The sequence below is a fragment of the Lactuca sativa genome, chromosome 4 (genome assembly GCF_002870075.4).
Source record: "Lactuca sativa cultivar Salinas chromosome 4, Lsat_Salinas_v11, whole genome shotgun sequence".
NCBI classification, from domain to species: Eukaryota; Viridiplantae; Streptophyta; class Magnoliopsida; order Asterales; family Asteraceae; genus Lactuca; species Lactuca sativa.
The window spans coordinates 76,434,374-76,506,462 of NC_056626.2; the positions used below are offsets into that span (position 1 = coordinate 76,434,374).

General features: G+C 37.3%; 1 protein-coding gene and 3 long non-coding RNA genes across 5 annotated transcripts; all 4 read left to right on the forward strand.

The window, feature by feature from the left end:
- Positions 1–29,545: 29,545 nt before the first annotated feature.
- On the forward strand, positions 29,546–30,393 carry LOC122197659 (uncharacterized). The gene is made up of 3 exons (XR_006191281.2): positions 29,546–29,717; positions 29,833–29,976; positions 30,127–30,393. It is a non-coding gene; the product is annotated as an uncharacterized LOC122197659 (long non-coding RNA).
- Positions 30,394–33,474: 3,081 nt separating this feature from the next.
- On the forward strand, positions 33,475–36,454 carry LOC111896177 (uncharacterized). Of its 2 annotated transcripts, XR_002851837.2 has the most exons (8): positions 33,475–33,994; positions 34,065–34,218; positions 34,412–34,470; positions 34,549–34,744; positions 34,809–34,866; positions 35,132–35,331; positions 35,407–35,493; positions 35,575–36,454. It is a non-coding gene; the product is annotated as an uncharacterized LOC111896177 (long non-coding RNA). The 2 variants fall into 2 exon arrangements; XR_002851829.3 differs by having other exon boundaries at positions 33,479–34,218.
- Positions 36,455–43,933: 7,479 nt separating this feature from the next.
- LOC111896110 (uncharacterized) lies at positions 43,934–47,465 on the forward strand. The gene is made up of 3 exons (XR_002851816.3): positions 43,934–44,321; positions 45,123–45,242; positions 47,098–47,465. It is a non-coding gene; the product is annotated as an uncharacterized LOC111896110 (long non-coding RNA).
- Positions 47,466–51,586: 4,121 nt separating this feature from the next.
- Positions 51,587–54,277, forward strand: LOC111895640 (pre-mRNA-splicing factor SLU7-A; the record flags this gene model as incomplete). The annotated part of the gene is made up of 7 exons (XM_042901620.1): positions 51,587–51,638; positions 51,913–52,076; positions 52,167–52,279; positions 52,348–52,827; positions 52,911–53,370; positions 53,603–53,667; positions 53,838–54,277. Coding segments are annotated over 4 exons (690 nt in total), but the record flags the coding sequence as incomplete, so codon positions are not given.
- Between the last annotated feature and the right edge of the window lie 17,812 nt (positions 54,278–72,089).

Genomic DNA, 72,089 nt, shown 5'->3' on the forward strand with positions numbered 1-72,089 from the left:
ATGGGTTTTGAGCATTACATCAATCCTATGGTGCACATTCAAATCCTAAAGCTTTGGATCTACGTTTCTCTAATTGTACATGCAAATCATCCAAAGCTTGCAAGCCCTAAACTAGCATACAAAACTCAAAATTCATAACAAAACATAGTTAAGAAATTACCTTTTAATTGTAGCGAGAAGATCCTTGAGCTTTTGAGAACCTAGCACCTCAAATGTGATGCCTCTAATAGATCACAAACACCAAAGCAATTGGAGAATGTTTAGAGAGAGATGGGAAGGATAAAATCGGCTCCTTGAATCCTCCTAGGGGTTGTGGTAGCCGAATTTAGGGTGCCAAAGGGTTCCTTATATAGCTTCAGAATTAGGGTTTAAGTCAAAGACCTAATCCGGTTACTTAACCACCAAGCAGCCCATTAGATCCTTCCAGAACCTAGACTTGGATGAATTCAATGTGAGCTTCCACATTAATTTCGTCCATCCCTTGATAAGGGATCCACAGCCCAAATTCCAATTATCTTATAATTGCAATTCAAGTCCCATTAGTTCAATTAATATCTTTTGACCACAAAATTAATTCTTGACCAATATCAATTAAACAATATGCTTTCTCTTTTACTATATTATTCACATAATATATTAATAAACCACATTTATCCTCTTTCTCTGTTATTCATCCAGTCAAGTTGCTTTGGTGAAGGCAACCCAAAAGGACCATGCTACAACCGGGTCAGGTACATACCAAATATAGTTACGGACTTAGACACTAATCCAACAACTACATTTTCTATGTTTTCATTTGTGGTACTTAAGGTATTTTTGGAGTGAGGGATAGTCTTTTCATTTTAAAACATAAGGGAATTATGGTCATTTTAAGAGTCAGTGACAATTTATGTAATTTATAAGTGAGGGACAGTTTAGGGATTTTATGAATTAGGGTCATTTTAGGTATTTTACCACTTAAGGGAATTGTTGGTATTTTAGCAATTAGGGGCAATTTTGGCCTTTTAGAGCATAACGGAGATGGGGCTTTTTAGGAGCATTTTAGCAAAGTAGAATTTTATTTATGTACAAAAGGGGCTAGATTATTTTTGTTTTGGTATAATAGAGGTGGTCCCACATTGTGTATCCATTGGTTGCTGATATTGCCATACATATACATATATTTATGCATTATTTTAATACATTTTAAGTAATATTTTGGTTAATTGAAAAGATATTTGATACTTAATGAGTTCAATTACATTTTGCAGCCAAATATGACATTCTTGAGGAAAAAGGACCAGAAGTGGCAAATATTAGAACCTGGAAGGACTAGAGCTGACATGGGAGCTTAATGGAGCTTAAAAGGAAGAAGAATTAAGCAATTACACTCCCCACGACATGGCAATAAAATAATATGGCGTGTTTATTAGTAAATACTCGATGATTGGATATATATATATATATATATATATATATATATATATATATGGAACTCACGACGTGAACCTCATATCATCACGTCATGAGAAGTCAAAGGTTCTAGAAGATATATACGCAGAAGCCAAATTCCTTGTCGGACACGAATTCGATACTCCTCACGATGTGAGATCCTAATTCTCACGAATAATGTTTAGTTTAGTCGTGTTTTATGAATTTAGAAATAATAATAATAATAATAATAATAATAATAATAATAAGTCAAATGTCAAATTTTAAGTGGGGCTAATTATGGTACGTCATTTGTATAACGAAACATGTACTATCACCGGTGGGAAATCCATGATTTAAAAATGATGCAACAAAATAAACAAGTTAAAAAATTTTGGCCGTGAGGTCGGCTTATTATATCATGACATAAATATACATTTATATCAAGGGGATGTTGGGTTTTAGTTCAAAAATAGTTTCATAAACTTGAAAAATATGGGAATGATAAACTTTAATTTTTGAAGTAACATAAACATTTTATACCCACCAAGGATCTTCTTGCAAGTTATAGAAAGATTTAAACACCAACTAAAGAAATGATGAAGTAATAACAACCTTTGTAGTTCTTTAAGTCCTCTTGGGAGGCTTGGAAGTTGATGAAGAATGTGGAACCTTTGAGACACCAAAAATGACTCAACTTGATGTAGACGCTAGTCCAAAACTCTTAAACCCTTAACCTTTAAGTTCATAACAAATATGAACTTAAAGAGGGCATGATGATGCAAGTTTTCTTCAAGTTTTCTAACCAAAACTAGAGAGAATGAGGGAGAAGGAAGAACTTTCGGCCACTTGCATCAAGAAGAAGAATGGATCAACTATCCAAATGCAAGCCCCTTATTTATATGCATAAAGTGAAAGTATTAACCATTAGGTCTTAACACTTTAAGCACATATGTCCCCATGTCATAAACATGTCTCCCATGCTTCATTACTTTTGAATAAACTAATGGAAAGCCCATACTTTTCTTCTTTTCATCAATTTCCATAAATTATATAAAAAAGAGGAAAGTTAGTTTAAATTTTATAAACTCAAGGTTTATAAAATATAAACTTTGTCTTTTGAGTAAAAGACAAAAGTTTTTCAACTAGTCCAAAAAGTTGTGCATAACTTATTAATTCACACCATATGAAATAATATAATGTTACCTGCTAATGAAAAATTATTATTTCCATGAAACAAATAATTTCCAATTTAATTAGAAGAATTTTATTGAATATTTATTAAAATCAATTTCTAATAAATAATCAATTGTATCAAGTTGTTGTTAGTGTGACCCATTAGTATCATATGTGACTTAGCAATATCACTTTAATATGGCTCTTGAGCATACTAGACCTTTTAGGGAAATGACACAAATTCACAACCAACTTTTTAGGGTTAACCCTTTTACTACCTAAACTTTTTTTGAGGCTTTATGAGGGAACCAAGTGTTAGGCAACCTGTCTTTTTAGTTCTCCATACTTTTTTTTCACTAATTTTGATTACACATGAACAAAAAATGCAAGATTCGTTATGACCTAGGACCGACATGGAACCTACTAACTATACACCCATGAAAACGACGTCGTTTCCCATATAAATAGTAGCCTCCAAGTTCTTGACTTTTCGTTACCCTCCTCCGTATATAAACTAAAATTTGGTGCCCTAAAATTACACAAACCCGAAACATTGATAACCTTTCATCCAACAAAACTTCCTACCCAAATCCCTTTCAACATGTCATCCGTTGCAAGCCCAACCACTAGCTGGTCATTTAATGATCATCGTCACTTAGATGGAAACATTCCAACGGTGTCTGGCAAGAAAAATCTTGCGATTAGTTTGCTCTAAACACAATTGGAGATAGAAATGATCTATGACGAAGTAACTGCTGACCTGCTCTAGTTGCAGGAGAGAATGAAAAGAGATGTATGCTCTTAACCTGGAGGTGGAAGACGTTAGAGCCGAACACATCGAGTTGTCGAATAAGGTTGGGGATTTAAAGAATCTTTTCTACTTTCTTCATACAGTTTATGTGAAGTCAGTGGTCAAAAAGAAGGGGGATCAAGAAGCTTAAACATTTTCTGGGTTTTATAGTTGTGGTTGTTGTGGGGGTTACAAGCTACAAGTTCTTCAAATGATGGAAGAACTTGTGGTTCTACGATTTCATTCCTGTGTTTGTGATTTTGCTGATCTGTAGAGTTATTATGTTGGTGGTTATCTTGGTAGATCATTTTATGGTTATTTTGGTGTTTATATTGGTGATCGATTTAGTTGTAGATGACGTTACTGATAATAGGTAGTAACATTTTATTTTGTATATGATATTATGTATGTTAGTTGATGGAAGTGTAACAAACAAACCCTAAAGTAATGAAATTTTTTATGTTTAACTATACCATTTATGTTATAAGCTTCTTTGTGCATGGATTCTGTAAAAAAAATATGCAATCTGCATAACAAACTCCCAACGTATTTGGAATTGGAACACGAGACCACATGCCAAAGTCAATGAACTTTTTATCCAAAAAGAGATGGACAAATAACTGCACTTATGAAAGAGACAAAAAAGTTCACTTACAAAATGGACAAAATAGAACATGCAACCATTTTGCTTGAGGGCAAGCAAAAGACAAGTGTAGGATTTTGATATTACCATATCTGTACATATATTTAGGCATTATTTTAATACACTTTAAGTTATATTTTGGTTAATTGCAAAGATATTTGATACTTATTGAGTTAAATTACATTTTGCAGTCAAATAGGACATTCTTGAGGAAAAAGGACCAGAAGTGACGAATACTGGAACTTGGAAGGACTGAGATGAATTGGGAGCTTAATGGAGCTTAAAAGGAAGAAAAATTAAGCAATTAATGACACTCCCCACGACGTGGCAATAAAGTAACACAACGTGTTTATTAGGAAATAATTGATGATTAGATTTATATGGAACTCATGACGTGAGCCTCATATCTTCACATCGTGAGAAGTCAAAGGTTCTAGAAGATATATACACAGAAGCCAAATTCCTTGTCGGACACAAATTCGATACTCCTCACGACGTGAAATCCTAATTCTCATGACGTGAGGGTCGTTTTTAAGGAATATATATAGGATTTGCCATATTAGATTTTAGGAGGTTGGATTAATTATTCTGGAGAGTTAATCGAAGTCAGAAATCGGAAACCTGCGAGATTCAAGCTTTTAAAGGAGAGATCTATTGAAGTTAAGATATTTGAAGCAATCACGATAAAACATTACACATTCGGTTTGATCATGTTTAGCTTTATTCCTGTTGTGTTTTTGTGTTTGATTACTGCCATGAGTAGCTAAATTAGTAGACATTCTTTTAGTTAGATGAAACCTTAAACTATGAGGTAGTTTCTTACTTTTATGGATTATATGAAGTTGGATTAAGCTTGTGTTTGATTTTTGATACCTAGCATGATAAAGCTTTAATCTTTATTGCATATATTCAGGTTAAGTGTAACTGAATGATCAATTTATACTGCATGAACTTGATTACCTAGTACTTTAGGATCATTAAGCTATTAGAGCTGGGATTCACCAAGTCTTATATTAGGTAATAAGGACATCAACTTTATCTGTGTTAGAGAGCATAATTTGATCATAATTGGTTTTAGATAAATCTTACATAGCCCACTAATCCTTAATATTCAATTTTGTGTTTGCTTGTATATGACCATTACATAGTAGTTCATGAATTGATAAAAATATTAGGATCTCTAATCAAGATTTCTAATAATATCTTTTGTAGTAACCAACTTTATTAATCCATAAATAAGAACTAACGACAGGAAAAAGGTGGATTCGAAACTAAACGAAAGTGTTTTTAATATCTTCATAACAACCGTTCTTAGTTAAAGTGTTTGTTTAGTTTTAAGTTAATCTGAACTTGCAAAATCAGATAAATCCTCTTCTTTAATTATTGCTTCTAGATTAATTTTTAGTAATTATTTTAGTATACTGAATTTGTTCTCTGTGTTCGATACCCAACTTACTTTACTATACTAAAAACAGACTAGGTACACTACCTATAGGTGTATTAGTATATAAGAAGTTAGGTTTATAAATTTAAAGCTATATAGGTATATTAGTTGTACATCAATTTTTTGGCGTCGTTGTCGGTGAACGGCTACTTCAGTTATTAGTTTAATTGTTTTAGGTTAGTCGATCCTTTTTGTGGGGTAAAACCTACAAAAAGTTACTTTTCTACATTAATTAAATAAAATTTTCTGCATTTTAGATGTGACAACCCGAAATTCTATTATGTACAAACAATAGCACTTAAATAGAAGTCATATCAGTTGCAGTAAATTTTCAGACTTTTCAGTATAAGTTTGAGTATTTCGGGATTTACACTTACAGGGATATCAGGAGAGAGGATGCACTAGGGTTAGGTGCAACTCTATTATTTCAAAACTCTATGATATTAGAGTTCAATTCTGGAATAAAATATTTTCTGTCAAAAATCCCAGGAGTATATATATATAATTCTGAACCATAATTATTCATTAGTTACATTTCCAACTAGAGAAAAGCCAGATTCTCTCTCACAGATCTTCGGGTTTCCATCCCAAATCGTGAGTACCTCTCTCTAGTTGTATTATAGAGCTTAATATGTGCTTAATAACATAGAAAACATATCCAAAAAACAAGATTTAAGAGTTTACCGCCCAAGAACATCTTGGAGAGTAAACTCTTTTATAAGGGCCTAGTCCTTTGCTCTTGATATGAAACTATACTAGGCTTGTGTGTTAGTGTATATAGGACTATAAATCACCCATGAACACCAAGAGTAAGGTGTTCACGGCCCAAGAAGTTCTTGGACCGTGAACTCCAAACTCAAGGGCCAAAGGGTGCCTTAATCACTCCTAAAGCCTTGGACAATTACATTGATTCACTCCTAGTTAATTTAAGGACCTTAAAACATCAAAAACCCATCCCAAAAGAGAGATTACGACCGTAATCTCTTATGGTTTTGGTCCTTGGGCCGTGAACATCAAGAAGGGGTACCAAAGTGTGCCTAAGGCCTTCATTAGTCTTAGATAATTGTCTAAAACCTATCCTAGATGAGCATGGGGATTGAAACATAAAAATTGATGGGTTTTAGCCATAAGAACTTTCCTATGTGCGCATGCAAAACCCTAATGCTCGGATCTAGGCTTTCTAATTAAACATGCTTTGAATCCAAGACTTCTAATAACTATTTAGGCTAAATAACAACATTGAAACAGATCTAGAATCATACCTTTGAATTCCTTGTTGACCTTGTTGTCTTGGAGCTTCTAGAGTCACAAATGTCACTCCTTTAATGGCTTACAAACACCAATAGCAAGGAAAATGATTTAGGAGAGAGGAGAGGGGAGGAATTTGACCAGAGGTTCCTTACTTTAGGTCAGGTGTCGAATTCCATCAGCCATAGGGTCTATTTATACTTGTAGACTCCTTAAGGATTACAGATAAGTCCCTATCAGATAATCTTCTCTTAAGGCTATCCAAATCCATTCCTAAGATAATCATATGGACGATTTTAGCTATCCTAAACCTCTTAGAATTCGTCCATACCATATCCAAATGGATTTACAGTCCAAAGTTTAACTATCAAACAATTGACAGTTTATACCTCTTTATTTAATTAATCTCTTTAAGTCACCAAATTAATTCTAATTAATTCTATGACTTATATTAATCAAATAACAATATATTATTCATTATATTATTCCCATAATATATTAATAATATTTACTCTCTCTTATTAAATCATCCTATCAAGTTGCTATGGTGAAGGCAACCCAAAAGGACCATGTACAACCGGATCAAATACTTGACGAATATAGTTACAGCCTTAGACACTATTCCAACAAAAATAACCCTTTCCATATGAGTTTACGGCAGTAAACTCAAAAGGAAATGGCCTTCAGGCCGTAAACTCCCCAAAGGAGTGTATTAATGCCCTAAACCCTTCCAAGGATTAAATCCATCAAGTAGGAATGCTTCTAGGGGTCATTTAGAACTTCAAAACACCAATGACATTAAGCTTAGGAGCTTACGGCCGTAAACTCAAGGGTTTACGACCGTAAATTCCTTGTGTGAGGTTTATTGGAGAGTAAACTCATGTATGGGGTCCTTTGGAACCCTAAACTCACTAGTCGGGTCCTACAACAACTTAGATGCAATCCTTAGGGCTAATAACACTTATTATAAGTGTTTAACATGTTCTAGGAGGTCTAAACATTTACAATTAGTAGTTTAAAGCTAATTGGGTACATATATGTGTGATTATATGTTAACTAGGATCATAGCGTGTGTGCAAGACTTCACTTGACACCTAGCAATCCTACATCTTCATTACATCCGTACCACTCACTACAAGTGAGTTCATACCCCTTAATCAATAGTTTAAATGCTTTTATGGCGGCGGCGGGGGGGGGGGGGGGGGGGGGGGAATACAAGTCAAATACTTATAGTTATTACATCAATCACATGTGATTAATAACTACAAAACCAGTGATTTTTCTTACTCTTCAAACTGTTTATCAAACTGTTTTGCTTCAAACTGTTTTACAAATTCTTATACTTATCAAATACCTTTACTTAAGCTCTGTTTTACTTATTATCAATTGCATGTATAGGTATGTATAGTTATATAAGCAATGTTTAAAAAGCTTAGGAAGACCTGCCCGCCCTATTTCCTTTTCGCGCTTGAGATGTGGTCTGGTGGGATATCGGGTATCCGTCCGAAGGCCGTTTAATCATTAGTTATATATCATGTGTACATACATAGTCATAAAGGTTCTTCCAGTACATTCAATACCCTTGGGTAGCAAGGGTATACTTCCATGTTCATACATACCAGTACATCACTAGTAAGTTACCATAGGGGTAGCACAGGAGGATACATTTACTATTACTAGAACAATGAAACATACAATGAGTAAGTTCATTCATAAGTCAATACGAGTAATACATACAGTACATTACTATACATGCTAGATAGAGAGAACATACATTACAGCTATCACACGCAGAACATTTCAGTACATTACTATACATGCTAGATAGAGAGAACATACATTACAGCTAGCACACACAGAACATGTCAGTACATACAGGCTAGACAGAGAAAGAGTACACCTTTCAGTTAGCACATTCATTACATGTACATCTATGCAGTTATGTGAACCGTTAACCGGGGCATGGCACTTCATGTCATGCCCATTTTTATATCCCGAATCTCCTTAATTGGGGAGCGTATGAGTTTGCGTATAGATCTATACTGGATTGACTATCCTACACCTTGTTGCTCGCTACAGTGGGACTTGCAAGTCTACGGGTGCCAAATGTCATTTCTTATGGCGTCTTACATCGTCGTTTTACTAGAGTTGGTAGCAGGATACAGGTCGATCACATGTTTCTTTGAATACCTTTTGTTTTTAGGTAGTTAGTACAGTGGTAGTCACTTATTACAAATACTACGGTACTTTGATATTTTCCCATTACATTCACTTCGTGAATATTCACACGATGGACGGTAATGTAGTAACTATATTTTTGGTTAATGATAGTCCGAATCGGGAAAACACACACACTCTAACAAGAGACATACACACAGACACTAGATGCCTTGGTAAAGGGCTACAGTTAGTAGGAAACATATGGTTTTCTAGGAGAGTTCAAACATTTTACAAAACATTGTATAAAACATTTTACAAATGCTTTCATACAAAGACAAACATTAATATACTTATGATCTCACCAGCATTAAGTTGATACTCGCTTTCAAAATAACTTGTATTCTCAGGTCACCACTAGACAGGTACAGGTGCCAGGATTTTGAGAAGATGGAGTTCGTTCAAGACTCATCTGTTATTTTTGATATGTATATTTTTGGTGTCTATAACTTTGACAGAACACACATGTATGAAATTATTCTATTAATGCAATGGATGATATTGTTACTTGTTTACTATTATTCATTGTTTGTGATACTGTACATGACGTCCTCCGCCCCAGAATGTTTCCGCCATTCATGGTTTTGGGGTGTGACACTAGAACTCACAAAATGAGCATACACTCTCACGTCGTGAGAACTGCAATCTCAGTTTTATTTTTAGTTCATTTTTACACTTTTGTTTCGTTAGCTAGTATATGACCCACGGATCAAAGATACCATTGACACCACCATTTGAAGATCCAGAGTTATCATTCCATAAAAAGAAGGACAAACACGTTGGGGGATCAAGCAACAAGCCAGTAAACGAAAGTAAGTTCAAAAGCTTTGAGAAGATTCCTAACAAAAAAGGAAGTTGGTTACGAGCCCGAACTAGAATCAGAAAAAGAAAGCAAACCCGGAAGCAAGCCAAAAGACAACATGGCGGACATTGCTGACATGAGTATGGAAGCATACAATAAGCGAATTCGTGATGACACAGGTTCAGGCCTTGTGCAACCCAAAATTCCCGCCACCGCCAACTTCGAACTCAAGGGACACATCTTTTCCATGCTAAAAGATATTTCTTACAATGTCAATGACATTGCCGATTATTTTAATATTACAAGCGTTCCACGAGAAACAGTGTTGTTGAGAATGCTTCCAGTTACATTTAAAGGAGCAGCAAAAGATTGGTTGAAGGCACTCCCACCTGGTGAAATCACAACATGGAAATAAATGCATGAAGAGTTCGTCCAACAATTTTTCCCACCAACAAAGATTGTGAAACTTAAGAAGTCCAAAGCCAATTTCGAGCAGCAAGCGGGAGAATCATTATATGAGGAATGGAAACGATACAAGGGGTTGCTAATAAATCGTCCCCATAATGATCTTAATGTGCAACAACAAGTCTCGATCTTCTACGATGGGGTGGACATAACAACTAGGCAACTCCTCGATTCTCAAGGACAACTCACAAAGAAAAATCCCGCTACAATTAAAGAGCAAATATCAAAGAAGAGATGAATTCAAAGAGCTCCAGTAAGGTATCAAAGTTGTAATTTTTTAGATCATATGTATGCTTGGGAAGCTTAACCAAAAATACGTTGAGGTTAAGAAAAATTTATGACGATGGATTCGGAGGATTGCAAATATGAGTGTCGTATAAACTAAGGGGTGAATGTTCATAAGGATTGTGAGTATTTAGGGTTGGGACGTTTTTAGGAATTATAGACACAAAGACACGCATTGCGGTTTTGGGATAATGGTTGGGTTTTAAATGGATTGTCTGGTGCAATGTAGTATGTTAAAATTAGTTTGCTTGATGGCAAGCAAAAGACAAGTGTGGGGTATTTTGATATTGCCATATCTATACATATATTTAGGCATTATTTTAATATATTTTAAGTTATATTTTGGTTAATTGCAAAGATATTTGATACTTATTGAGTTAAATTACATTTTACAGCCATGTTTGTCTAGTATCCCTACTAGAGAGCACTTATCTTATAGGGGTATCATGGTGGATTCTATTCTTTGCACTGTTTGTTCTTCTAGAGTGGAGGTTGTTGACCATGTTTTGTTGAGTGTGCTGATTTGAGTGCTTTATGGTCCCGTATTGCGATTTGGTGGGGTGTTAATTGTCCTTCTCAGTTGACTGTGGATTCTCTTTTCAAATGGGCTGATACTACCATTTGGCGAATTGGTCAACGCAAAGCTTTTGATGTTCTGATCTTGACTGCCTTCCGGTGCATTTGGAACTTCAGGAACGGTGTGAATTTCAGAGCGGATACGCCTAAGAAATCTATGATTTTTGATGATGTTGTTCATAAATCTTATGTTTGGATTTCTAGTAGGTGTAGTAAAGCCAAGATTAGTTGGTCCTCTTGGCTTCATAATCCTTTTTCTACTACTATTTTGATGTAACTCTTTTTCTAGCTTCTCCCTAGCTTATTATTATTCTGTCGTTCCAAAAAAAATACATTTTGCAGCCAAATAGGACATTCTTGAGGGAAAAGGACCATAAGTGATGAATATTGGAACCTGGAAGGACTGGAGCTGAATTGGGAGCTTAATGGAGCTTATAAGGAAGAAGAATTAAGCAATTACACTCCTGACAATGTGGCAATAAAACAACACAGTCTGTTTATTAGGAAATACTCGATGATTAGATTTATATGGAGTTCACGATGTGAGCCTTATATCCTCACATCGTGAGAAGTCAAAAGTTCTAGAAGATATATACACAGAAGCCAAATTCTTTGACAGACACGAATTTGATACTCCTCACGATGTGATGCCTAACTCTCAAGACATAAAGGTCGTTTTTAAGGAATTTATATATAGCCTTTTCCATATTCGATTTTAGGAGGTTGGATTAATTATTCTGGAGAGTTAATCGAAGTCAGAAGCAGAAACCTGTGAGATTCAACTTTTTGAAGGAGAAATCGATTAAAGTTAAAAGATTTGAAGCAATCAAGATAACACTTTACACATTTGGTTTGGTAGTAGCCCCGTCCAATTTGCCGATATTTTACTTCTTTTTGCTTCTTGTATTCTTCATAAGGCAGCAATTCTTTCTTTGACTTTCTCCAATCTTCATCTATCATTTGATATTTGCTAAACATGATCAAACCAAATGTGTAATGTGTTATCTTGATTGCTTCAAATCTCTTAACTTCAATCGATCTCTCCTTCAAAAGGTTGAATCTCGCAGGTTTCTGACTTCTGACTTTGATTAACTCTCCAGAATAATTAATCCTACCTCCTAAAATCGAATATGGCAAAGGCTATATATAGATTTCTTAAAAACGACCTCACATCATGAGAATTAGGATCTCACGTCGTGAGGAGTATCGGATTCTTGTTCGACAAGGAATTTGGCTCCCGCATATATATCTTCTAGAACCTTTGACTTCTCAGAACGTGAAGATATGAGGCTCACGTCATGAGTTCCATATAAATCTAATTATCAAGTATTTCCTAATAAACATGTCATGTTACTTTATTGCCACATCGTGGGGAGTGTAATTGCTTAATTCTTCTTCCTTTTAAGCTCCTAATTCATCTCATTCCTTCCATGTTCCAATATTAGTCACTTCTAGTCTTTTTTCCTCAAGAATGTTCTATTTGGCTGCAAAATGTTATTTAACTCAATAAGTATCAAATATCTTTGCAATTAACTAAAATATAACTTAAAATTTATTGAAATAATGCCTAAATATATGTATAGATATGGTAATATCAAAATCCCACACTTGTCTTTTGCTTGCCCTCAAGCAAAAGAGTTGCATGTTCTATTTTGTCCATTTTGTAATTGAACTTTTTTGTCCCTTTCATAAGTGTAGTTTTTTCCATCTCTTTTTAGATAAAAAGTTCATTGACTTTGGCATGTGGTCCCATATTCCAAGTCCAAATCCATTGGGAGTTTGTTATTCAGATTGTTTATGTTTTTTTTTTACAGAATTCATGCACAAAGAAGCTTATAACATAAATGGGATAGTTAAACATAAACGATTTCATTACTTCAGGGTTTGTTTGTTACACTTCCATCAGATAACATATATAATAGCATATACAAAATAAAATGTTACTACCTATCATCAGTAACGCCATCCACAACCAAATTGATCACCAAGACAAACACCAAAATAACCATAAAATGATCTACCAAAATAACCACCAACATAAGTACACTACAGATCAGCAAAATCACAAACCCAGGAATAAAATCATAGAACCAGAAGTTCTTCCATCACTTGAAGAACTTGTAGCTTGTAACCCCCACAAAAACCACAACTATAAAACCCAGAAAAAGGCTAAGCTTCTTGACCCCCCCCCCCCCCCCCCCTTTTTACCGCCAGCTTCACATAGCCCGTCTGAAGAAAGTAGAAAACATTCTTTAGATCACCAACCCTATTTGAAAACTAAATGTGTACGGTCCTAACGTCTTCCACCTTCAGGTTAAGAGCGTCCATCTCTCTTTTCACTCTCTCCTACAACTAGAGCAGGTCGGCAGTTACTTCGTCATAAATCATTTCTATCTCCACTTATGTAACGACCCAAATTTTTTTTAAGAAAATTTTCATTTTTAAGTAGTCAAACTGTGACAACCCTATATTTTCCAAAAGCATTGTAACACTCGAAAGCCAAATACAACGAAATAAACCTCGAAAATAAAAGTGTTCAAGTATCTAAGTTGGGATGCATCAAATATTAGATATCATGCCAAGGTTTCCAAAAACATAAAGAACGCTCAAAACCGGGTTATATTGAAGAAATTATAACCACTCGTATATTTACGACTCGACATTAAAACATTATTTGACGTAAAAAGTAAAATCTCAATAAAATGCATTTTAGCCTTAAGTATCTAAACAAAAGTCGTAGATCTCGTTGAAAGGTGAGCGTGCATAAAAAGATCGCCCAAATTGGACTTCGTATGAAGAAGTTACGAATTTCCTAAGTTTCGTAACAGTAGTAGATGGCTAAAAACTCAAATTGAAGATTGAGTGTTATTTAGCTATTGCCACCTAAACGGAAGTTGAAGATCTCCACATTAGTAATAAAACGATAAAAAGACAAACGAAAACTGACGTCGAATAAAGAACCTATGAATTTTTAACGAACTTTAGGAGGCCCGGCCTATTAAAAATATATCATTAAAAATAAAGTCAAAACTAGCCGACGGAGTCTAAATGAAAGTTGTAGAGCATAATCTCACCTACGCGTGGATATAAAGAACACGAAAAACGGAGCTCGTACGCGAAAGTTACGGAATTTAGAAGAGGACAGGCCGGATTACGCCCCGCGTTCTCTGGGAGTACGCCCCGCGTACTAGACCCAGAGTCGAGTCCCATCGGCCCGCCCCCTCTACGCTTAGCTAGCCAGGAGTCGTAAGCCATGATGCCATATTACGCCCAGCGTAACGAGGTACGCGCCGCGTACGTGAGTACGCCCCGCGTACTCACTCTTCCAGCACTATAAATAGATGGCATGAGCTTCGAGTTTTGGCACACTTTCACAATTCCTTAGCCATTCTCCCAGCTCCAGAGACCATTTCCTTACCTTGGTTTCTGCACTCGAGCCCCCGACGAAAGATCTACGCTGTAGAGATTCCCGAGAGCCCGAAGACGCAACTTTCCGCGGTCGAAGCTCTGCTCAACTCTAGCCTCTCTCTTCAAACTTAACGGGTGAGTTCATACCCCTACTTTTCAATTCTTTTCACGCTTTAGGGGGGAATACAAGTACATTACAAGCCAAAGTATCATTTCATAAACATAATTATAATATCGTTCTTATAGAGTTTTGATACAAAAATAACGTTATGTTTAAAGGGCTAATATATCACCAAGTTGTTCTTACTAAATGGAAACATACTTTTGAGAAACTATAATGAGTGTAGTATTCAAGTGATTCATACATTTTACATATATATCTCGACAAATGAAATGCTTTCAAAAGAAGTAAAGTCTTTATTATCGTAAATCTGTTTATACCAAGTAATGTGAGACATTTAAACTTCAACGTACTCGTATGTATGCATTTCAAGTCCTATATTATATACCATAATCTCTTGGATAGAGAGCGTGATACTTGTGTATAGATCTATACGGGATTGACAACCCCGCACCTAAACTATTAGCTATAGTTAGACCGGCATGTCTGGGGTAACAAATGTCATAACACTACAACACCTGAAGAATGTTGTTACAGACCGTCAGTGTCAATAGTATGGTTATAAAACTCACATAAAAGTATAAAAACAAGTTTGATTTACCAGATTCATATATGCATTTCAGTTTTCCATTTTATTGTTAACACAAATTTTATCACTATTATTCAAGTATGGAAAACACTAACGCACTCCAACACGGGAAACTTTTCAAATCATTTATAGAAAATATTGGATTTGCTGAAAACCTCGTTCATCGATTTACTATCAAAAAGGACATACTTTTCAATGTAAAACACTTATGAACTCACCAACTTAATTGTTGACACTTTTTCGAAACCATTTGTATTTCTCAGGGAATCAGTAATACAGGTAACCACCAGCTTTTGGAGAAGGGAACACCAAGGATGTTTTATTATTGAACATTTATCATCTTATTGTAATATTCTTTTGCTAATATGTATAACGCAACAACATACGTTTTCATTATATATGTGATGGTTGTGTTACTTTCTTTACAATATTCAATGGTTGTGGTACTACGTGAAGTCATCCACCCCCGAATGTTTCCGCCATTCTGGTTTGGGGGTGTGATAGATTGGTATCAGAGCATTGTTTATAGTGAACTAAGTATATCGAACCACATACGATATACAAACTATAAATGCAAAGGGGACCAAAAACGCTCTGAAGAAACGTTTTCATGAACAAAATACTTTCTTTTAAAAGATATACATTTTTACAAGCATGCATTAATCTCGTATCATAACAAGTTTTACTAAAAAGTATTAAGGCAAGTTACGACACTACGATTGAGCCCCGGGGTATGTAATCAGATCGAGAATAAATATAGCCTAATCAACTATATTTATCCTGGATTTGACCAACGTACGTCGAGGAATGGTCGTAGTGGACAACAAGCCAAGAACTTACCAAATACAAATTATTTTAGTTTCGCCAAATTGAAATATTATAGGAGTATTATTAAAAATAGTTGTACAAATTATAGTTAAAAATAGTAAGTCGTTAAATAGAATTTTCTTTTCTTATAAAGTTCTCATACATCTATCCTAGTACAGACAAATGGCCGGATTCCATTTACCAGGAGATCCCTACTACCCAAACCAAGGCAACGGCGGTTGGATAGAAGAAGACCCGGAGGAAGACCCAGAGGAAATCGAAGAAGAGGTCGAGGAAGAACCCGAAGGGGTTATCGAGGGAGAATTCGAAGTCGAAGTCGGAGAGGAATTCGAAGTCGACGAAGAGATCGAGGAGATTTCTAGCGGGACAGACTCCGAGCCAGAAGTGTTCGACCCTCCCATCCCTCATCCTCCCGAAATCAGACCATATCAACCGGGACCCATTCCCATGTGGGGAAGTCACCTCTACTACTGGAGCCGCCAGCAAGGTGTACGCCCTCCTTTCGGCATGTGCCGAGATTTTTACAATGTCAGTGGGGGAAGCTCAGCTGATCGAGCACTTCCTGTTATTGTGAACGCTATAGCTACCCAGAACTACGAGACGGACAGGCAAGCAGCCAGAGTTCGCGAGGTCAATGCTGCTACCCAAGGTAACGCCGCTGACATCCGCCGTTTGGAAGGACTACATGAGAATACCCAAATCTACACGGGGACACTTCAGAACCAAATGATAACGGCTCTGGTAGAAATAAGAGAGATGAAGGAACAACAAGCAGATCTTAAGAGGCGACTGATGGGAGTCAAACGGTCGGATGCCGAATCTAGCTCCAAACGCCGCAAGTAGAACTTGTTCGAGCCCCAACAATTTTGTTATAGAGTAGGATTTCGGATAAAAGTTTTTCCCTTATTTCCCTTGTTTTCCCTGTTGTATCCGTAATCGGAGATCTCTAGGAGGATCAAATTTTCCAAACAAAAACATGTAATGTAACACACCTCAGGTGTGAACTATATGTATGAATATGAAGTATTTCTTATTTTATACCTCTCAAAAATTACGAGTTTTAAATTTCTATGTCTACCTTGAAACCATAAACTAAAGTCAAAACAAATTACAAGATACAAGTAACACACGATTGTCAAAACATTAGAAACTTATAGTATTCATTCTTATTTTTCTCTACCAGAACATGCCTCCTCGTAGATCAACACGCAGAAACTCAACTTCAACACCACCTCCACCACCTCCTCCAATTATGGACACCGTTATGTTCCAGACTGCTGTAACCGCTGCTGTAACTACAGCAATGGCACAAATGAGCAACAACGGATCGGGGGGAGGAACAAATAGTTTTACAAATGGCCAAGGTCAAAGCCGTTCAGGGGTATGCACTTACAAAGACTTCACCAACGGAAAACCTATTCCCTTTTACGGGACTGGGGGAGTATTGGCTCTATCTCAATGGATAGAGAAAATGGAAGCTGTATTCGAAATCTGTGCATGTCCTGAAGAAAGCAAAGTAAAGTTTGCCGCTTTTACTTTCTCTGAACGCGCCCTGACATGGTGGAACGGCCACGTCCAGACACTAACCCTAGTGGTGGCGAACTCCATGGGTTGGGAAAACCTGAAAAGAATGCTCCTTCGAGAATACTGCCCAAGAGGCGAGATTCAGAAGCTTGAACAGGAACTGTGGAACCTCTCGATGGTAGGTTCGGACATAGCAGGTTACACCAACAGGTTCAGTGACTTAATAACACTTTGCCCAGGAATGTTAACCCTGGAAAGCCAAAAGGTCGAGAGATACATCTGGGGACTATCACCCCAACTTCGAGGAAGTGTATTAGCTTCCAAACCCTTGACCTTCGCCAGCGCCAAAGAACTAGCGCAATCTCTTGTTGATCATGGTGTCTGTCAAGGAGTCACGGCTATCATGGCTGAACCAACCAAAGGGAACAGCAACAATGAGATCAATGCCAACAACAACAAGAAGAAGAAATTTTGGAACAAAAGGAAGGGGCAAACTTCGCAAGAACCTTCAAAGAAGCAAATGGTTGCGGTTCATGCTGCTACTACCCCCACCACAACTCCTGCTACCTCTGCACCAACAAAACCATATGCGGGGAATCTGCCCAAGTGCAGCAAGTGCAACTACCATCACCATGGTATTTGTTGCGAGATGCACTGCAAGAACTGTGACAGGAAAGGGCACACAGCCCGTTTCTGTAAAGCACCGGCACGACCAATCACTCAAGTTTCTGGCACTGGAGTAAGCCGAGCGTGTTATGGGTGCGGGGAGACTGGACACTTCAGGAGGGATTGTCCCAAGGAAAGGAATATTGGCGGTGTGGGGAGAGTGCTGGCAGTAGGACAGAATGAAGCAATAGCGGACCCCACGGTGGTTACGGGTACGTTCCTACTCAACAACACTTATGCATGCATACTTTTTGACTGCGGTGCGGAGAGAAGTTTTGTGAGTCATAAATTCAAACACCTACTTAATCAAAAACCCCAACCACTCAATAAAATATTCACTGTAGAAATGGCAAACGGTAAAACAGAGCACGCAAACGATTTGTACGTAGGGTGCACACTAAATTTAAACGAGCGCTTGTTTCGAGTCGATCTTATGCCCATTTCCATAAGAAGTTTCGATGTCATCATCGTTATGGACTGGTTGAGCCTTCACCATGCCAATATCCTTTGCCACGAAAGGGTTGTTCGCCTAAATCTGCCAAACGGCGAAACTCTTGTCATTTATGGCGAAAAACCTAGTTCAAGTTTACAAATCATTTCCTGTATTAAAGCACAAAAGTATCTTCGTAAGGAATATCATGCCTTTCTAGCCCACGTAGTAGACAAGAAACGAGAATCGAAAAACATTAAAGATATTCCGGAAGTCTGCAACTTCCCGGATATTTTCCCAGAAGATCTTCCAGGAATCCCACCGAAACGTCAAGTCGAGTTCAGAATCGACTTAATCCCCGGAGCTACCCCTGTAGCAAAGTCACCTTACCGTTTAGCCCTAGCCGAGATGCAGGAACTATCCAATCAATTAAACGAGCTGCTGAGCAAGGGATTCATCAGACCGAGCTTCTCGCCATGGGGAGCGCCAGTCCTATTCGTGAAAAAGAAGGACGGATCCTTTCGCATGTGCATCGATTATCGGGAACTAAACAAACTCACGATCAAGAACCGATATCCCTTACCGCGCATAGACGATCTATTCGACCAACTACAGGGAGCAAGCTACTTCTCAAAGATCGATCTAAGATCTGGTTATCACCAACTGCGAGTGCTGGAGGGAGACATCCCCAAAACGGCTTTCCGAACACGTTATGGTCACTACGAATTTGTAGTAATGCCCTTCGGATTGACGAATGCTCCAGCAGTGTTCATGGATTTGATGAACCGAGTATGTCGTCCCTTCCTGGATAAATTTGTTATCGTATTCATAGATGATATACTCATCTATTCAAGAAGCCAGGAAGAACACAGCCAACATCTCCGCCAAGTACTGGAAACATTAAGGGCAGAGAAACTTTACGCAAAATTTTCCAAATGTGAATTTTGGATTCGGGAAGTGGATTTCCTAGGACATGTTGTAAGCAAAAAAGGAATACACGTGCACCCCTCCAAGATAAAGGAAATAGATAGTTGGACTACTCCAAGAACCCCTACAGAAATCCGGCAATTTTTGGGACTCGCCGGGTATTACCGAAGATTCATACCGAACTTTTCAAAGATTGCCAAGCCACTTACCACCCTAACCCAGAAGAATGTGACCTTCGACTGGGGAGAAAAACAAGACAGCGCATTTCAGACACTAAAGCGAGCCTTATGTAGTGCGCCCATCTTAACCCTGCCAGAGGGAATGGAGGACTTCGTGGTCTATTGTGATGCATCAAACCAAGGACTTGGGTGTGTCTTAATGCAAAGAGGGAAGGTCATCACCTACGCCTCAAGGCAAATAAAGACGCACGAAGCGAACTACACAACGCATGATCTTGAGCTAGGAGCAGTCGTCTTCGCTCTGAAGATATGGAGACACTATCTCTACGGCACAAAATGTACCATCTTCACGGATCATAAAAGCCTCCAACATATCCTCAATCAGAAGGAACTCAACATGAGACAGAGACGACGGGTAGAACTACTAAGTGATTACGAGTGCGAAATTCGATATCACCCTGGAAAAGCTAATGTAGTGGCTGATGCACTCAGTCGGAAGGAGTACTCAGGTCGCCGAGTAAAATCCCTAACTATGACGATCCAATCACACCTGTTCACGCAAATCAAGGAAGCCCAAATAGAAGCCTTGAAATCCGAAAATGTGACAGGAGAAGCCCTAAGGGGAATGGATAAGAACCTTGAGACCAAGAGCAACGGGATTCGTTATTTCATGGATCGAATTTGGATACCGAAGTTTGGTGGGTTCAGAGAAATCGTTATGGACGAAGCCCATAAAACACGATACTCCATACATCCCGGCTCCGATAAGATGTATCTCGACCTCAAGAAGTGGTACTGGTGGCAAAACATGAAAGCCGAAATTGCTACCTACGTGAGCAAATGCCTGACATGTGCCAAAGTCAAGGTGGAATACCAGAAGCCCTCGAGTTTATTACAACAACCAGAAATACCCGAATGGAAGTGGGAGCGGATAACCATGGATTTCATAACAAAATTACCCAAAACAACAAGCGGACTCGACACCATTTGGGTAATTGTCGACAGGTTAACTAAGTCAGCGCATTTCCTACCAATCAAAGAGACGGATAAATTGGAGAAGTTAACGAGGACATACCTCAGAGAAATTGTACGACTGCATGGTGTGCCCATATCCATTATCTCGGACCGAGATAGTAGAATCACCTCAAGGTTCTGGCAGTCGCTACAAAAAGCTTTGGGGACAAGACTAGACATGAGTACCGCTTATCACCCACAAACCGACGGTCAGAGCGAAAGAACTATACAAACCCTGGAAGACATGCTGAGAGCTTGCGTAATCGATTTTGGCAAGGCATGGGACACACATCTACCCTTGGTCGAGTTCTCGTACAACAATAGCTACCACACTAGTATCAAAGCTGCCCCGTTCGAAGCCCTCTATGGCCGCAAATGCAGGTCACCTTTGTGCTGGGCCGAAGTGGGGGACACACAACTAGCAAAAGGGCAAGCAACTGACAACACGCTCACTGGGCCAGAAATCATAAGGGAGACTACGGAGAAGATTGTTCAAATCCGAGAACGTCTAAAAGCATCAAGGGATAGACAAAAGAGTTACGCAGATAAGAGACGAAAACCCTTGGAATTCCAAGTTGGAGACCATGTCCTACTCAAAGTCTCGCCTCGGAAAGGTTTAATACGCTTCGGAAAACGTGGAAAACTGAACCCGAGATACATCGGACCATTCGAGATCCTTTCCAGGATCGGTCCAGTGGCTTACAAACTTAGACTACCTCAGGAGCTCCACAACGTACACCCTACCTTTCACGTATCGAATCTAAAGAAGTGCTTATCCGACGAGACCCTTCTCGTCCCTCTAGACGAAATTGCAATAAATGAAAACCTCCAATTTGTGGAGGAACCAGTAGAGATCATGGATCGGGAAATCAAAAGGACTAAACAAAGCCGCATACCCATTGTAAAGGTCCACTAGAACGCCAAGCGAGGACCTGAATACACCTGGGAATGCAAAGATCAGATGAAACAAAAGTACCCGCATCTTTTTCCTAAAACTGTAAACTCTATCTTAGATTAAATTTCGGGACGAAATTCCCTTAACAAGGGGATGATGTGACAACCCTATATTTTCCAAAAGCATTGTAACACTCGAAAGCCAAATACAACGAAATAAACCTCGAAAATAAAAGTGTTCAAGTATCTAAGTTGGGATGCATCAAATATTAGATATCATGCCAAGGTTTCCAAAAACATAAAGAACGCTCAAAACCGGGTTATATTGAAGAAATTATAACCACTCGTATATTTACGACTCGACGTTAAAACATTATTTGACGTAAAAAGTAAAATCTCAATAAAATGCATTTTAGCCTTAATTATCTAAACAAAAGTCGTAGATCTCGTTGAAAGGTGAGCGTGCATAAAAAGATCGCCCAAATTGGACTTCGTATGAAGAAGTTACGAATTTCCTAAGTTTCGTAACAGTAGTAGATGGCTAAAAACTCAAATTGAAGATTGAGTGTTATTTAGCTATCGCCACCTAAACGGAAGTTGAAGATCTCCACATTAGTAATAAAACGATAAAAAGACAAACGAAAACCGACGTCGAATAAAGAACCTATGAATTTTTAACGAACTTTAGGAGGCCCGGCCTATTAAAAATATATCATTAAAAATAAAGTCAAAACTAGCCGACGGAGTCTAAATGAAAGTTGTAGAGCATAATCTCACCTACGCGTGGATATAAAGAACACGAAAAACGGAGCTCGTACGCGAAAGTTACGGAATTTAGAAGAGGACAGGCCGGATTACGCCCCGCGTTCTCTGGGAGTACGCCCCGCGTACTAGACCCAGAGTCGAGTCCCATCGGCCCGCCCCCTCTACGCTTAGCTAGCCAGGAGTCGTAAGCCATGACGCCATATTACGCCCAGCGTAACGAGGTACGCGCCGCGTACGTGAGTACGCCCCGCGTACTCACTCTTCCAGCACTATAAATAGATGGCATGAGCTTCGAGTTTTGGCACACTTTCACAATTCCTCAGCCATTCTCCCAGCTCCAGAGACCATTTCCTTACCTTGGTTTCCGCACTCGAGCCCCCGACGATAGATCTACGCTGCAGAGATTCCCGAGAGCCCGAAGACGCAACTTTCCGCGGTCGAAGCTCTGCTCAACTCTAGCCTCTCTCTTCAAACTTAACGGGTGAGTTCATACCCCTACTTTTCAATTCTTTTCACGCTTTAGGGGGGGAATACAAGTACATTACAAGCCAAAGTATCATTTCATAAACATAATTATAATATCGTTCTTATAGAGTTTTGATACAAAAATAACGTTATGTTTAAAGGGCTAATATATCACCAAGTTGTTCTTACTAAATGGAAACATACTTTTGAGAAACTATAATGAGTGTAGTATTCAAGTGATTCATACATTTTACATATATATCTCGACAAATGAAATGCTTTCAAAAGAAGTAAAGTCTTTATTATCGTAAATCTGTTTATACCAAGTAATGTGAGACATTTAAACTTCAACGTACTCGTATGTATGCATTTCAAGTCCTGTATTATATACCATAATCTCTTGGAGAGAGAGCGTGATACTTGTGTATAGATCTATACGGGATTGACAACCCCGCACCTAAACATTTAGCTATAGTTAGACCGGCAGGTCTGGGGTGACAAATGTCATAACACTACAACACCTGAAGAATGTTGTTACAGGCCGTCAGTGTCAATAGTATGGTTATAAAACTCACATAAAAGTATAAAAACAAGTTTGATTTACGAGATTCATATATGCATTTCAGTTTTCCATTTATTGTTAACACAAATTTTATCACTATTATTCAAGTATGGAAAACACTAACGCACTCCAACACGGGAAACTTTTCAAATCATTTATAGAAAATATTGGATTTTCTGAAAACCTCGTTCATCGATTTACTATCAAAAAGGGCATACTTTTCAATGTAAAACACTTATGAACTCACCAACTTAATTGTTGACACTTTTTCGAAATCACTTGTATTTCTTAGGGAATTAGTAATACAGGTAACCACCAGCTTTTGGAGAAGGGAACACTAAGGATGTTTTATTATTGAACATTTATCATCTTATTGTAATATTCTTTTGCTAATATGTATAACACAACAACATACGTTTTCATTATATATGTGATGGTTGTGTTACTTTCTTTACAATATTCAATGGTTGTGATACTACGTGAAGTCATCCACCCCCGAATGTTTTCGCCATTCTGGATTGGGGGTGTGACACAAACACATTTGCATAACCATGAAATCCAAACACAATTGTTTTCAAAACCACGTTCAATACCATATTATTCAAAAACATCAGTGTGTCCCCAAAATGTATCAATGAAAGAGTGATAGAGTGCACGTCGCGCCATCACGCTTTGCCCTTGCCCTTGGGCTCAGATGTACCTGAAACAAATCAACAACATGTAAGCGAAATGCTTAGTGAGTTCCCTAGAGCATACCACACACTACACATACACATATCATGTTAGCTAATTAAAGCTACACTCATATCACATAAGCCATGCATACAACAGATAAGGATGTCGTGAGCTCGTCCCCAGGGTCTTACTCCAGGATGCCATGGGCTCCTCACATGGTCTTACACCTAAGTGTCATGGGCTCTCCCATGGTCTTTGATAGGAAATCCATGGGGTCTCCCATGGTCTTCCATACAAAACACACAATCACATAACATATCAAATACAGAATATGTCACACCCCAAAACCAAGAACGGCGGAAACGTTCTGGGGCGGAGGACGTCATGTATAGTATCACAACACAGTAAATGTAAATAAGCAAACAACATCATCCATTGCATTAAATATATAATTTTAATACAAGAGTGTTCTGTACAGTTATAGACACCAAAATAATGTAAATCAAAATAATAAGAGATGAGTCTTGAATGCACTCCATCTTCTCAAAAGCTGGCATCGGTACCTGTCTACTGATGACCTGAGAATACAAGTTATTTTGAAAGAGTTTATCAGCATTAAGATGGTGAGTTCATAAGTAATTTAGTGTCAATGTTTGTTGTCAAAAACGTTTGAACCTGTCTCAATGTATAAGTTTGTAAAATGTAAGTAAGTGGTTGAAAACGGTTGTAAAAGTTTGAATCTCTCAGAAAAACCTATATTTTCTAATAAAGTAGCCTTCTACCAAGGCCTAACTGTTTTGTATGCTCGTTTGTTGTAAAAGTGAGTAATTTACCAAGTGTAACTATCATTTAGTAAAATATAGTCTGTACATTAATGCTTAAGTGAGGTTATCACTAAAATATGTAATGGGTAAATCATTGTAGTACTGTAGTTTTGTATAATAGGAACTACTGTTGTACTAACTACCTTAAACCGGATTTATATTAAGGTAAAATGTGATAAATTGCACCATGCTATCGACTGGTAACAACGACATACGAATGGTCGTAATAACGGAATGACGTTTGGCACCCGCAGACCTGTAGGTCCGGCTGTAGCTAGCAGCAAGGTGTAGGATAGTCAATCCGGTATAGATCTATACGCAAACTCACGCTCTCCCTCCAAGAGAATTTTGGCTACAACTCGGGCCATGACATTTAAGGCATGCTCCGACACAGTGGATCACAATTGTTAATGTATTCATGTATATGTAATGTTTCTCGTTCTAGTATAGTTGTATATGTTATGTTTCTAGTATAGTTGTATATGTTATGTTTCTAGTATAGTTGTATATGTTCCTGTGTTACCCCGATGGTAACTAACTATTGATGTACTGATAAGTATGAATATGGAAGTACTTTTATGTCTATATATGTACATATGATATATAACTAATATTGAAACGACCTTCGGATGGTCACCCGAAATCCCACCAGACCACATCCAAAACGAGAAAAAGGAAATAGGGCGGATGGCCTTCCTAAGCCCTTTAAACATTATTTATACATCTATACATATATGGGCATGCAATTGAATATATAAAGGCATAAATAAGTTTTCATAAGACATTTGAAACATAAATATAATTTCAAGAGAAGATCGACTTGATGTCAATCTATAAAACAATTTGAAGGCATAAGTTGATAAAACAGTTTAAGTATAAGAAACATTTGTTTGAATCACAGTTTGTAAATAAGTTTGGATAGTAAAAGAGTTTGTAAAACATTTCAAAGTAAAGCAGTTTGATAAACAGTTTGAACAGTGGTAAAGATCATTGGTTTCCTAGTTATTAATCACATGTGATTAAATGCAATCACATGTGATTGAAGCAATAACTATAAGTATTTGACTTGTATTCCCCCCATAAAGTATTTAAAACATTTAAAATCATTTCAAAGGTTGATTAAAGGGGTATGAACTCACTTGTGGTGAGCTGTTTGAATTGCAGTGTCGGATACCGTGCTAGGTGGCAAACGGAGACTGGTTTACACGCACGAGCCTAGTTATCATATAATAAGCATATATATAACTAATTAGCCAAATAATAACTTAACAAATAAGTTAAGACACTTAGGAACATGTAAACACTTTTCATAAGTGTTAAAGGTCCTAATGGTTGCATCTAAGTTGCTACGGGACAAGGCAAAAGGGTTTGAAGCATCAAATGGCCTTGTATAAGAGTTCACCACCCAACAAACCCCACCTTTGGAGTTTACGGCCGTAAACTCATGGGTTTATGGCCGTGAACTCCTCACTTGGTGGTTTTGGGTGTTTTAAGGTGTTATCTTGATCCTAGAATACTCCTAGCTTTGTTGGAATAATACATGAAGTAGTTTAAGGCCCTAGAATGCTCCATAGGGGAGTTTACGGCCTATGGTCCATATCCCCTAGAGTTTACGGCCGTAAACTCCTATGGGGTGTTGGATTTTAATTCATTTGAGGCACTTGCACAACTAGGATAGCTTCCATGATTTTATCTAAGGCTAAAGGGGACAAGAGGCACACATTTATGCCTTCACTTGGAGTTTACGGCCCAAGTGATGTTCCTTGGCCGTAAACTCCCTTTAAGGGATGTTCTTGATGTCTTTTACTCCCCATTCAAGTCCTAGGTGTTCAAGGGTAATTGTCTTAAAGCCTTAGGGGTGTTTGTGGTGCATTTAACCCTTGAAAAAGGGGTTTACGGCCCAAGAGCATATCTTGGCCGTAAACTCCTAAAACTTAATGAGTTTGGAGTGTTTTGAAGTCCAAAATAGTCACAAGCATTTGAGGGTAATTGTCCTTAAGCTTTAGGGGTGGTTTAGGGCACATTTAGCCCTTAAAAAGGGGTTTACGGCCCAAGAAAAGTCCTTGGTCGTAAACTCCTATTACTTGGGTTTCTTGGTTGCTTTCTAGTCTCTAAAGATCATACACAAGGTCCTTAACAAGTAGTCTATCAAGGGAATGGGACTAGGAAGCCTTAAAGCTCCATTTTAGAGTTTACTCCCCAAGAACGTTCTTGGGCGGTAAACTCTCGGATCTTACAATTTAAACATGTAATTGATGCTATAAAGCATATAACAAGTAATGAAACACATTTAGGAAAGTAGACTCACAATCTGGGATGAAAACCCGAAGATCCGTCAGAGAGAAAATGGTTTTTCTCTAATTGGAATTGTGAATAATGAATTAATTTAATTCAGAAAACTATTTATAGTCCTGGAATATTTTGGAAGAAAATATTTTTATTCCGGATATTGGACTGTAACATTATGAATCTTGGAATGCTCAAATTTCACAAAACCAGGAGTATCCACTCTCCTGATATCTCCTTAAACGTAAACCCTAATGTACACAAACTTGTTCGGAAAAGTGTGAAAACCACTGAAACTGGACTAGCTTCTATTGAATAGATAATGTTCGTACAAATGGAAATTTCGGGTTGTCACAGAATATCTAACACATATATCATGATCATATAATGGGCCGACCTTGGTGCCTTAGACCCATTGGTATGGTGAGGAGACTCACCTCTGTCTGCTGAAATACAAAAGCTGCTCTTCTAACAGTCTGAAACCTCCCATGCTGAATAATAATAATAAATTGATGTCATGACCTTACTTAGTCAAAAGAAACCCAAACTCCAACCCCTTCATGAGGCCCAATTATCCCTTCCTTGCTAATGGGCCCAAAGTCTAAGTCCAACATCATTAATGGGCCTCTTGGCCCACTAAATCCCAATCAACATATCCAAGGCCCATAACATATGAAATGGCCCACAATTCATAGAATGCAACCAAGTCCAATAACCAAGTGAGGCCCAATAGCCCAAAATCCCAAAACAGGTCCAAGCCCGTCTACAACGCGTACGCTCAGCGTACCACCCTGCAGCGTACTGGGGCTCGGGGGCTTACGCGCGGCGTACACAGATCTACGCCCGGCGTACTAACAGATTAAGCACTTTTTTCGTTAAGTGCTTAATGATCGGTTCTTTTACGTCCAGAAGTCAGATCTAGGCCTATTAAGATGACCCACGGCATAAAGTTGGCAACTTTATGCCTTTGCATGTCCCATATGATCCCAACACCCTGACCGTTTTGAAGCTCTTAACCCATGCATGAGGTCAAAACTCCCACCAAGACTCCATTTTTATGTTGGAAAATGACTAACGGACCTCAGATCTGTCATCTCCATCCTCTGGAGTTGCTTAACTCACAAGAAAAGGGTTCAAGATCAACTAAAGGGAGAAGACTAGAAACCCTAGCTAGATCTAGTGATTAAAATGGAAAGATACAAGCTTTATACCTCCAGAAGCTCCTCAAGGTCGACAATAAGCAGATTCTTGAAGCTAAGTGATACTCCAAGCTCCCTTGGTAACTTCTTCTTCTTGGATGAACACTAAAAGAACCACAAATGTACTCTTAAAGCTCAAGCTACACTCACAAATGATATTAGGGTTTTTCAGGGACGTTTGAAGGTGAAGGAAGTTGTTAAAGGTGAGGTTCAAAGGAGTTAAGGATGTTTATATGGGTCTCAAGTCCGGTTTTTAGGGTTTGAACATGCTGGCACGTACGCCCAACGTACTCCTGGTACACCCAACATACGTGCTGCTCTTCCGCGTTCCTCCTCGCCAAGTACGCTAAGCGTACTCATAAGTACGCCCAACGTACTTAAGGGTCTCTTATGCCAATATCAAGATACTTCAAGGGCTATAAGGTCATGCCTGATTTGGGTGTTACAAGTTGTGTTTGGAGCAAGCTAATCACAAGATCTTCTTCCCAGACACCTTTGGAACGGTTTCCTTCTAAGTGACGATGATCATTGAATGACCAGCTAGTGGCACGGGTTGCAACTGACGACGTGTTGAAAGGGATTAGGGCAGGAACTTCTGTAGGACCAAAAAGTATCAATGTTTCGAGTTTGTGTTATTTTAGGGCACCAGATGTTAGTTTATATATGGAGGAGGGTAACGAAAAGTCAAGAACTTGGAGGCGACGATTCATATGGGAAGCGTCGTCGTTTTCATGGGTGTATAGTTAGTCGGTTCCATGTCAGTTCTAGGTCATGGCAGATGTGACATTTCTTGTCTATGTATAATCACAACCGGTGAAAAAAAAGTATGGAGAACTAAAAAGACTGGTTGCCTAACACTTGGTTCCCTCGTGAAGCCAAAAAAAAGGGAGCAAAAGGGTTAACCCTAAAAAGTTGGTAGGGTATTTTTGTCATTTCTATTTGATATAAATATATATCTATCTCCTATCCTAATAAACAAGTACCCTCAAAATAATGACACGTGGCATATGCACAGCACTCCCTAATCTTTATTTTCCCGCCTAAACTGCGTGAATTTCCACAGTCCACACATACCCTCCACTGCTTTAACCTCCCGTGCAGTAAATCCGAATATACCCTTTAGGTCCTCTAAACTTGCACAACATTAAATCATGTTTAAATGCACATTAATTTTGAATCGATATATCCTGCATATCTCCCAAATCTCGCCCCATATTATCGCTTTTTCTGATTAGAATTCCCACATCTCTCTTCATTTTACATTATTGTTCTGCATGAATAAGAAATTGAACGAGTTGTTCCTAGGTATATATTTTCTCTCCAAGTTCTAACCTTTGTAAAAGGATGTTTAAATAATACAAACTCCCATCTTGATTGTATATTTCGAAGTGATTTACAAAATGGAATTATTCTTTCTTAGATTCGTTGGTTTTTGTATCGCACCCTACTTGCATTCAGTCGTTGCTGAAACTGATCAATTTGATCATTGGAATCTTTGCAATCATGATGTTTATTTAGTGCTGGACTGCTGGTGGATGGTTAGGGCTTGGCAGCACCAAAGAAGGTACTAGTTATTGTTGTATCTTTCTTCCTACAGATCCTTTTAGTATTTTAATTCAAAATCGAAATCCATACAAATTATTCTGGATATATATGAAATTATACACTCGAATAAAACCCAAGTCGTATTGTGTTGTTGATTATACTGGCCTAGCTTTTTAAAGAACAATTAATGGAGAGAGTGGTCGCGACGGAATCAGAAGAAACTAAGTACGGGTTTTGTAGATAAATTACAATGGGGAGTCCCCTCCACCCTGTGCTGATCGTTTCCCATTTCTGTCCTCACACAACTGTTCCGCTCTGATCTGCAGCTACAAATGAAAAGAGTTAATGATCTCTCTTTATTTGTTTTATCAACTTTTAGTTGTTTGGATCATCAGTTTTTAGATGCTCATCTATAAAAGTAATGTATTTCTTTTAATGTTTTGTTGATATTTAACTTGTTATTAGATTCAAATGATTAAACATATAAAGTGGCAGGGAAGAAGGGCAAGAAGGAAAGTAGTTCACCAAAAGAGAAAGAAAAGTAGTCTTCCCGTTGTTTTGTAATTAGGTTGTCGTGGATTACTTCTATAGTTCAATATTCCCATACTTCTTTGTACTGATAGATGGGAGTGGTAATGAAATTTACTGACTTTTTGTGTCTTTGAATACGGTTAGCAACTTCTGATTCATTTTCATTGTTGATAGGAACAACGTTTACAGGGTAGATAGTTGTTAGTTTTCAATACATGAAGTGGCTGCTACAAGTTATGGTTATTGTCATTGATGAAAAAAAAATGTTATATCTTGATCATTCTCTGGTTTATATATGCATGGTAGCTGATCCAATATAGTTTTTATTCCCTTTATGTAGCCATAGATGATGGTTTTTGTTTATATAAACTAAATATATTACATCAGGATTCAGGATTCAGGTACGTTGTGTTTGCAGGAATGTAATGAGGGCACTAGGAGTATTGGGATTGGAAGCTTACTTAGATGGGGAAGGGACCTATTTATAAATTTTATTAACATTTTTGCATTTGATTTCCTCAGCTTAAAAGGGGGATGTATATGTAACCATAAATTTGTCATGTCTTCAAAAAAGTGTAATTATGGATTTTTTTTTTTTGCAAAACTCTTTTTCTTTAAATTGGTTTTCTTATCTGTAAATTGATGTTTCTGTGGTGCTTTTATTTCTATGTCAGAAAAGGAGTCTTTTTTATTGTTGGATAAAATTGCATACAAGTAAAGATGAATCAAACTAAGGCACTTTGATAAACAAATAAATACTATAAAATCAACAACATTATACTTACATTTTTCTTCCGATTACAATATTACATTATAAAAAGTACAATGTGGTAATAAAAAGAAATGTAATTGGGCACTTTAATAAACAAATAAATAGATATGGTGAAATGCCATTGTTATTTGTCAAATTTTTTTTAAAAAGTTCAATTTTTTTATATGTCAAGCATTAAATTGTATTGCAGTTTATTTCTTATAGTATCATTCCTTCTTTTCTTTTAATTATAGCAAGAAATGGCAATATAGTTTGAAAAATGATTCAGTTTTTGAAAAATGACTAAAGTTTGAAAAAAAAATATATCCAATATTCAAAACATATTTTAATAGCCTCCTACTTGAAAAAAAAAATCTTATTTAAAAATGTCTGCCAAAAATGATTTTTAAAAACGGTACACTTGTCAACACGTCAAATAAATCTAATGTTGAGCATTTTTAGTTTTGAAGGATTTGTTATTTTTGACTAAAAAACGATTTAATAAATACTTCATCCGTCCTATATTAATAGTCCATGTTTCCTTTTTGGTTTGTCCCAAAATAATAATCTACTTCTAAAAATAAATTTGTCTTTTACCATAATACCCATCATTATTAGTTAAATTATAATGAAATAAAATGCAACTACAATGGAATTAAATACAACAAAAGAGTAATACTGTCATTTCATTTAATAAATTTAATGGCAATTAATGTTTTCTTAATATGTGTATTTTTTGTCGATGGACAATTATTTTGGGACGAGGGAGTATATTAAACTGTTTATTTTTGGGGAAATTAATTGCAAATAAAATAGTATAAAAAATTATTGAAAGTACATTGTTATATCTATATGTGAGAGACTTAATCTGATTATAAATAAGACAATGGTATCACCATGTATGACTATCTTTGTTTTTCCAGTCTATTAAATTTTATATTTAATTTTATAACATGATGATTTTATCATTAATCATGAGTTAAAGAACCTTGTTGATGCTTTCAAACCATTTTACATATTAATTAAAAATAATGATGATATACTCTTCCAGATAGAACATCCAATGTTGTATAAAAATAATTATTAGCAATTTTATGATTAATTATTACCATTCTTATAGTCTCTGTGTTGTTTTAGTTTGTCAAACAAATCATTTCACGACAAGTAACTATTACATCCAATGTTGTGTCATAAGAACTTTTCGAAAATTTATGATTTTTAATTATCTTTTTTGATATTTTTGTATAATATTGCTTTATTATTTTAAACTACCTATTTATTTTTCATTTCAGTCATATTCTATTGAAATTTATATTTCATTGTACAAAATCATGATATTGTCATATATCTACACATACAAAATGTTGATCATATATTCATAAAGTGTCTATGTTAATTTAAGTAATCATTATAACTTACATACAAAACTTTTATGTTTGTAAATTAATGATATTTTTTTAAAATTTCTAATTGTTCATTACGATTTCAAATTATCAATAGTGTTTTCTTTCTCAACCGTGGTTTCCACATATTTAAAGCTAATGTCAATGATATAATAAGCCAGACTCACGACCAAAATTTTTTTAATTAGTTTATTTTGTTGCATCATTTTTAAATCATGGATTTGTCACCCGTGACAGTACATTTTTTGTTATGCAACTCGCCATACCATTAGCCCCACTTGAAATTTGACATTTGACTTAATTTTACTATTATTATTATTTATTTATTTTTTCTAAATTCATAAAACATGACTAAACCGAACATTATTCAATTCAGAAGATTTTTATTTTATTTCACTTTTTTTGTACCGCTACCAAAACATATAAACTAAATCACCGACCTAGCCAAAACAATTTAAACGTTTTGAAAATCATAAATGACTTTTATAGTTTCGAAAAGCAGACAAAAGATTAAAAATCAAGTTAATTAAGAAAATATGATATACAATTAAAATAAACAGATCGAATCAATCAAATTATGTTACGTAGTAAAATCTTAACATCACATGGTTAATGTTACAAAGGATGTAAATTTTGTAATATAGAGGTATTATGTGTGTAATCTACTTAAATTTGGAGAATGTTTGATAACTAATAGAAAACCCATTTATATACATATTAATTAATATTAAGTTCCCTTACGCATAGTGTTTCTTTTGATTGGACCGTTTTTTTTTTTTTAGTTTTCTTCTACCGTTTTTTTTTTTTAATTTTCTTCTACAGCTGTTTAAAAGAATAACTCCAGTTAGAATTAAGTTCCCTTACTTGCTACGTGTTGTTTCCCTTGCTACGTGTTGTTTCCCTGTTTGCTGTGAGATTTAGTTTTCATTCTACTATCACACGTGTGCGTTATCTCTCCACCGATTCCTATTTTCCCAAAAACCCACCGCCTCCCGTTCTCTCATCCACTTTACCGGTCTGCTTGCTTTTCATTCACACCGGCGAATCCTTCCCTGCCGCCTCATTTCTCACTCTTTCAACTCCATCGAAATATCAAAGATGGTGGGCAGCAAGCCGATTTCTGATTCCGGTCGTTCTTTGGTTGTGCTATTCATCATCAGAAATCGATTAAGAGAGGGAAACGATATTTTCTCCAATTTCTATTCACCATGACCCATACAATCGAACGCTGCCGACTCCCCCTTATCAGATTCTCCCCACCGCCTCCCTTATTCGATATCTCCATCCGTGTCGAATCGGCCTCATTTCCTCTGCACTTACTACTCCGTCGCAACAACGCAACGAGGACACAGGTAACTTTTTTATTTTACAAATTAGAGGTTCAATTATTTGTTTTCTTTTTTGGGTTGATTTTGTTTGTAGATCAATTTTACAACTGCAAAGGCAGGAGGATTTGAATGGGTTAGTTGGAGACGTTGAGTACAGGTTTGGGAAGTGGAAAGACTCAACAAGGTTACTACTTTTGGATGAGAAACATGCCTATAAGGCGTTCGATGAAATGCCTGATCCGATTAAGGTATTAATTCCAGTTTAGTTTACCTAATTAATTACTTGATTATAATTGTTTGATTATCCATTTTAAATGAATGAGGTATCCATTGTAGCTATTAAAAGTCCCAACTAAATTTACTTTTCTGCCCCTATGTTTCTGGGTATTGAATTATGTAATGTTTTGAATCGTGTTTGTGAACGAACACAATTGTCATCAGGTAATTTGGTTTGGGGGGAGACAGAAGGCGAGGGAAAACAGGGAATAGTGTAGGAGCAGGTTGATTCCACCATTTGTATTTCAATTTCACAGTTTTAGTGTTTGTAACTCTTATTCATTTTCTTTGTTCTTTTTAAGTTTTGAACACCAACTACTTGACAAAAATCCTCAACGAAAAATCTGGTCAAGATTGTGTTTCTACTTGGTAAACTGTATGATCGATCTCTTCTTTTACACCAAATTACAATTCTACCCTTCATAAGTTTTTCATTAAAGGATGCACTTGCAACTGCTAAAAAAACTCACTTCAAATCGCAAGGAACAATTGATTAAGGTACTTCCATTAATTTATTTTTCTTTTTTTGTATTCATGTTGTAAAATTTCTTTTTTCTTGCAGCTTCATAAATATTTTCTTAATATGAGAGAATATAGTGACAAACTTATACCAACTCCAGGTTAGTCTCTCTATTATTATTGTTTTTTCTTCTTAACGCAAACAGAACAACGCTAAAGTTTTAAATGAGTTTTTCCTGTTTTCATGTTTATAAACGCTTTAATGAAATCTTTAATAGACTCTCTATGTATATATGTGTATGCATGTTTGTGACTTTTTCCTTATGAAATTAGTGTTATCGTTTTGTTATTCTGTTTTCATTTGCAGATATAAATAATAATTTTGTTATAGATGTTAGAAATTCTTAATTTTGTTTATGTTTTTAGACCAAAAAATGGAGAAACAATTTGAAGAATTGAGGGGCATATCAGGTAGATATGAACATGACAAGAAAGTTTGGGTGGCTACAGTCAAGGAAGTAGGTATTGAAACCATACCACTCCCAGCTCTCTCTTCAAGCACACCACTGTGCTGACTCAGTTCCTTCCTGATCTCAATAACATGGTTTCTGCAGTTCAAGCAATGGGTGGGTAAATTAGTAAATTCATGATTAAATTTTCACCCTATTGTAAGTTTTAACATTTTCTATCATTACTTTTAGTTGCACAGTGTGAGCATCTTAAAGTCAAATACAACAAAGAACAAATCAAGGGAAGAAAGCTTCATAATCAATTTGAGGATATAAAAGGTGTGCAAACTTTTTTTTTTTTTTTTTTTTAACAACCATATAAAGTTTCTAACTTTCTATAAATACTAATTTTTTTTATAGTTTCAGGAAACATGGTCAACCATGGTTGACTTTGATTCATCATCAAACGGACATTGCTTCACCATTGGTGGCTTCACTTTTCTATGTGTGCATATTTCAATATGGTGAAACAGAGACAGGAAAGACATTTACCATGGAGGGTATTGAGGGAAATCGAGGGGTTAGTTACAGAACAGTAGAGGAATTATTCAAAATTGCAAAAGAAAGAATTGATACTTTTGCTTAGCAGTGGAACCTACAATTACAAATGATTATGCACAAGATTCACCATCAAAGTTGTCTTCTCCTGGGCCAAAAGTCTGAAACTTCCACAACCTTTAGGAGGCACACAAGATGAATCTTCTTCATCTGAAAACACTCCAACAATGATAATGCGCATGGGTGTTTCATCTTCAGGAAAGTTGCCAAGTCCCGGGTGGTATATTGCTAAAGATTTATGTGGTGTTTATTTGGCAAAAGAGCAGTTTTCCTTCCAATAAATAAATGAATAAACTATGTCGCATAATCTAAATCCGACCCCCGCAATGGCGGGGGCACTTTTCTAGTTAACTAATAAGATAGAAGAAATGAGATTGAAGTGACATGGCGACCAATGAGAGGTTAACATACGTCCTCATTAGAAAAATGGGTGCGTTTAAAATCCCTGTTTGGTTGAAGGACCAAGAAGAATTTAATCGAAACATAAGGGGCTAAAAAGGCACAACTAAACATGAATTTGATCAAAGAATGGCCCATCTTCGTGCCGCTCTAACCAGCTTAGCTAATAGGCGTTTTTGTTTTTTGTTTTACATATTTACAAAAAATATTAATTTCTGATGTTGATAATATACACTTTTACAGTTTTTTAGTTTTATATCGTTAACATGGTACTTCCTGTTTATACGCGAAAGCATTACAAGTTATACATGTAGCTCACTAACTCTATGTAAACTTTCGTATCTTTTTGAAATTTAGTTACTCCTTAATAATAATAAAAATCGATGCGTTTTGTTCGTTCGTTTTGGAAATTGGAAACGCCATATTACATCTAACAGCTTCAACTTCCAAGGTTAAATGCTTTACTTGTTGACAGACTATAACACTAAAAAAAACTACACAACAATGGCAAACCAAAATTCATTAATGGGATTTCGTAATATCAACTAGGTAACTACAGTATAGACTGGTTAGCCCGGCCCAAATTCCTGGCCGGTGAAAGCCTGAAATATCTTGATTACAACCTTTCTCAACTATGATCAAAAATCAACCAGATCCCTATTTATGTTAAAAGACCTAAATGCATATTAAAATCTTTACATATGCATGTGATTCACAACATGAAACATGAACTCAACTACTCGGCACAATTCTCCAGACCATGCTTCTTGGTAATATCCATAGCGTTTAAAAGAATTTGATTCTTCATAGCCTTCAATTCATCTTCCTCCTAAAATCAAGACACAAAATTTAGTTTAAGTTACACATGAACTAGACACACTGGATACCAATATTAGTTTTTGTTTGGTGGTATACATACCATCTTCTTGACATAGCATCCAAAACTAACTTGGAGTTTTATTCCTTTTACTTCCATGTCACAGAACGGACTTCTCTTGTCCAACAAAACATGTTTGTGGTTATCTCTCATCATCTTACATAGTTCATCTTGCACAGCCTTGAGCTTTTTAGAATCAGCTAGTTTAAAGTCTTGATCATATTTGATACGATGGCCAATAGCCATCGTGAGGTTCTCAACTTTCTGTTATATAAAAAAAAATACCTATTCAACTAATTATAATTATGAAACATATAATTGCACTAACTGAAAAACATATAAATTACTTACCTTCTCTTCTAAAAACTTGTTTGGAATTTTGATGGGTCTTAACTCCGGACCCAAGATAGTTGTGAAATATATGTCCTTATGAGTTATCTGACCCACTAGTTCATCTTTATCATCGATCTGCAACACACAAAGACACAATTAAACCTTTAATATAGAAAACTAAGAAACATTCTACTATGGAAAATTGTAAAAAATAGCATACCTTGATGATATGGCCTATTGGGAAATTTTCTGTTATCATCACGCCTTTGATGTGATCGATAATCATCTTAAAAAATCCAGGTATAATGCCTAGCAAAATAAAATAAAAAATCACTTGATGCCTCTAACTCTCAACTTTTTTAAGAATATGAAATCTTTTACCTTCTCCCTTCTTAAGAAGATCGATCAATGCCTCCATGTTTCCGGTACATAACAAAAGCACAAAACCAATCACAACCCCTAACGTCACTGGATCTTTGACTTCAGTGGTCTCCATAGATGCATTTTCTGGTATGTCATGTTAAAGATCATCACTAGCCCAATAAAACAAATATTATTTAGAAGACTTTAGCTTTTTCTAGAATGCTCTAGAAGATTCTAGAACATTATGGAAGACTCTGGAATATACCGGAAGAGTCTAGAATACTCTAGAACGACATGGAAGACCCTGGAAGGATATGGATCATTCTAGAAGACACTGGAGCAACCTAGACCTCTCCAGAACATGGTAGAACGTTATAGAAACATATGGAAGCATGTAGAGTATGTTAGATAGTTCTAGAGTTATCTAGTATGTAGTAAGTGTATGCTAGTATCTAGAACCTTCCTAAGAGGCCTATAAATAGGTATGGAGCTCATTTACTCCATACCATCCAAGAAAGCCTCAAAAAGAGAAAAGTGTGTAGTAGTCTCACAAAGTGTAAGGTCTCCTTAAGTGTCTTAATAAAAGTCTTGTTGTTTCCCATATAAAAGAGTCGTGTTCAACAATCTGGTATCAGAGCAAGGTTTCTTGATAGTGAGAATGAGTGATTCTCGTTGTATCGTGAGTAGTTTGTGACTCTGCAAGTTTAGTATCGAAACTAGCTTGTTTGGTATTACCGAGGTACTGCCAACACGATGGGTGATCTCCAAGTCGTCGGAGGAATCAAGAAACTCAACAACAACAACTACAAAACGTGGGAAACATGTATGAAGTCCTACTTACAAGGACAAGATCTATGGGAGGTCGTTGGTGGAAGCGAAACTACGCCACCAGAGGAAGACGTTAATGGTGCTTTACGTAAATGGAAAATCAAAGCAGGCAAAGCAATGTTTGCCTTGAAGACCACAATCGAAGAAGAGATGTTGGAGCATATTCGGGATGAGAACACCCCGAAAGAAGCTTGGGATACGTTTGTGACGCTTTTCTCAAAGAAGAATGATACGAGACTACAACTTTTGGAGAACGAGCTATTATCAATCTCACAACGTGACATGACGATTGCTCAATATTTCCACAAGGTCAAGTCGATATGTCGGGAGATTACTGAACTAGATCCGCAATCCGTCATTGCAGAAGCTCGAATGAAGAGGATCATTATCCATGGACTGAGGCCGGAATATAGAAGCTTTGTTACTGCTGTACAAGGATGGCCCGCTCAACCATCACTTGTAGAGTTTGAGAATTTGCTGGCTAGCCAAGAAGCTATGGCTAAGCAAATGGGAGGCATCACGCTGAAGAGTGAAGAAGAAGCACTCTACACAAGTAAAAGTCGGAGGAATTTTAAGCCACCTCCTAAAGAAGGATACAAAAATGCTGACAAAGGGAAGAGTCAACCAGGAACCTCACAACCATGGAGATCTCAAAAGACCGACAATAAGAGTTCTCGGAGGAGGAGGTTCGAAGGCAACTGCAACAACTGTGGAAAGTGGGGCCACATGTCCAAGGATTGTTGGTCAAAGAAAAAGTCTGTGGAAAGCAATGCAGTAATTTCCAAAAAGGAAATAGAGGATGAATGGGATGCTGAGGCATTATGTGCCATAGAAGAAAATGAGTTGGCACTCATGACAATGATGGGAGAGCGTATCAACTATGAAAATGACTGGATCATTGATTCAGGATGCTCCAATCACATGACTGGCGATCAGAACAAACTACAAGACTGGAAATTATGGCAGATGGATGTGAAGAATGCTTTCTTGCATGGAGAATTAGATCGGGAGATCTACATGAACCAACCAAAGGGATTTGAGGATGCAGTTAATCCCACTCATGTGTGCAAGCTGAGAAAAGCTCTTTACGGATTGAAGCAGGCACCAAGAGCCTGGTATGGTAAGATTGCTGAATTTCTTACCCGAAGTGGTTATTCAGTTGCACATGCAGACTCAAGCCTGTTCGTCAAAGAAAAAGAAGGGAAGTTGGCAATTGTGTTGGTTTATGTGGATGACTTGATCATCACCGGGGATGACGAAAGAGAAATCCATCAAACAAGAGAAAATCTATCGGTGCGATTCCAAATGAAAGAGTTGGGGGAGCTTAAACACTTCTTGGGGTTAGAAGTTGATCGTACAAAGGAAGGGTTGTTCCTCTGCCAACAAAAGTATACAAGAGATATACTTCAAAAGTTTGGCATGTTGGAGTGTAAGCCAATATCAACACCAATAGAGCAAAATTCCAAGATATGTGCTCATGAAGGAAAAGAGTTGGATGATGGAACGATGTATCGACAACTAGTAGGTAGTCTTATCTACCTAACTTTATCTCGGCCTGACATTGCTTATGCAGTTGGAGTTATGAGTCGATACATGCAAAGTCCGAAGAAACCTCATTTGGATGCTGCCCGACGGATCTTGAGATATGTCAAAGGTACAATTGACTATGGTCTCTTGTATAAAAGAGGAGAAGACTGCAAGTTGGTTGGATATTGTGATGCTGACTATGCAGGAGACCATGATACCCGAAGATCAACCACTGGGTATGTGTTCAAGCTTGGGTCGGGACCAATATCATGGTGTAGTAAAAGACAACCAACAGTATCATTGTCAACCACGGAAGCGGAGTACAAAGCAGCGGCCGTAGCAGCTCAAGAAAGTACATGGTTGGTACTCCTAATGGAGGACTTACATCAAAAAGTTGACTATGCAGTACCACTTCACTGTGACAACCAATCTGCAATTCGGTTGGCAGAAAATCTAGTATTTCATGCTAGAACAAAGCATGTGGAAGTGCATTATCACTTTATCAGAGAAAAAGTCTTGATGGAAGAAATTGAGATGCGGCAGATCAAGACCGATGACCAAATAGCAGACTTGTTCACCAAAGGGCTGAGTACTGGAAAATGTGAAGGTTTTCGCTGTCAGCTTAACATGGTACGAAGAATGAGGGCTAGTGTTGAGGGGGAGTGTTAAAGATCATCACTAGCCCAATAAAACAAATATTATTTAGAAGACTTTAGCTTTTTCTAGAATGCTCTAGAAGATTCTAGAACATTATGGAAGACTCTGGAATATACCGGAAGAGTCTAGAATACTCTAGAACGACATGGAAGACCCTGGAAGGATATGGATCATTCTAGAAGACACTGGAGCAACCTAGACCTCTCCAGAACATGGTAGAACGTTATAGAAACATATGGAAGCATGTAGAGTATGTTAGATAGTTCTAGAGTTATCTAGTATGTAGTAAGTGTATGCTAGTATCTAGAACCTTCCTAAGAGGCCTATAAATAGGTATGGAGCTCATTTACTCCATACCATCCAAGAAAGCCTCAAAAAGAGAAAAGTGTGTAGTAGTCTCACAAAGTGTAAGGTCTCCTTAAGTGTCTTAATAAAAGTCTTGTTGTTTCCCATATAAAAGAGTCGTGTTCAACATGTCAGTCATAGGATTGGAAGTTTCCAGATCCGTTGTGTTGGTATCATCATCTGCTGCTACACAACAGATTGAAAGATTCCGTTTGGGTAACACATGAGAAGGGATCTGTAACGATGTTTTGCTGATGATCCTGCAGCTTCCGGGTATTCTGTAGGTATACAAATGGTTAAATGGCTTATTGCTAAGCCAAATCATCCTCTCAACACAAGATGCCTGAAAGAAAATGATGAAAGTTTAAAATGAAATCTAAAATATGTTCTTTCTAAATTCTTTTATAAACACAACCACAGATTTATATTAGCAGAAGAAATGAGAACTGATTTCAAAAAATTAACAACTAATGATGAGATATCAGATATCTAACCTATGAGTGAGAATAAATTTGATTGTATCAAAACACTTGTTCCAGATCAGTGCAGATGTTACAATATCTGTACTGAAACTCTAAATGTGATATTTAGTAATGTACACAAAACCCTAAACACATACATAGACATTGCCCTACGAATTCAGATGAATTTTAACGAACGGAACAAGTAAAAAATGATCTCTGTACTCTAAACCCTAAACCTTACACTCTATAGAAGCCAACAGAATGAAGGAAAATGAAATGGATCTTCAACAAACAACTAATTGAACTTGTAAGCCTAAAAGACAACTCATTGTTGAGAACATCATTCACAGACTAATAACCAAATCATATTTGCCATTTCACATCGCTGATATAACAAAAACGCTGCAACGTCACGATTTCGTACCTGTTCAACACACTGCAGAGATGATCGCGCCTTGGTCAGTATCTGTTCTCACTTCTCAGTTTACTTTTCCATCGGAATCCGAACAAAAAATGCGTCGAAGAAGAAGAAGAAGAAGAGAAGAGAAAAAAGGGTTTGGATCGGATGGAGAGAAAAAGGGTTTGTACGGATGGAGGAAGAAAGGGTTTAGGCGGGTGGATTCATATATGGTGCGCAACCGTTTTTTTTTAAAAAGTTTCTTTTTTCAACTTATATGTATAATCGGTATAGCAAGTAAAAAATGATTGATTTAAAAAAGAGAGAGAGAGAGAGAGAAAGAGAGAGAGAGAGAGAAATATTAATTTAATTTTAAAAGCTTTGATTTCCCAAGTGATAAAATAATTTTCGTATTTTTATGTTTTTTAAATAAAAAAAACACAAGTAGATGCATATTGAAAACTAAAGGTAAAACTGACATTAAATAAATTTTTATCAATTAAGCAGATAATATTGAAACTAGATAATATTGAAACTATTAGACATCTATAATACCCACTAGGTTATAACCCGTGGAAACCACGGGAGATAAGTTAAAAATTTTATATAGACCAAAAAATTTATAATTGTGAAAAAAACATTTGATTATGGATGGTAAATAACTAAAATTTTATTTGATAAGTAAAATAAACATAACATTTTAACATAGATTTTGAAATACTTTCTTGAACACAACATTGGATGTTTTATTAGTCAAATTACTATCCTTATCTAAAATCAATAACTTCAATCCTTCTATGTTCTTTACTCTGGTTAAAACAACATATAACTGGCCATGTGAGAAAACCGGTTATCGCAAAAACAACCTAACATTATTCAACGATTGGCCCTGACTTTTACTTAGTCATAGCGAAACAAACCGATAGGGGATATTGTCACATTTTGAACTTGTAAGGAATTTTGTTGTCTGAAGGTGTTAAAGACAACCTTGAAATAAAAACTTGATGTTCAATGTTCTTTCGAGTTAAGACCAGTGTTTCTATGACACGACACCACCTGAAATCTAGAAAATTATAGCAAAATATTGATAAAAAATTAGCTGTAAGAAAAATGCACCGTAATCTTGATCATAAGTAATGTTTAATTTATTTGATAAGTAAAATAAACATAACACTTAGATTTTGAAATTGTTTTTTGTACACTGCATTAAAAGTTTTATTAATCAAATTATCATCGTTATAGTACCGAAAAGCTTAAAAGATATATATCTTAAGCATAATATGTTTTATAAAGCGGTAGTGAAAATTTATTTATCTATTGTCTTTGTAGACATTTTTAAATAATAATTATGTAGTTAAAAAGAGAATAAATATATAATTATATCTTTGTGAGGAAAGACATTTGAAATTTAAAAAAGAAACAACATATTATGATTAAAATAAGGAAATTTGATTAAAAATTATATGATATATATTATTATGAAAATTATATATATATATATATATATATATATATATATATATATATATATATATATATATATATATATATTATTTTGTAAGCAATAACAAAAAGATATAGATTATATATTTAATATGTACAAATTGCCTTAGGTATAATAGAAATAGTAATAATAAAAATAGTAACTTCGAGTCCATAAAACAAAAAATTCATATAACATTATTCGCAGTATTTTTGAGTATTTTTGTTAATTACAATGTTATTTATATATCATATTAAAAATTAGTTTCATATAGTGAGCAATGATCATTAATACGATTAAGAAAAATATTATGAAATTAAAATTATATATATATATATATATATATATATATATATATATATATATATATATATATATATATATATATATATATATATATATATATATATATATATAAACGTTAATATAAAATGTACTATTTATATATATTTATATTACATTTCCCTAAATAAGTTTAACCCTAAAAACATTCATTCTTCCGGTAGATATTCTAGACTTTATCGTTTCTATTTTTTTCTTCCTGAAATCGCATACACCGATTGTTGTGTTCGATTTCTACATTTCAATGTACTGATCTCTTGTAATCGGAGATTTCATCGACTTCGTAGCGGCCTTACAGTGTAGCCACCCCACTGCCATAATTTCTTAATAGCATAATCGGGAATAAATATATGTTTGAAATCCAAAATCGAAAGGAATACAAATCCAATTTCGTAATAGTTAGTAGAGCAGAAAGAAAGCGATTTCAGTCCGTTGCTAAAGTTATGAAGAAAAAATGGCGTCCTTGTGGTCTGATTTTGGAATATGTTGGCTGTTGGATTTCAACGATGAAGATAGGGCGACGATGAAAAAGAGGTAAAATTACTAATTTCGTTTTTGTAGAAAATGAGATTCAATGTACTCCCTGTATTTATTTTGATTGTATTTAAAAATTGAATCTTGAATTGTTATTGTTTAAGTGTGAAAATTTGAAAGTTATGCTTCAGAAGTTTCATTTTCGTTCATACATTCTTGCTTGTTCTCTTAAATCTAGGTATTATTTTCAAATAATGAGATTTTAATGTTGGTGCCTACAACAGTGAACATATGATGGGAGTGTAAAATTAGGTTTCCTATTCTCAAATTATGTGAATGAAAATTGTTATGTTTTGGTGTAAGCTTGCTAAGATAAGTAACAAATTAGTGTATTAGGCAAAATTTTAGTGGTATTTTGGTTGAGAAGTGTTATGTAATATGTATGAAATGAAAAGGTTGGTTATTTGATTATATGTATGTAAGCATATTGAGGAAAGCGGAATGTTGTGTAGGAGACAGTGGAATTTAAAAAAAAATATTATATTTATATGAAAGTGGAATGCTATAAGAGACATACAGTTGAAAGAACATTAACATTTTAAGGAATACAAATTAAAATAGTAAAAGTAAAATGTGCTCAATATAACGAGATTTTTTTTCTTTGATTTGAACATGTGTTTGTGTGTTTGTAAGATGTAATGAAAGTATATTGCAATTAGAAAGTATATGAACAAAAAAGTAAAAGAAACAGTTAAATTACATTGTAATATATTTTTTGATATTTTGATAGCATTGTATATTCATACTTTTTTTATATATATAAAAAACACGTTTACAATAATGTATGTTTTGTTATTGTAGCAGCAAATCTCTATAATCATAAAGCATGATAGTGTTTATTGAGTCGAGTGTTGAAGAGTATGTTGCATTCAACAACAGCTTAGAGAATCTCACATGATTTCTTTTCACATCTTATGAAAGGTATGTCATTTCCACAAATATATTAAAATCCATCAATCCAGCATAGTAAACAATTATATTATTAAAAGTACAATGGTATACTTAGTATTTAAAGTAACTGCATGAATTATTAATAACTTAATGGAAAAACAAAAGAAAACCATAGGCAAGATTACCAATTCATCATATAAAACCATTATTTTTTAACATTTGGTGTCAAAAACTTCATCTTCTCTTCATTTTTTTTGTTGAAATACACAATGATTTTGTTACATTCATGACATCAAAAACTATCAAACTTACAGTTTTCTTTTTAAAAGTACAATATAAAAGGGCATATTTGTCATTTTTATAATATAAAAGGGCATAGTTGTCATTTTCTAACATAAAAGGGCAGAATTGTCATTTATGATATAAAGGGGCAGAATTACCATTTTCTACCTAAATGTTAAGTTAATTTATATTTAACAGTAAAAACATAATCAAAAAATATATAACCGACAGAAATTGATAAATGATAGTATTCCTATTAAAATGACATATTTGTCACTTTTATAATATAAAAGGGCATAATTGTCATTTTGTAATATAAAAGGGCAGAATTGCATTTTCTACCTAAATGATAGCTTGAATTTATATTTGACAGTAAAAAACATAATAAAAAATATAGCCGACAAAAAATAAACAATTGCACTTTTTCTATTAAAAGGGCATATTTGTCATTTTTATAATATAAAAGGGCACAATTGTTATTTTCTAATATAAAAGGGTGGAGTTGTCATTTTCTAATATAAAAGGGCAGAATTGTAAATATTGTTATGTTTTGGTAAAAAAAATTAAAGAATTCAAAATTATTGCTGATTATATGGGATATTGATGATTTCATTCCTTTATGTAATCTGTTAATTACATATCGGACCTGAATTTACAAAATCACACCAACATAGTTTTAAGTCCCAACAGAAAGTTATTAATTACATATTGGACCCAAAATTTAGAAAATCATAGCAAAATAGTCTTAATTACATATTAAAAGTGTTTTTTTTTATCATTAATCACAACAACATAGTTTCAAAGTATATTGCTATAATTTAAAAAAAATAAAAATAAAAAATGGATAGCAATATAACAACATTTACACCTGCTTAGTTTTCGGTTATTTTTAATAGTGTTGTAAGGTGAGGGGTAAAAGGGTCATTTACATTTTTGATAAAACAGTCGTTTACTTTTCAAAAAGAGTTGCAACTTTATATGAAGTTAGAAAGACAAAAATAACAATGTTTCATAATAAATTGACCAAAATGCCCTTTTCCTAATTTTCTACTGTTTAATATCACAACTGGATGTCATTATGGGTTATAATGTTTTTAAAACATATAAGTCTAATAAATGAACCAAAATACCCTTTCTGCATTTAATCACAACAATATAGTTTCAAAGTATATTGCTATAATTTAAAAAAAAATTAAAAAAATGGACAACAATATAACAACATTTACAACTGCATAGTTTTCGTCTTATTTTTAATAGTGTTGTAAGGTGAGGGGTAAAGGAGTCATTTACATCCAAAAAGAACTTTCAATTTTTGATAAAACAATCATTTACTTTTCAAAAAGAGTTGCAGCTTTTTAATGAAAAATAAAAATAAAAATTTGGTCTAAACTGTCATATTGGCCAAATGTACTCCAAAATAGTTGCAGATAAGAAGATATGTTTTTTTTTACTGATTTAAATCAAGAACCGCAACAGATACAACATACTTTCGAAGAAAGGTTTTTAGAAAAAAGAAAGTACGTTAAAGTATTTCAGAAAAAGGTTATAAATATTGGTTTATGAAGATGAACTAACATGATTTGTTATGTTGTCTCTTTTACAGAAATAGTATTGTTGAAGATGAGAAAGCACAATAAAACTTGACAATGGGAAGGAATCTGGAGGACGTGTTGACGATATTGAAATATAAATGGAGTCAAAATATTAATTTCAAGTTGCTAATTTTTTGGGATTTCATTGAAATTTTGAAAAGAGTCAAAATAAGATAGGATTTGTTACCAAACAAATCAAACGTGAATTGCTATTGTTTCCAAAAAGCATGGAATTTAAATTTAAATTTAAATGTTATAAGAAACCGAAAAATGCAATAAGTTGAAAAAAAATCGGATTACAATTTAATTTTAATGTAATTTAATTTGAATAATAAGAATTATTCATAAAATGACACGTGGCATGTTAGAATGGTAGAAAGGGAACATTTGGCACATTAAAGGTTTTGTTTATTAGAGGAGGTAGATTACTAATAATTTTAATGGTGGGTATCACCTTATCAACACACAAACACTAAAATAATGATATACTCACCTCTATATTCCTTTTATTTTTTGATTTTTAAATAATATATATATATATATATATATATATATATATATATATATATATATATATATATAGATTGTAGAGAGAGTTAGACAAAGAAAGAGAGAGAAAGAAGTTTAATAGGTGTCACGGGGAGTTTGAACAATTTATTTGGATGACCGAAAGTATTATAAATTAAAATTAATGTTCTTATACCAAAAAAAAAAAAAAAAAAAAAAAAAAAAAAAAAAAAAAAAAAAAAAAAAACTATTTTTGCAAGTAAACACAGAAAATAACTAGAAAAAGAATTACAACTCACGACGACCTTTAAGACCTTTAAATTCTTCAATTACCGACTTCTAATCAATCACAATAAAAAATGTAACATTTAGCGACGACAAAAAAAAACGTCGCAATTGATGCCCCTTGTCGTCGTTAATACCTTTAGCGAAAACATGTCGTCGCTATTACCTCGTAGCTAATACTCGTTTGTCGTAGCAAATAGCGTCGTCTCTAATACTCGTCGTCGCTAAATGTCTCCGTCATCTCTATTGATATTCCGGCCACCAGTCGGAGTTTTTCCGGCTACTCTTCCCGGAATCAGTTGTCGTCGCAATTGGTCAATGTCGTCCCTAAAGGTGTCCCTGCTAATGGTTTTTTTTTTGAAAAAACATATTATTTATGATATTAGTTTGTATATATTATAAAATGTAGATTTGATAAAAATACATAAATAGATACATACCACATTACATAAAATATCAAATATTCCACATTACATAAACTATCTTATAAATCACAAATAAACATCTAATATATCATCCATAAACTATCTGATAAATCCAAAATAACATCATTCATAACATAAAACAAGAAATACTATGTGTCTTCGTCTTCCCCATCGTTGTTGACTTGGTTTTTAAACGAGCGGATAGTGTTTCCAATGGCCATCATAAACTTCGGGTTTTGAAGAAAAGCATTCACATCAACATCCTACAATTAAGTCACAAGCACATTAAGTCATTAACAATTTAACAAACCATCATACCATCATACTACCAAATGAATTAATTCGTTAACAATTTAACAAACTATTAAACTACTCAATCATTTAAGTCTTCAATAATTTAATAAACGACCAAACTACCAAAAATTACTATAAATGCATCAAGTTCTTAACAATATAGCAAAGCTGCCAAATTCTTTAAGAATTTAACAAGTACATGTGTTGGTTGCGGTGCTTGTGACTGTCTCTGCTATTGAGATTGATCACTTGTACCCGCTGCTAAAGAAGGTTTAGACCCACTGCCTCTCACATGCCCCCTTTGAGCACCCAACACCTTCTCAAATATTGTGATCCAATCAATGGTGCCTGGATCACCACCAGAGTCGGCTATGTGATGAGTCTGTAGAGCAACCTCGGCAACTAAGGTATTCTGTATTTCACAAAGATTGTCAATATACGTTAAAACTAACAAAAAAAAAAACAACAACAATCTACTTCATTTTTAAGTAAAATAACTTACATATTGGTCTTCAACCAAAATATTGACAAATTCCCCTTTTTTATTCGCATGCCCACGATGAAATGCTTCAAGTCTATTCAAATTCTATTTAGCATTACAAAATATGTTATAATTGAATAAACATTAAAAAATATGTTATAACTGAATAAGCATTATTGTAACTTACGTTCTTAAAACAAACACTACCATAGATGCTCGTCCCTCCATGATTCTTAACTACTTGCTTCTTCCGGCATTCTTTATTTCCAACGGATCGTTTTTTATGCTTTTTTGTTAAGAAGTGGTCAATAGAAGCATTACAACGCTACAAATCCATACTCGTAGGGGCTTGATCCCTTGCTGCCTACACATCCCCTTCAAAACCAGTCAAACGAGTTGTTGCAATATTTTAGTGGCCTCTATACTGCACACATATCCGATTGTTCAATGACGTCCAATAAACTGGAGCCACGGGATCATTTGTAATCGCTCCAAAATCAAACTATGTCTACAAAAAAACAGAGAAATTAAAAATAAATCAAAAGTAAACATATTAAATATATAACTTTATAAATAATTTACCGAAGATACTCGAACATGCCAACTCGGCTTTAGAAACGTCAGTCCATGTGTCCTTATTGAAACTGATGTTGCACCACATATAGCTCCCAACCTCCCGAATGAAACATCAATATACTTCCCTAATCGACATGTGAGTATTTATGTCAAATATTATCTTTAGATGCCGGTTGTCATTAGCTGCGAATAACTTGTACATTTTTTTTGTTTGCTGGCATGCCTTTTTGTTTTGGAGGCAATGTTGCATAAAAAAATATTAGTTAAAATAATTTTTTATAGACATACAATATGAAATACAATGAATTAGAATAAATCTTATTTAACTTTGATCTGGTGATCACCAAAACCTCCACCGAACGGATCTGGTGGCTCGTCACCTCCATGGCCCATCACAACAACCACGATATGGAGCAATACAATCCAAAAAAATGACATCCTGAAAAATTATAACACAATATGAATATATATATATATATATATATATATATACACACACACACACACACATAATACGATATGATTAGAGCAAATACAAACCTTATTTTACTAGTAAAATGTAAATATTTTTTAATCATTCTCTCCCTCAGACACTTCAGTGTCTTTTGACATATCACTATCATAACCGGAATCCTCTTCATCATAATCAGTCTCACAATCAGACACATTATTGATGAAACCCGTTGGTGGACCAACTTCAATATCATCTTCAACCGATTAAGAATTTTGAAAATATTGGCTAAAGTAGATTGAAAGAGTGAAATTAGAAGAAGCATTACTAAGAACGACATCGGTTGAATCATTGTTGACATTTTCAATGGGATCATGGACAACATCGTTCATCGGTAGATCCCAAATTCTTCTATGATTAAATTTTCTACAACCACCATTCACTACTAGAAACATAACCTTCAGCGACGGAATTAGCTACGGATTCTATCCGTAGCTAATTAGTGACAGATTACCCAGGGGCCAGCGACGGAACGCACAAATATTTCGACCGACTTTTAGAGAGGTATTATCAAGGGATCAACAACTGAATTGCAATAATTTATCGACAAAATCACTCCCTCGCTAATCCGTCGCAAATTAAAACATTTTAGTGAGGGAAGAGCGACGGACTACTAAAAATCACACGCCTTTTTTTCCCATCCCTTGCCAATCGCTCACAGAAATGGACGCCTCCTTTTTTCATTCCCCGCTTTTCTTTCTTTTTTCTTTCCTTCGTTTTATTTTCATTCCCAAACTCTAAACAATTTTCTCCAAAATCCCTAATCGACCTCTGTCGACTCAAATTCCTCCTCCGCCCGGAAATCACCTCCACCACCGTCCACCTGCGTCGTCCCTCTTTGAAGTATACTTCAAAAGTATAGGAAAACCTCATAAATCACATCATCGCTTGCTTTCCTCTCGGTCCATATGCTTTCCTCGCTTACTCGCCGTTTCCCTGCAACAACAATTGGTCTATTGGTTCATCATTTATCATAAACTCTAGCCTTCATCACCTTCCTAGTTTGGTTTCTGGTTGTCTATAAGTTCTATTGTCATGTAGCTCTCTTTCTTCTCTTTCATTTTAGATCAAATCAGATCTCATTTTTCTAAGCTCTGCCTTCCATAACTCCTTAATTTTGGTTTTCCTAGGGTTTTCTTGTTGCTGACGTACATTTTGTTTTTCTTATTACAATTTAATAATCTCACAGGATGAATTTGTATGATATGAATTTGGTACCGGGTGTAGGCATGGGGCTTGATGTCAAAACGAAAAGAATATAGGGTGTGGCCAGAAGATGTGTTGCCGGAGCAATTAACAGTTACACCACTCAACTACTCGACTATGGCAAACAAACATCTCAGTGTAATTAATTTCACAAATTTCTTCATTTGATTCTTTGCTTCTATAGATGAAAAACATTATTATATATTTGCAGATAATCTCACAGAAGCGCTGCTCTTTCTTTCTCATTTCATGGGAGATATTCATCAGGTATGTGATAGTAACCAATTTGACTTTATTATCTAACAAGTTAAAAGACTAAATTGCCCCTGTTACATCGGCTACATGTAGGATTCACTTCGGATAGAAGTGGGAACACGATTAATGTTCATTGGTTCACAAGAAAATCAGAACTTCATCATGTAAAACTCCTAAAATAGTTACCATTATGTAATCTAAATTAAGAGTCTGTTTTTACTTGAAAATAAGTTTTAACTTGAAAATAAGCTTCTCGCCAATCACTCCATCTTCATTTTGATTGCAGTGGCTTTCAAATCCAGGGAGGATCACAGGAAACAGATGGAACTTGAAGAAGCCCGAAAAGCTGGGCCTGCTCCTGCAGAAGTTGATGAAGATGGAAAAGAAATTAATCCACATATTCCTCAGTATATGTCATCTGCTCCTTGGTATCTCAATGCAGAGAGACCTGTACGCCTTTTTCCATTTTCTTTTTCTTGCATTCTCATTAATCATGTCACCATATAACTAAAAGTAAAACCATCTTTTTGTGTCTTGAAGAGTTTAAAACATCAAAGGAAATGGAAGTCAGATCCAAATTACACAAAGTCATGGTATGACAGAAGAGCAAAAATATACCAAGCTGATAAGTACAGAAAGGGTGCATGCGAAAAGTAAGCAAATTTTATTTTACTTTTCTAGTTTTTATAACTTGATTGCTAAATTTGTTAATTATTTTAAGCTGTGGAGCTATGACACACACAACCAAGACATGCATGGAGAGGCTACTTAAGCTAAGGGCAAAATGGACAAGTAAAAACATAGCACCAGATAAGAAAATAGAGACTTTTGAGCTTGATTATGATGGAAAAAGAGACAGGTGGAATGGGTATGATGCAACATCTTATGCTCATGTGATTGAACGATATGAAGCTCGTGATGAAGCTAAAAAGAAATTCTTGAAAGATCATCAACTCAAGAAGTTAGAGGAAAAGGGTAACACTCAAAATGTGGAAGAAGTTGTTAGTGATGATGAAGATAATGAAGAAACTTTGGTCTTGGAGGCCCTCTCTCAGATTAAAACACTGACATTATTGCATTAAAGAACTACATAGATGCTCAGTATTATGGTGAGATTGGTATTCAATATGGAACTGGAGCTATCTCTGGTATCTTTAGCCAAGAATCTGCCCAATTTGGTGATCTTGTTGTTAAAGAACATGTAAGAATTAAGAAATTTTTCTTTTTGATTCACTTAACTACTATTTTCTCATTATACTTTTTATTTTAATCTTTTTTTTTCAGGATTTTATAGAGGCAACAAAAGAACCTGCATCACTTTCTTCGCAGCCAAGTTTGATGGTATTCTTGGCCTTGGATTTCAAGAAATCTCTGTTTGAAATGTTGTTCCTGTGTGGTAGTTTTCTTGCCCCTTAATTGATACTTAACTTAAACAGGACATATATAAATCAGCGTTTCTTTGAGTTATTTCTAACAGAGGTGGCTTAATATGTTAGTGTCATTTCTAAATAAAGGGTAAAATGGTAATTTACTTAGATTCAGATTGTTAATTAAGATATTTGCATACCCTATTAGGTAAAACATGGTAAATAAAGGTCTTGTTCCAGAACCCACATTTTCTTTTTGGTTTAATCGCAATGCTGACGAGGATGAAGGGGGTGAACTTGTGTTTGGTGGGGTCAATCCTAATCATTTTAAGGGCAAACACACATATGTACCTGTGACTCAAAAGGGTTATTGGCAGGTAAATCTTATTATATATATATATATATATATATATATATATATATATATATATGTAGTTCTTTATCTAAATTTCATTTTTCTTTTTTGTTTTTAGTTTGATATGGGCGATGTCCTTATTGGAGATACAACTACCGATAATCTCAGGCTATTATTGTTTATTCATCTGAAATTAAGAATTATAAAAAAAAAATTGAAGATTTTTTTTATTTACCAATGTTTTTCAATTTCAGGATTTTGCAATGATGGTTGTGCAACAATTGCAGATTCTAGAACCTCTTTGTTGGCAGGTCCAACGGTATGTTTTAAAAATTAATTTTTTTATAAATGAGAATTATAAAAAAAATGAGAAGTTCAATGCTGTGAGTAATAACCTTTATTGATTTATCTTTATTTATCTATTTATTTATTTATTTTTTATAAATATTTTCTCAAAAATTAATATTGTTATATGTTGTTGAATTGCAGGGGGTAACCAGAATAGAGTAAGTGGACAAGCATTGGAGTTCAATCAACTGAACATACATGCATGGGAAGCATTTGAGAAGGGAAATGATGTCCATATGCAAGCTGCTCCTTCACAAGCTGAATTGTTGTATAAGAATTATAAAGTGAAGAAATAGAAGCTGAAATCTCAAGTGAAGGAGCAGCTTGACGAGGCTGCCGACGAGGCTCTTCCAAGAGAGCTTTTATTGGGCCAAAGTGAAAGAGAAGTTGAATATGATCGTGCTGGAAGAATCATCAAAGGCCATGTATTTTTATATTTTATATTTTCATTAAATTACAAATTTTGGTATGAATATAACTAAAAAACTGTTGTTTTATTGTAAAGTTATTTGGGTTTTAATACTATGTTCAATGAAATTCATTTTAGGGTTAATCTCATAAAAGGCCTTATATTTTTTGTTTTTTTCCGGATCAAACCTCAAATTTATTATTTGCCTTATATTTCCTTGTTCATACCATTCCTTTGTCCATTCCATTCCATCTAAGCAATGACCCTTTGAACATACATCTTGTTAGGTGTATTTGTAACTCAAATTTTAGTTGATAAAGGCGGTTGCATGAAATCAGAGAAGGGCCAATGGCAAGACAAATTTGATGTTTATGTTTAAGAGATTACAAATTTAATGTTTATGTTTATGTGTATTTGCTTTTTGGTTGGAATCGGAATTGAATTCCATTCCAGTCCCACATTTGGTTTCAAATGAGTGGACACTAATCTCTTTTTCGTCAACATAAAAGTATTGCTTCCAACAAAGACCCTGAATCTAGCAAAAAGCATGAAGACATCAAACAACCAAGTCTCCTTCCATTGCAGGAAAAACTAAGTGGAAATTGGTTCTCCCAATTCCATGGGATTGAACGGGAATTGGAATCCAATTCCATTTTGATCTTTCTTTTGGACACAAGATATCAAACAATGGAGAAGGTGTATGCGGAAATGAAAAATATGAGAGGAAATTTAGAATTATGGTACATTATACTTTGAAATCAAATATCAATCAATGTTAGACTTTGACATTTGATGTTTATGGATGTTTTGGTAAACTTTGATGGTTAGATTCTTTTTGTATTTTAATGTTAAAAGTTTGGTTTTGGATTGCATAATCATTGGATGTTTTTGGTATTTAAATGTTAATATTTGTTTTGGGATTATATAATTATTTGATTTTTTTGGTATTATTTTGTTTTAGATTCAAAACAAACAAAACTATGATATTATGTATTTGCAAGGGAATAGCTACGGAAAGAAAAAAAAATGACATCTTAAATTTGCGAGAGATCAGTGATGGAAAGAAAAAATATAACATCTAAAGTTTGAGAGGGATTAGCGACGGATTAAAAAACAGATATAGAGGTTTGCAAGGGATTAGCGACTGAATGTTGTAATTAGGTTTTGTCGCCAATGTCCTAAATAACAGTATTAAGTGCCATTTTGCAATGGATATTCTGTCGCTAAGGTCGTCGCAGAGAAAACTAATATGTCGCTAAATCCCTCGCTAAGTTATTAGCCACCCTTTAATTCGCTATGGAGTATGTTTGTGGTTGATCCGTTGCAAATGATATTTAGCGACGGATTTGCGACGGATTCGTCTGTCTCTAAAACCCATGTTTATAGTAGTGATTGGTTGGCATTTTCATTACTTCGATAAGGTTCTTGAATGTAAAATATTTGCTTGGTCTGGGTAACAAATATGAGTCGATCTTCGTTGCTCAATTCGTGTTGTGGGTCGACGCTGGTGAAATTATTATCACATTTAACACTTCCAGTGTCAAACCACTTACAATGAAAAAGTACAGTGGAATATTTATGAGGATAATGCAACTCGATAATCTCTTCTAGCTGACCATAATATTTTTGCTTATCCTCTCTTTTAGTTAGAACCCCCCGAGTTTTGTGTTGATTGTTGGGTGTCACGCATAAATAGCATAAACTTAACACCATTCACTATGTAAGCGGTATAAGTAAAGGCATTCGCATGCACACCAATTGAAAGAGACGATAACTCCTTGTTAAACTCTGGAGATTTTTGTTTTTTCATATCAAAGACCTTGTAAAGGAACCATTTAGGGAATTCGGTTTTTTCTTCACTTTCAGGATGTAATGATTTGAATTCACTACATTGATGAAAAAAATATATAAATTTAGTAAAAAAGGAGAAATTAAAACCAGAAAATGAATTAAAAGATAAGAACACTTACGCAATATACTTTCGTACTTCGTCACAACTATCAAGCACAAACCATTGTAGACGTTTTCTCTCATCTAGACTAAGATTTTTCATTTTCTTTGTGCTAGCCGGTCGACACTTAGACTGAAACACCTATAACTTTGTTTCTTCTATAACAACATCCTCGTTTCTTTCGAAGCGATTGAATCGAGTCTCAGCATCTTCAAGGTACATCGAACAAAATGATAATTCCTCTTCAGCGACATATCCCTCAGCTATAGAACCTTCCGGCCTCGCCTTGTTTCTAACATAGTTTTTTAGTTTTTTCATATACCTTTCGAATGGATACATCCATTTCATACATATATAGCTTCATTAGGTAAATGCAAAACTAAATGAACTATAACGTCAAAAAACACAGTAGGATAAACCACTTCTAATTTGCTCAATATATTAATAATGGCTGCTTTTGCTTCTTTCATATCCTTCACCGATAGTGTTATTGAGCAAAGTTGCTTAAAAAACATACAAAGCTCTACTATTGGTGTATAAACACCTTTTCCCAAAAGCCTTTAACTCCACTGGGTATCAAATGTTGCATAAGAATGTGATAATCATGATATTTCAACCCAATAATGTTAGTATTGGTTTCATTCACTTTCTTACCGACGTTAGATCCAAACCCATCTGGCAGTTTAACATCTCTTATAAACTTACAAAAAATAATGTGGTCAGGTTTCGTAAACAAGGTGGATGGGGTTTAAGGAACTTGTTGCCACTCTTTTTTAACCAATGACTTTTCTAAATGTTCCATTTTTCAAGTCCCCCAATCATTTTATGTGTCTTTAGAGTTATCATTGATCAGAGAAGTACCCCAAAAACCTCTCACCCACATTTTTTCAATATGCATAAGATCGAAGATGTGCTTCAGCTCCAAATAAGACCAATACTCAAGTTCAAAAAATATGCTCTTTTTAAATCAATTCAGCTCGAAATCCTCACGATCTCTCTTAATACCATCTCGTTGAGCAGCTACATTACCCGGTGGACGAAACAATAGACGAGCATGTTGTGCTTGTATTTATTCCTCACTAAACTGTCTTGGAGGGCCTCTTGTCTCATTATCACCTTTATAGTCCAAACTTTTTCTTCATGGATGGTCAGCATCTAAGAAACCGGCAATGACCAACATATATGACTTTATTTGATACTCGGTATGATGGAGTGTCATTGTTGCAAGTCGGACATGCTCTGTACCCTAGTCCGCTCCAAATGGATAAACTACTACAAGCTGGAAAGTCCTTTATTGTCCATAACAACATCGCTTTCATATTGAAGAATGGATTTATCATTGTATCTTTAATACGTGCACCAAAACTCCATAACTGCTTCACCTCATCCACCAACGGCCTAAGGAACACATCCAAGTCCTTCTCGGGTGCTTTGGGGCATGGAATTAACAAGGTCAACATGAAGGAGGATTATTTCATGTATAACAATGGTGGAAGATTATAAGTGGTGAGTATGACGGGTCACATGCTATGAGGATTACACATGTTACGAAACGGGTTTAAACCGTTAGCAGAAAGCCCTAAGCGTACGTTTCGGGATTCCCTCGAGTAGTTAGGATACTTCATATCAAAATTTTTCCGTGAAGTACCATCAACGGGATGAAGCATCATACCATCTTTGGATCATCCAGTACTATGCCAAATCATATATTTGTTGGATTAGTTGTCTAAGCTCATAACTATAATTTGTATATAGTTGATTTGATTGTAGCATGCTCCTTTTGGGTTGCCTTCACTCATGCAACTTGACAGGATGACGAGTGGAGAGAAAGTACAATTTATTATTTGAAATAATAAATTGGTACTCAAAATGATTTTATTAATATATTATAAGATTAATATATTATTTGGAGATCATATTATTACTTAGTAATTAATTGGAAATTAATTTGATATTAGTTTTGGGATTAAAGGAACTAATTAATAATGGAGGGGCTTTTACAAATCAGTGATAGTTGCAAAACTTTGCTAATGGACTCCTTAATTAGGAGTGGACGAAATCCTATAGGGAGGCCTTATAGATTTCGTCCAAGGCATCATAAGGAGGAGTCCATGGGCTGCTTAAGCCTTAAGTAGGAAATTAGGGTTTCCACGTGAAAACCCTAGCATCCCATAGTTGTATAAAGGACCCCATATCATGGAATTTTTGGCATGAATGCAAAAGATACATAACCCTAGCCAAAAATTATTATCTCTCCTCTCATCTTGTTTCATTAGGTGTTTGTAACTCCATTAGAGGTGCAACACTTAGGGAACTAAGCTTTCAAGAGTCAAGGATATTCAAGGATTGTCTTGTTATTGCAATATAACAAGTGACGTAATCTTCTAACCCTTTTATATACATGCATTTCGAAAATTGTATGCTAGTTCTAGGGTTATTGCTTTGGTATTCAATTTGCATGTTCAATAGAGAAAAACTTAGATCCAAAACAATTAAGGTTGCATGATCACATAGGAATGTGGATATGCTCAAAAACCATCAGTGGTATCAGAGCCTCGGATGTTTTTCAATTGAATTGATGCAAGAATGAACTGTCCAAAGTAATTGAAAATCAGTTTTTGGCTGTCTGACCTGAGAACTCGACGAGTTCAATTCCAACCCGACGAGTTAACTCGCCTGTTGCCTAATTTTCCGATTTTCAGATCAGATTTTGATTAGGGTAATTTCCATAATTCGCTTTTAAAGCCTAAAATCGAATTTTGTGATAGATAACATGATATCCTTATCAAAATTGAAAGATTTGGTTGAATTTGTGGATTATGATAAGATTGTATTCCTAATTTAAATTTAACCTAGTATTTTGAAAAGTTTTAAAATACACCCTTTAGTTTTATAGTTTGAGTTTGAAATTAAAAGTTTTAATTTTGGAAATTTAAATGGAAGAACCTAGTATTTTGAATAGTTTAAAAATACACCCTGATGGATTTAATTAACAAATTAATTTTTTAATTAAAAGACAATTGATGAATCCATAGATAGGTTTAAATTTAACTAAATCAAAAGTTTAATTTATTAAAAGATTATACCACTTAGTATTTTAAAAGTTTAAAATGCACCCTTATACTATATAAAATTAAAAGTCTAGTATATTATATATATATATATATATATATATATATATATATATATATATATATATATATATATATATATATATATAAGAAAATGTCAGTCTTACCGTTAGTAGGTCTCATTCACGAAGCTGGTCTATAAGGGGTGTTTAAGGAAACGACATGTAAAATGACCGCCATTGGGTATCCACTCTTACCCACCGCACCCTTGACTAGTGGAGGGTCATTAGCCGAACAGGTTTGATAGGACTCTAAACTCTCATTAAAAGTATAATGAATTATAAAGTAAATAAATGATTTTATTAAATCCCCAATCTTGGTTACTATAGGAAAAATGTGAATTTAACGCAAACCCATGAAATTGCACATTGCACCTTATTGGTCATTAGTGGATCGTGTGTGGTTAATCGGCACACTAATATTGTAACATCTCAAATTTTCAAATAAATTTTTCATTTAAAACAAAACATCATTATTCGACAAAAGGGTTTATTCCAAGTTTATTTCAAAAATTATAAATAGTAAATCTCCAGGATCTTCAACAGTGGCAGTGTGTACGCGTCACGCCGGCGCCTTCCCACGGTCATCACTAGTACCTGAAAAACATAAACACAACTAGTAAGCATAAATGCTTAGTGAGTTCCCCAGTATACGACTTACCCACATACGCCTTCCGGCCCGGACCTTCCGGTCCACATAACATTGCCTTCCGGCCCGTAATATAATCGCCTTCCGGCCCATAACATATCGCCTTCCGGCCCGTATAGATTGCCTTCCGGCCCATAGTATCTTGCCTTCCGGCCCATAATAGTAATAAGCATAACACATATAACATAACACACATAACACATAAGTCATACATCATACCGTTCTTCCTGTCACGTAAAGTCTCGCCTTCCGGCCCGTATAAGCATACATCACATATAAGCATACCTCACATATAAACATACATCACATATAAACATACATCACATATAAAGCATCTACCTCTCTAGACATAGCGTAATATAACACATACGACCTTCCGGTCTCACAGTCAAACCCTTCCGGGTGAAGTATAGTGAGAAGACTCACCTCGTAGTATGCAAGCTATAAACCCTTCGAGCTACTCGCACTCGATCCGCTAATCCGCAGATTCCCTATAATACCACATACCTTTATTAATGATCTTATCAAACAAGACAACTGACCCTACTAAGTTATATACAGGTCAACGGTCAACCTTGACCGGACTCGTCGAGTCTAAAGGGTAACTCGACGAGTATAGACACCCTGACACTACTCGCCGAGTCTGAAGAACGACTCGACGAGTTCCTGTAGATCTTCAAGCTACTCGCCGAGTCTGAAGAACAACTCGACGAGTTTCAATAAGTCTTCAAGCTACTCGCCGAGTCTGAAGAACAACTCGGCGAGTTCTAGTGAATCTTCAAGCTACTCGCCGAGTCTGATCATTGGACTCGGCGAGTCCTCGCCATGCAGCCAATCCGCTGCCTCCTGTATTTCGCATGATTTCGAAATATATAGATATGGGGCTTCCTGGACTTTCACATATACTAATACCGGGGTTTTTAAACACTTATAACATCACTACAATCCAACAATCCCTTAAATGGGTTTCCTAAACCCTAAATTCGCATACAACATAAGAGCTACAGATTTCAATCCGAAAATTACCTGGAAACGTGTTCCTTGTGTCTCCAAACCTCCAGAGCTCAACCCTTGATCCTCCTTTGATCACCACCTTGCCTCTCCTTGCCTAACAACCACTTTAAGCTTCCACTAGCCTTCACCCTTGTTCCAGATGCCCACAGCCGTTTAGGTTACCTTCAATCAGCCAAAAGACGAGACATGACGGCCCTAAAGCCATTATATACGATCCAGAATCAAAACGGCTAGGGTTCAGCTGAAACAGCGTCGACTCGCCGAGTCCCTTATTGGACTCGTCGAGTCCAGTCGCGCGTCTGCGACCCAGACCATGGCCCTACTCGGCGAGTCATGCACCAACTCGCCGAGTCCCCTTCTAAATGTGCCCCAAAAATAATTTAGAGAAATACCTGAAATTCCGGGCTGTTACAACTCTCCCCCACTAGAACTAGACTTCGCCCTCGAAGTCTCATTCTGCGAATAATTCCGGATGTTGCTCCCGCATTTCTCTTTCCGGCTCCCAAGTCATCTCTGATCCTTTCCGATGTTGCCACTGAACCAACACCAGAGGTATCTCCTTGTTCCACAGAACCTTGATCTTCCGATCCCTGATAGCTACTGGTCTCTCGGCGTAATTCAGGCTCGCATCTACCTGAATATCTTCTAACGGAACCACAGCTGCCTCATCGGCTATACACTTCCTCAGCTGCGACACGTGGAAGGTATTGTGAATCTGATTCAGCTCCGCTGGCAATTCCAACCGATAAGCTACCCGACCTACCCTTGCAATTACCCGAAATGGACCTATAAACCGGGGCCCCAATTTACCCCTCTTCCTGAACCGGATCACCCCTTTCCAAGGAGAAACCTTTAGAAGAACGAAGTCGCCGACCTGGAATTCGAGCTCGGACCGGCGTCTGTCCGCATAACTCTTTTGTCGGCTCTGGGCGGTCAATAACCTCTGCCTCACTCGCTGAATCTGTTCGGTCGTCTGAAGTACAATCTCTGTACTACCCATCACTCTCTGTCCCACTTCTCCCCAGCAAATGGGAGTCCGACACCTCCTACCATACAACAACTCAAAAGGTGGCATACCAATGCTCGAATGATGGCTGTTGTTGTAGGAAAACTCAGCCAACGGCAGATGCGCATCCCAGCTACCCCCAAAGTCTAACACACACGCTCTAAGCATGTCTTCCAATGTCTGAATTGTCCGCTCGCTCTGACCGTCGGTCTGGGGATGGTACGCGGTACTAAAATGCAGCTTAGTACCCAACTCCTCATGAAATTTCTCCCAGAACCTGGAAGTGAAGCGTACATCGCGATCCGAAACAATCGAGGTCGGCACCCCATGCCGAGATACTATCTCTCTCACGTACAACTCTGCCAACTTCTCTGCTGATGAACTTTCACTAATGGCAAGGAAGTTTGCACTCTTTGTTAGCCTATCCACAATCACCCAAATCGCATCGACTCCCCTGGCAGTTTTCGGCAATTTGGTGATGAAATCCATCGTGATCTGATCCCATTTCCACTCAGGAATCTCCAAAGGTTGCAACTTACCGTGCGGTCTCTGGTGCTCGGCCTTAACTTTACGGCAGGTCAAACACCTCTCAACGAACCAGGCAACGTCTCTCTTCATGCAAGGCCACCAGTACTCCTTTTTCAAATCCAGATACATTTTCGTGGCACCGGGATGGATCGAGAATTTCGATCTATGTGCCTCCTCCATCAAAGTAACACGCGTACCTCCCACAAATGGCACCCAGATCCGACCCCGAAAGGTCAGAAGTTCCCGCCCATCCGTAACAAACTCTGAAATCAACCCGACGACCCGCTCCTGTTTCTGCATCCCAGACTTCACAACCTCGGCCTGTGCCCCACGAATAGCATCTAACACCGGAGTCATCACCGTCAATCTCAAACATACGCCCCGCAATGGCGTACCCTCCGCCCTACGACTCAATGCATCGGCTACCACATTAGCCTTGCCCGGGTGGTATAGGATCTCACAGTCATAATCCTTAACCACGTCTAACCATCTCCTCTGACGCATGTTTAGGTTGGGTTGATCCATCAAATACTTCAAACTCTTATGGTCCGTGTATATGGTGCAACGAACCCCGTACAGGTAGTGACGCCAAATTTTGAGGGCGAACACTACTGCCCCCAACTCTAAGTCATGCGTGGGGTATCTTGCTTCGTGAGGCTTCAGCTGCCTCGATGCATAGGCTATCACATGGCCCCTCTGCATCAACACTGCACCCAGTCCCGAAATCGATGCGTCGCAATATACGACAAAGTCCTCCATCCCTTCCGGAAGAGCCAGTACTGGTGCTTCGCACAGTCTCTGACGAAGTGTCTCGAAGGAAGTCTGCTGCTCGGGTCCCCATGAAAATGTAACACCCTTTCGGGTCAATTTGGTAAGTGGCACCGCGATCTTGGAGAAGTCCCTAATGAACCTTCGATAGTACCCTGCCAACCCAAGGAAACTCCTGATTTCCGAAGGTGACTTCGGTGCCTCCCATCTCATTACCGCTTCCACCTTGGCCGGATCGACCAATATCCCTGTCTGATTTACAACGTGCCCCAGAAATTGAACTTCCCGTAACCAGAAGTCGCATTTGGAGAATTTTGCATATAGCTTCTCCGACCTCAGTACCTCAAGGACCTCCCTCAAATGTCCCTCATGCTGCTCCCTAGACCGCGAATACACCAGAATGTCGTCGATGAACACAATCACAGACCGATCCAGCATCGGCCTACATACCCTGTTCATGAGATCCATGAACACTGCTGGGGCATTGGTGAGCCCAAAAGGCATCACCACGAACTCGTAATGCCCATACCGCGTCCTAAAGGCTGTCTTCTAGACGTCCTCATCCCGCACTCTCACCTGATGGTACCCTGATCTCAAATCAATCTTGGAAAACCAAGATGCCCCTTGCAACTGATCAAATAAATCATCGATCCTCGGTAACGGATAGCGGTTCTTAACTGTCACCTTGTTCAGCTCCCGGTAATCGATACACATCCGGTGTGAACCATCCTTCTTTTTGACGAACAGAATCGGTGCTCCCCACGGCGAGCTACTCGGCCGAATAAATCCCTTCCCCAACAACTCTTGAAGTTGCGAGGACAATTCTTGCATCTCTGGAGGTGCAAGACGATAAGGCACCTTCGCAATAGGCGCAGCCCCTGGAACTAGATCGATATCGAACTCCACTTGTCTCGCAGGAGGTATTCCCGGCAAATCCTCGGGAAAAACATCTGGAAACTCGCGCACCACTGGAACCTCCTCCAATGTCTTCGGTCTCTCGGAACTCTCCCGCGTATCCATCACATATGCCACAAAGCCGTTACATCCCCGCTGTAGGCATTGCCTCGCCCTAGCGGCCGAACAAAAAGCTGATCTCGAACGGGTACCCTCGCCGTACACCGTAAGAACTCCCCCACTAGGGTCTCGTATAGTCACCAACTGACGCTCGCAGTCGATGACAGCGCTGAATCGGCTCAACCAGTCCATGCCTACGATGACACAGACATCACCCATCGCAATAGGAATTAGGTCAATCGGAAACGCGACCCCGAAGATCTCTAGCACACATCCCCGAAGAACCTCCGTAGCACAAATCACCCTCTCAGCCGCAATGGAAACACTCAAAGGCCGACTTAACGGCTCACGACTAATGCCGATGTGCTGACTAAAAGCTAACGATACAAACGATCTACTCGCACCCGAATCAAATAATACTAGAGCAGGCATAGAGTTCACAAGGAAAGTACCTACACATACATTAACATAAGCATAACATTTCGACCTTTAATTAAATACATGAAAGATAACATACCTGCCACAACATCGGGCGCAGCGCGGACCTCCTCCGCAGTCAGCTGAAAGGCTCTCCCGCGAGCCCTCGGGGCCTCGACCTTCACCGGTCGGGTCTCAGTAGTCCGGGTAGTAGATGCAGCTCCCTGACGAAGTTGCGGGCACTCGGCCTTCCGATGGCCTGTCTGGTTGCAGTGAAAGCAAACCATGAACCCCTTAGGGCAATCCCTGGCAATATGTCCCTCTTTGCCACACTTGTAGCAACCACCAGCTCGACACGCCCCCTCGTGACTCTTGCCGCACTTCGCGCAAGTGCGACCCTTCGAACCTCCCCTCCTCGAATCAGCGAACCTAGTCCGCTTGGCTGCCGGCTGAGACTGGGCCGGACGTCGATCCACCTGCCGAGACTCAGCCTCCTCCCTCACTTGAGTCTCTAACTCGATCTCACGCTTCCTGGCGTTCGCCTGAAGCTCAGTGAAAGTACGATAGGTGGAGTTTGACACAAACTCCCGGATCTCCCTCTTCAAAACACCCAAATAGCGGCTCATCCGCGACTGCTCCGTAGATACCAGCTCGGGGCAGAACATTGCCCTCTCATGAAACTTCCGTGTGATCACTGCCACGGAATCAGTACCCTGCTTAAGGGTCAAGAACTCCTGAATCAATCGCTCCCTCTCTACCGGGGGAACGTACTCATCCCTGAACATCTCCGTAAACCTCTCCCAGGTCACCGCCGTAATCTCTGCCTGAGTGAAGTTCGCCATCACGAACTTCCACCAATCCTTCGCTCCCAGACGGAGCTGGTTCAAGGCGAACCGTACCCTCAGGTGCTCCGGGCATGAGCAAGTATAGAAGCACCCCTCGATGTCGGCGATCCACCTCATAGCTGCAATCGGATCCTGCGTCCCATCAAATTCAGGGGGTTTCGTGTTGCTGAATTCCCTGAATAGTGATGAATCACCCCCTTGCGGCCTGGCAGCAGCCACCGCTGCGGTAGCGGCAGCAACTGCAGCTTCAGAAATTGCGGCGCACCGCTCCTCAAACTCCTCCATCAACGTGGTCTTAATAGACCCAAACATCTCCGGGATCTCAGCCCGGACCGCCGCAGCTACCTCTTCCTGAATAATCTGACGAATCTCCTCATCACTCGCACCGCTCGAACTCGCCCCATTGCGTGTGATAACCATGATGTCTCTGAAATACAACATAAAATCATCAGAGACTACACCAAGTACAATTGTACTCGATACGCGCCCTACCCAGTCTCCGATTTCCAGGGATTCTTATTTGAGTCTTCTACTGATCCGGTGCCTTCGATAGTACGGGCCCAATACTACCGACCACACCGTATCAGTATTCGTCCCAAATCTTCCTCCCCAAATCCCGAATAACGAGTACTCTACTTCTAGTATGCACTAATTACTTGCACGCTACCAAATATCTCATATAAGCAATCTTCCTAGACTAAGGCATCACCAAACAGGCAATTCTATTCCTATCATGAATGCCTAGTCTTCTAGCATGCATAACAATTCATAATTCAGTGCATAACATAACATTGTAAGGTATTCTGGGGATCTTTACCGTTCAGACGCTGGCTGCACGTACACACCGTTCCATCCTTGTTTTACCGCTTTATCATTTATAAAATGTTGTGTCCTTATTATTTAAAAAAAAGATTTTCCTCAAATCCCCGGTCTGAGTTCAGTTGCACCCAAAAGTACACCCGAATCCCTCAAACCAAGGCTCTGATACCAATTGTAACATCTCAAATTTTCAAATAAATTTTTCATTTAAAACAAAACATCATTATTCGACAAAAGGGTTTATTCCAAGTTTATTTCAAAAATTATAAATAGTAAATCTCCAGGATCTTCAACAGTGGCAGTGTGTACACGTCACGCCGGCGCCTTCCCACGGTCATCACTAGTACCTGAAAAACATAAACACAACTAGTAAGCATAAATGCTTAGTGAGTTCCCCAGTATACGACTTACCCACATACGCCTTCCGGCCCGGACCTTCCGGTCCACATAACATTGCCTTCCGGCCCGTAATATAATCGCCTTCCGGCCCATAACATATCGCCTTCCGGCCCGTATAGATTGCCTTCCGGCCCATAGTATCTTGCCTTCCGGCCCATAATAGTAATAAGCATAACACATATAACATAACACACATAACACATAAGTCATACATCATACCGTTCTTCCTGTCACGTAAAGTCTCGCCTTCCGGCCCGTATAAGCATACATCACATATAAGCATACCTCACATATAAACATACATCACATATAAACATACATCACATATAAAGCATCTACCTCTCTAGACATAGCGTAATATAACACATACGACCTTCCGGTCTCACAGTCAAACCCTTCCGGGTGAAGTATAGTGAGAAGACTCACCTCGTAGTATGCAAGCTATAAACCCTTCGAGCTACTCGCACTCGATCCGCTAATCCGCAGATTCCCTATAATACCACATACCTTTATTAATGATATTATCAAACAAGACAACTGACCCTACTAAGTTATATACAGGTCAACGGTCAACCTTGACCGGACTCGTCGAGTCTAAAGGGTAACTCGACGAGTATAGACACCCTGACACTACTCGCCGAGTCTGAAGAACGACTCGACGAGTTCCTGTAGATCTTCAAGCTACTCGCCGAGTCTGAAGAACAACTCGACGAGTTTCAATAAGTCTTCAAGCTACTCGCCGAGTCTGAAGAACAACTCGGCGAGTTCTAGTGAATCTTCAAGCTACTCGCCGAGTCTGATCATTGGACTCGGCGAGTCCTCGCCATGCAGCCAATCCGCTGCCTCCTGTATTTCGCATGATTTCGAAATATATAGATATGGGGCTTCCTGGACTTTCACATATACTAATACCGGGGTTTTTAAACACTTATAACATCACTACAATCCAACAATCCCTTAAATGGGTTTCCTAAACCCTAAATTCGCATACAACATAAGAGCTACAGATTTCAATCCGAAAATTACCTGGAAACGTGTTCCTTGTGTCTCCAAACCTCCAGAGCTCAACCCTTGATCCTCCTTTGATCACCACCTTGCCTCTCCTTGCCTAACAACCACTTTAAGCTTCCACTAGCCTTCACCCTTGTTCCAGATGCCCACAGCCGTTTAGGTTACCTTCAATCAGCCAAAAGACGAGACATGACGGCCCTAAAGCCATTATATACGATCCAGAATCAAAACGGCTAGGGTTCAGCTGAAACAGCGTCGACTCGCCGAGTCCCTTATTGGACTCGTCGAGTCCAGTCGCGCGTCTGCGACCCAGACCATGGCCCTACTCGGCGAGTCATGCACCAACTCGCCGAGTCCCCTTCTAAATGTGCCCCAAAAATAATTTAGAGAAATACCTGAAATTCCGGGCTGTTACAAATATGGGACTAATGAAGGATGTCAATGGGTAGCTCGTAAATTATCGTTCATTAATAGAGCGTGTGTGGTTAACCAGCACATTAATTAGATGATAAATGACATCGAGAGTACCAAGCTAATTTGCATGGTTATTCACATATCGTTTGTGATCCTCGGCATCCCAGTCACAAAGTGTGAGCACAATCGAGATTTAACATGCCACTGAAAAGTTCATTGGATCTCAAAAGATCTAGGAATATCATCTAAAACCTAATTCGTTTAAACTTTCGTTTTCGTGGTGGATTGGTAAATCGACATTTACCTACCTTCAAATAATTTTCAATTAGATTACGGCATCCCTCTTCTAAATTGTAAATTATTCTGTTGGGTCCTAGCCTTAATATTTCATTTGGGTGTTATATTAAGGACTTAAATCAACTAACATGAATTTTCTCCCTTATAGATGTTAATTTCAGACAACTATGGTCTTTCTCATTCCTTTGGAAAAGGCTTTCCTTCTTAAGATGATTTTCCATGTGTCGATCAATGTGAGAGATTGTTCCCTTCTTTGTGCATTGGTGGAACTAGAAATCATACTTCTCTTCCTCCGCCTCCTCCAGTGATTTTCCCTAACCCACATTTTTGTCGACTTGAAAAGTTCAAGGTCACTCAAGCCCTATTGGCATGCGAACATCGAGATGGAAATCCGGTGTGTGCACACATCCTGAAGATGAAGTTGCACATTGACAAAATGGGGATGTTGGGTTTCGTTTTTCCAAGGAAGCTGGTTGTTGACTTGGTTCTTGAATCGCTTCCTGAGTCATATAGTCAGTTCGCTAAGGACTATTATATGACAGACCACGACGTGACCCCTATCGATCTGACATATTTGCTAATTGTTGCTGAAGCAGCAATGCTTTGGCGCACTGGTCAAGCAAATTTGATTGGAAGATCTACCTCCCAAATTTCCATGGACATAGGCTATGACAACGATGATAGTCCAGAAATGATTTCTTCTCCTAAGGGAGAAAAATCGGCCAATGTCAAAAAGTTTGACCTTAAGAGAAGGGCCAGTTTTGAGATAGTTCCCTTATATAGGGTTGAGTTTACGGCCAAGGGGTAGGGTGGAGGGTTTACGGCCGTGAACAGGGTTTACGGCCGTAAGTTGTGTTTGCGGCTGTAAGCTCCTCTTGAAGGGTTGTTTGTCCCAGATGCTATGCTTTGACTTAGAAAACCTCGTTTTTGAATACGAAACTCGATTGAAATGAGTTTAGAATATTCCGTTATACCAAAAATAATACTAACGTGAATGGAAATAAATCAATTCGGATTTATTTAAAATGTAAGATCCTTACCAAACTAAGAAATTTGACGGAATTAACTAAAAACCTAAATTTTATAAACGGAAACTGGGTAAGGATAACGGAAAAAGTTTCGGGTTGTCACATCATCCCCCTGTTAGAGGGAATTTCGTCCTGAAATTCGAACATAGAATACAAATCATGGATTAGAAAAGAGATGCGGATACTTCTGTTTCATCTGATCTTCGCGCTCCCAAGTGAATTCGGGTCCCCGATTGGCATTCCAACGAACCTTCACTATCGGGATGTGACTTTGTTTCGTTCGTTTAATCTCTCTGTCCATGATTTGGACTGGTTCTTCCATGAAGTTCAGGTTCTCGTTGATCTCAATCTCGTCAAGATGAATCATAAGGGTTTCATCGGATACGCATTTCTTAAGATTCGAAATGAGAAAGATGGGATGAATGTTGCTAAGTTCTTGCGGTAAACGAAGTTCGTAGGCTACGGGACCAATCCTAATGAGGATTTCGAAGGGTCCTATGTATCTTGGATTTATCTTTCCACGCTTTCCGAATCGTATCATGCCTTTCTAGGGCGAGACCTTCAACAGAACACGGTCTCCAACCTGGAACTCCAAGGGTTTTTGTCGTTTATCGGCGTAGCTCTTTTGTCTATCTCGTGAGGCCTTAAGTCGTTCTTGGATTTGTACGATCTTTTCGGTGGTTTAGCGGATGATTTTTGGGCCAGTGAGAGTGTTGTCAGGGACTTGCCCCTTGGCTAGCTGTGTGTCGCCCACTTCATCCTAGCACAGAGGGGATCTGCACTTGCGGCCATAGAGGACTTCGAAAGGCACAGTCTTGATGCTGGTATGGTAACTGTTGTTGTAGGAAAACTCGACCAAGGGAAAATGGGTGTCCCATGACTCGCCGAAGTTGATGACACATGATCTCAACATGTCTTCCAAGGTTTGGATGGTTCTCTCATTCTGCCCATCTGTTTGAGGATGATAAGATGTGCTCATATCCAACTTAGTTCCAAGAGCTTTCTGTAGTGACTGCCAGAACCTCGAAGTGAGCCTGCTATCTCGATCAGAGATAATGGACACAGGCACACCATGCATTCGAACTATCTCTCGGATGTAGATTCTCGTGAGTCTCTCCATTTTGAAGTTTTCCTTGATCGGCAGGAAGTGGGCGGATTTAGTCAGCCGGTCGAAAATGACCCAAATGGCGTCGTGCCCACTCAGAGACCTGGGTAATTTGGTGATAAAATCCATAGAAATTTTCTCCTACTTCCACTCAGGTATCTCCAGCTGGTGGAGTAGACATGAGGGCTTCTGATATTCGATCTTCAACTTGGCGCAAGTCAGGCACTTGCCCACGAAGGTAGCGATCTGTGCTTTCATGTTCGGCCACCAATATAGTATCTTGAGTTCGAGGTACATCTTGTCCGAACCTGGGTGAACGGACTATCTAGTCTTGTGAGCTTCGTTCATTACAACCTCTCTGTAACCACCGAACTTTAGGATCCAGATCCGGTCCATTAAATAGACTCTATCTCCCTTGATCTCTAGGTACTTTTCCATTCCTCTCGAGAATTCTCCCGGCATGTTTTATGGTTTTAAGGCTTCCAACCGAGCCTCCTTGATTTGCACGGATAAATAGGAATGGATAGTAATGGTCAGTGCCTTCACTCTACGACCTGAGTACTCCTTTCGGCTGAGGGCATCTGCCACCACATTGGCCTTGCCGGGATGGTAGCGGATTTCGCACTCGTAATCGTTGAGTAGCTCGACCCATCGTAGTTGTCTCATGTTTAGTTCCTTCTGGTTGAAAATATGCTGCAGGCTTTTATGGTCAGTGAAGATAGTGCACTTGGTTCCGTAGAGATAATGTCTCCATATCTTCAATGCAAAGACCACTGCTCCCAATTCCAGGTCGTGCGTTGTGTAGTTGACTTCATGTGCCTTTAGTTGTCTTGAGGCATAAGCAATAATTTTTCCCCATTGCATGAGCACACAGCCTAGGCCCTAATTGGATGCATCACAGTAGACAACGAATTCCTCTGTCCCTTCGGGTAGAGACAAGATAGGCGCGCTGCATAGGGCCCGCTTCAATGTTTGGAACACAGTGTTTTGCTTTTCACTCCAACAAAAGGGTACGCCTTTCTGAGTCAGAGTGGTTAAGGGTTTGGCAATTCTGGAAAAATTCTGAATAAATTGGCGATAATAGCCAGCAAGACCCAAGAATTGACGGTTTCTGTGCGCGTCTTCGGTGCTGACCAGTTCTCTATCGCTTTGATTTTGGAGGGGTCCACGTGTATGCCTTCCTCACTTACCACGTGACCTAGGAAGGTTACTTTTCGAATCCAAAATTCGCATTTGGAGAATTTCGCGTACAACTTCTCTGTCCTTAGGGTTTCCAGCACCGATCTCAAGTGTTGTCGATGGTCTTCCTCACTTCTGGAATAGACAAGTATATCATCGATGAACACGATTACGAACTTCTCCAGGAAATAACGGCACACCCGATTCATCAGGTCCATGAATACCGCCGGTGCGTTGGTTAGGCCGAAGGGCATTACTACAAATTCGTAGTGACCATACCGAGTCTGAAATGCAGTCTTAGGAACATCACTCTCATGGACTCGCAGCTGATGGTACCCAGATCTTAGGTCTAATTTGGAAAAGTAACTGGCTCCTTGAAGTTGATCGAAGAGGTCGTTGATTCGAGGAAG